The following is a 71,256-nucleotide window of genomic DNA, read 5'->3' on the forward strand; positions in this document are numbered from 1 at the left end:
TGTCCAACTGGGAGGATATCTTGGGATCGACCTTGAGTATCCTGCAGGGATTATGTATCCCATGGGAACCTCTCAGGATGCCCCTGGAAGAGCTGCAAGATGTGGCTGAGGAGAGGGACATCTGGGCTGCTTTGCTTGGTCTGCTGGCACCTTGACCCAGACCAGTATAAGTGGTGAAACATGGATAGGAACGGAGGATGATTCCTGTGGTTTTGCATCTTTTAATTATGAATCATGTAGCTACATCAAAGTCATCAATTTCCCACCTGGAGGTGACCATTTGCTTCCACTCAATAGCTGTTCTGGAGCTTTCAATTGTAGCACACAATCTTCCTCAGCAGAGTTTTCCATTTATGACTTCCCGGTTTCAAATTTTGACAACAAACTTGGTGAATGCAATTGTCGATCAACGCTATTTGGCTGTCAACTCTCAAATCACTGATGTCAGATCACCCTTAAATGCGGTACCAAAAAAGACTATACAAAGAAGTTTGTGTGAACAACTGCATTGTTATGCAACAATAAGATAATTTCAAAAGTAACACGCAAGAGTCCACAGCCATGCTAGCAGCTCTGTGAAGCTGTTCTTAGACACAGCAGTGCTTTGAGCTAAATACTTACATCAGCATGTTAACATGCTCACAGTGACAATGATTGTTAACATGCTGATGTTTAGCGGGTATCTTTATAGCATGCTAACATTTGCTAATTAGCACCAAAATCAAAGTACACCTAAGGCTGATGAGAATGTCACTAGTTTTGCAGGTATTCTCCTAAAAGTATTAGTATTAGTGGTCATTAAGTATTGGACAATTTAAAAATGTTGTACAAATTTCATGGCAATTCATCCAATAGCTGATATTTTGGTCTGGACCAAAGTGATAGACAGACTGACATTGCAATCCCTAGAGCTTTGCCGCTAGGATGGCTAAGAATGAGACAGTGTGACATCTCAAGGACGTTTCAAGTCTCTGCAAGTTGATTTTCATGCCAGACAGAACTGAAGAGACACAAATTGCTGCATCAACAGCTACCTAAATCAATGAAGAATAGATCAATCGTCAAAAAGTGTATGTACTCTTAATTAATAGGCTTGATTTGGTGTAGTTCTAATCCAGTATTTTTCTTGAATTATTGTCCATGGGTTGAACTTCATGAGTCTTTGCACCCAGAATCTGATGAAACAGTACTATTTCATTTTAGAAATACTTTGTAGGTTATTTTTGCTGATATCTGTTTTCTACCTGAGCATGACACAGCACTGGACCAGGAAATATTTTCACTGCTCACTCTTCCCTCAGAGATTTTATATACACCAGTTTCATGCAGCTCCAAACATTCAATCAGTCCTAAACCCACAGGTTGACTCAGAAATGTCACACAATTTGTTATTACTGCAGTATTATCAATCAAAAAGCTGAAGGGTACGAGCTGTTTATAGACATTTTTTACAATCAATCCCAACTTTCTTTTTTACAGCTGTTCTTTTCAAGGCTATCTAAGCAGGGTCGAGCCGCCTGGCGTCTCATCCTCCACCGAAGAGACAGCGGCAAGAGGATCAGCGGCACAGCTGACCCTCAAAAGGTTAAAAAATCTGATTTTCTACTCTCTTGTAAATGTAACCAGTGACTCATACCACAGTGCCTTCAAACCTGGTTCCCACTTCTAAACAGTTTCTGGGCAAATGACCAGTGCTATCAAAGAAAAAAAGCTTTGATTCCCATGGCATATTTATTGATCATAACACTGCCTTTTGATATGTGCTGCTAGGAGGGAAGCTCTCCCCTGAATATCAATGAAGTCCCGCTGACAGACGGATAGAGTGAGAATATCATCAGGGGCCATTCATATTTCATATTTCATGTTTTTCTATTGCAGCCTATTCTCTTCTGTTGTGTTCAATTCTGCGTTGCACTATTCATTTTCTGCTGTGTTATTTCAATCTTTTCACAGTTCTCCTCCTCTCCTCGCTCACCTTCCCTTGCCCCACTAATGTTTTGTGTGTAATCACGGAGCTTGCCACAGTCAGGCAGAGGCAACCAGAGTTGTAGGAAACATAAAAACCTAATTCCCCTTGTCCTTTTTTCAAAGGATCAAACGCCTAAAGCAATGATCAAAAGCACATCCTATCCTTTTTTTCCCTTCTGTGTGTTTTTCCTTTGCATTATCATTCTGGTCTTCCACTATTGATGTAAATGTAATATATGAAAACATACAGCCTCACATTATCACGTTGTACTTGTAGAGAAAAATCTATATACCATACATACATGTTTCATCCAACTCTGCTATGATGTGATAGATAGATGTGGTAGTATTTTTCTGTAGATGCTGAGAAATTAAATTTCATATAATTTCCAATTTGACTTTTATTTAATTACAGCTGTAAAATCTCAGTTATGCTTCACTACTGCCTGATGCATCATCTTCACATCCATATTCTGCACATTATGGCCTTTTTACAACAGTTGCCAATGCATGTGTCCCAACTAATAAGTCATTTACATTTATAAACACAAAACAAAAAATGGAAAGAATTGAGAAAACTAGCCGTGCTTTATATTGTACATGTTTGATCCCACAGATTGCTTGTCTTAAAGTGACAGTCCACAAGACTTTATTTTACTTGCCACCCTAGCGGTATGGCTCAGGGGATGGCAATGTCTGTCAGTTGGTCCACCACTTTGGTCCAGACTGAAATATCTCAACAACTGTTTGATGGATTGCAATGAAATTTGGTGCAGACATTTATGGTCCCCAAAGGATGAAGCGTAATGACTTTGGTTATCCCCTGACTTTTGCACCACCAGCAAGTCTAAGTTTTCACTTATACTGAAAAATATCTCAACATCTACTTGATGGATTGCCACAAACTTTTTTACAGACATTCATGGTTCCCAGACAACAAGCCCTGGAAATATTAAACCCCAAAATACGTTGTTTGCCCATGTCCTCTAGAACGACAAATAGAAGAGCTTTCTGATCTGACACCCCACCTTGTCTGTGCCTTCCAAAACCATTACAAAAAGCAACACAGTTGGCAAATTCATTTGTGTGACAACACTATGGTGACAGTTTGGTTAGATTAAGGCACAAAAACCACTTGATTAGGTCTAGGGATAGATCATGGTTTGGGTTAAAATAAGAACCTTTTAGGGGACCTTCATGATTCAGGTGATTAAGGAAACAAACAACAGCACAGCACCTAGAGGGCTTTGCCACTTGAATGTAAACATATGGCTTTATGGGATATTTGCTGAATCGACTGGTGTTGCCATTTAACTTCGTAGGACAGTTTCTGCCCAGACGATGTATGGGGGTCCATTAAATTTTCGTCGAGCCATCATCTGGTTGACATTTTCATTTGTCCGGTGCTTTGGATTATGACCGGATGCCTGTAAATGTAATGACATTCCCATTAACATCAGCTATATTTTGTGTTTAATGATATTAGCAAATGTTAGCATGCTAACATGCTAAACTAAGATGGTAAACAGTATCATTGACACTAGCATGTTAGCATTCTCATTGTGAGCATGCTAGCATGCTGATGTTAGCATCTAGCTCAAATCGCCACTGTGCCTTTACAGCCTCACTGAGCTGCTAGTCTCGCATAGCCAGACTTATAATCACACTTTGTTTTAGCGCTGCGCCAGCGCTGGAGAAAGGTCTGGCTGAACCCTTTATCATTCTGGTATAGGGGGAAAACACTCTTGTTTGTATTTCTTTAAATCGATCACAATCATCTAGGGTGGCGCTAAGCCCAGGATGCAGCGACAGAGCCCTTCCAAACAGTAACACGCAGATAGCAGAAGGGGAGGAGAATTCAATGGCAGACTTATACCCACAGCCTACATCCAATGAGTTAGACTACTGAGCCGCCAACATGGCTGTATTAGTCTTGTTTTATTGTGTCTCCTTTGGTTTTAAACTGTCATTGTTGGGCTGTTTCCTGCACTGCACTCTCCAAAGATCATCTGTCAACTTCCTCCTTGGATTTTGTTACTGTGCTGTTTTCTTTCTCTGTTCATTAGTGTTTGCTATTGCCGCTCAAGCTAACTTCCCAGTTCTTCTGTTTATTCCAAACAAGCTGCTGTTGTTTTCCTTAAACATAAAACTCTTCACTTGCTGTGCACCACAAAACCTTATCCAAAAACTCTACCTGACACCAGGATTTCAAATGTAAAAGGTTGAATCAGTATTACTGCGATCAGTTGGTGGTATCACTACAAACGCCTGACTTGATAAATAATCAGGGGTGGACTGTTACAGTGACTGATATCTCTGCCATGTTCCTCATATTTGCACTTGATCTGTGAAGGGCAACCTAGCTATTTGTTGTAATGAACCCTGGCAAAGGGCACTCCAACGTGTCCATTACTGCTCTAAAGTGACGTTTAAGATGTGAAAGAAATGGAATCTGTCTGCAGCCTTTCAGTAGTGTAGAGTACTCTCGTTTTTGTATGCATCCATATTCCTGTTTGAAACAGCAACTGAGAAACTGCAGAGCATCCCAAAACTTTTACATCAAATCTGTTTGTTCACCAATTCAATGCTGAACATGCCTGAAGTCACTGTATATCTAATCTGGGAATAGCTTTGGTATTTGTTGGTTTAACACAACATCAGTACTGTAGTTGTGGGGGTTAAAGCTACAGTTAGGGACTAAATGCACTATGGGACGTCAGCCAATAAACCGACGACCCGTAATGCATCATGCCCTCAGTGGATCTTCAGTGGGTCCCTAAAGATGTATAAACCCATGAGTGTGTTTGAGGTATAAAATAAGATCTGGGGGCGCTGCAATGGAGTTGTCAAGTTTTTCATGAGCTCCGTTGTTTCTTCCCTAAAATATTATTGTTATTATTTAAACTACTACACCAGTTTTTATTTTTGGTCTGAACATTGAGCTAAACCCGTCAGCATATACTTATTGTGTTTGCCGTCCATGAAAATGAACGAAGGAAAGCTGAGAGGGTGGTCATCCCACAGAATATGTTTCACGTTTGTTTCCAGAGCTGTCCACCGCAGCTCGAGACCCAAGCCCTGCAGCTGTGGCTGCATATCATCATAGCTAAGCTCCATAACGGCCGAGACCTACGATTCTCTGCCTCAGCCGTCAGAAAGCGCCATTTCACTACCAAGTGGGCCAAAGAGTCTCGATATTTCCAGACTACACAGTCAAGGTGACTGCGTGGTGACAGGCCTTTAATATGGTGAGGAAGAAGCTGACAGATGCTGGAACCAAGTGCACGCTACGCTTTCCTGCCAAGCTCCATGTTGAACAAAACTCCAAGGTCAAGGTCTTCGACTCTCCAGATGATGCAGAACAGCAACTACTCTTAACCAACGACCATGGTGTGAACCAGTGGGCAAGGTTTTGATTTATGTTACTGAGAGCATCTGTGATTGTTACACCATTCATGTTGCACACTCTAATTTTTGAGGTGGAGTTGTATATATATATATATATATATATATATATAAATATAATATTTTCAAAACCTGATTCAGCACTAAAACGAATGGTCCTGAATAATTATTCTAAGACATGATTCAAAGACAAATCAAGAGGGTGCTGGGTGTCACAGATACCTCGATACGCATGCCATTTCAAAATAATCATAATTTCATACCATGTCAAACGGATAATGTTTTCCACAGTTGGGCTTAAAAAGGCCTGTCAACAATGAAGACTTTTATGTTGACAAACATCTTGCCTCTTTTAGCCAGTTAATAGATACATTCAGTCTCCGTCATGTTGAGACATCTTACCCAAGCAGCATGCCTTTTATGAATACATGTCTCTAGCTCCCACCTCCAAACACTTATCGATATCACAGTTGGTCACGCTCTTTAAGAAGAATATCTCCACTGAATATCTCAAGGATGCATGGGGCGAGGAAACTGGCTCTGAGGTTTCGGGAAAAGGGTTAAGTCGAATTAAGGATTGTTCTGTCAATGCTTCAGCTTATACAATTTAAAAGTATGCGCCATGTACACTATTCAAAGGTCAAGCTGAAAAAGATTTATCCCTCTGTTTCCCCTAAATGTGACAAATTATTTAACTCACCTCTTCTGGTCATGCCCCAAATTGCATGCAAGTCCTGGGAGAAGATATTTCAATGGTAACTGTAATTTTGCTATACCAGCCTGTTCTGAAAGCTGCTTTCAACTACCGTATGACAGTCAACTGGTTCTCAAGTTTTGCATGGTTACAGCTAAACGGGTTATTTTGAGGGAATGGAAATCTTCTTCCCCTCCTTGTTATAAAACATGTCTCAATGATATGACGCTTTGTGGATTATATTAGGAGGTATGGTGTCTAACAAGTGCATTTTTGTCATGCCTGTGTCTTGAGAAACATTGAGTACCCCACACTTGCTCTGAATATCTACAACTAACGGACTCTATGTGCATCTGTGTTCATTTATTGTCCCTCCTGGTGACAGTTCTAGGTTTCCTCTGGCTCCTGAATACTTTACTGGACAGTAGCAGTGGGTATGGCCTACACAGCTTATTTTGGTATGCATGTACTATATACTAACACGATTATAATATACTTTTTTTTTGGTGGGGGGGGGGCATAATGTCCTTGTTTGTTTCTTTTTCTTGTATGTGTATTTTGCATATTGGAAAAAAATTAAATAAAAAAAGAATATATCTTAATAGATCTGGATCTGGATCTTGGATTGACATTGACACTTAGGCTGTCATCAACATGAGGAAACTCTCTCTGATCCTTTCTTCACACACCTGCTGCTTTTTTTAAACTCTCGTCATCTTTATCCAAGAATTTACTCTCATGTTTTTTCTCCTTCTTGCCTTGTTTACGCCTCCTTCCACCCATCTTTCTTCGCCTCTTTTACGATTAGAGAGACCGTCAATTCGACGATATCATCATTAAATATCGCCACTGTGCTTTAAGGAGCGAGCTGTCGTTGTTTGTGGCATAAACATGATAGATTCACACAATATCCAAGAATGCTCAATCTAGTCCGCCCATTGTGGCCATTATGTAGCCTAAAATTTGTCATTCAGGTGGATGTCTGTACTTCTGTATACAGTATCTCGCCAGTCTGACACAACCTCATGTTTACTTTGTGAAAACATCCTGTTTCTGTTTGTACATGCTTGAGAGTCAAGAGTTGTTACTTGTGAGTCCAGCTAAACCACCCAGAGTTGATTTCATTCTCAAGCCTTTTTACCAGTCAACATGTAGCTGTTTTTCCTGTTGACAACTGTCTATTGCTTTTTTCAGAGAAAATTGTGCCCATTTGCTTACTCAGTTCCCTTGAGGTGCTTTCAATCTAATTCGCTTTGGTCAGTAAAGCTGCCACAGTTTGACAGGTTTTGTGTCGTCTTATTGGCCTACATTAAAGTAGCAACATCCGAACTCGGTGAGGTTTCAAAGAGCTGTCTCCGTCATTTTTGTGCCATTTAGCAGCTAAGAGCCAGATATTTCCCTCATGAAAAGTGTCAATGTTGTGTTCTCAGCTTGTTTCTGCGGCCCTCAGGTGGCCACAAAAATCCGTCATTAGCGAAGTTAGCACGCATTAGCCCGGAGGGCTAACGGGGCTTGTTTACTATAATACTGAACATCGCTGTCACCCTGAACAACACTGTCACCCTGGACATCCCGCTGAACCCCGTTCAAAAATCTGGCAGTTTAATAAAGCGTTGCTTTATAGTCTATATGAAAAAAAGGAACGAATAGTCGAATATTCGTATTGAACAGCCAAATCCAATTCAACTGACAAAATTCTGAGCCTAGAAATCACCAAAATTATCTAAATTTGTGGAATTATGGAATAATCTAAACTTGTGCATCGATAATTACATAAATAACGCCTTGAATTCATTAATAGTCAACTGTTAAAAACTCAGAACTCTGGCGTTCAACCTAATTGTCATGAACATATGAAGAACATGTCAGTGACATTTCTCTGCCCGGTAAGAAGTCAAAAAACGATTAGCTCTGGGTCATTTAAACATTCTGGTGTGTTTTACTGGCTGACGTCCCACCTGTCTGGTGTTGCAAGAGTTTTAAAACAAACCACTTTTCGAGTGCAACTTCAACCACGTACTCTGTTTCACCTCTCAGTCTTCTTTATAGTGCTATCCATCTTTCTCTTTCACTCTATTTAACGCTAGTTTATTGAACTTTATTAAAGCAGGCGGTTCAAAACAAACCCATCTGACTTTAATGGCCTAGAGAGGAACAAATGATCTGTAACAGTAATTTTACTTTAATTTTTTTTGACAGGGGGGAGGGTCGGGGGGGTCTTCCGTCTTTCTTTTGCATCTTCTCCTCCTGTTTTTTCCTCCCACATGTATTCGCTCCTCCTTTTTCTCACCTCTCCATCTTTCCCTCCCTCTCACCAGCTCCAGTCTTCTTTCATATCTTGGCCTTTTCTGTTACACCCCCCCCCCCTTTCTTCTCCTCTTTCCTCCCTCTTGTGTCCTCTGTCACTTCCTTCGCCTCCTCTCACCTCTCCTTCCTTCACCTTCTCCCCTCTCTCCCCCTTCTTACCGCCTTACACTCCCCCCCCTCACACACACACACACACACACACACACACACACACACACACACACATACTCCCACTTCCCCCTCCTCTGCCCGGCATGACGTGGGACCAGATCAAGGAACTGTGTTGCCGGGAGTAACAGGGATTGAGAGCGACGCGTTGGAATGCAACTCCAGCTGAGCCCCTGAGAAGAGGAGGAGGAGGAGAAGGAGGAGGAAGAGGAGATGGAGGAAGGGGAGATCGAGAGCAAGTATTTCCACTTCATCCCTGTTTCTCCCGAATTCTCTCTCTCGTCCTGTGTTTTTCTTGTCCTATTCTCCTCTTTTTTTGTTTCACCTCGTCTTTCTGTGTCTCTTGTCTGTGGACATTTATGCCTCTTCCCTTTTGTTTGCCCTCTGTCTCTGAAAAGAGGGTGCCATGCTATTCTCTGCCTTTATCCATCTTTTCCATCTTGCAGCTCTGTCTCTCCTTCTCTCTGACTTGTTCACCTGTCTCTCTCCTCCTTTTTGTTTAACCTTACATCACATGCATATAACTTGATTTGGCTTCTCTTTTCTTCGTCTGTTCTTTATTTTCTCTACTTTCTTGTCTGACTTTGGGGATTCTGTTTCTCAGCTGCACAACCAGCCAGCCTGTTTGTCTGGCTGTTCACAGTGTAAATGCCAGTGAAAGCGACGAGGGGGGGGGGGGGGGGGGGGGAGTGAGGGCAAACACAGGGAGATGCAGATGGACACACACTCAAACACACACACACACTCCCTCTCTCTCTACTTTATCAGCAGAATGAAAGTGCTTTCTGGCGGTATTTGAATGAGGCAGAAAAGAGCCCTATTCAACCCCTCTGCCCGGCTTTTATCAACACAGCGCGTCACTGAGGCGACATAAGCCTCCCCTCCCTCACACCCTCAGTCTGTCTCCACACACACACACACACACACACACACACACACACACAAGCAGAGGGAGGTCTCCTGTTCAGGTATGATTCCCCCTCCTTGCTTTTTTTCCTGTCCCCTTTCTCTCATCCCTCTTTTTCGTTGGCTCCTCCTCACTCAGGGGCTTTTGTTACCTCACCCCCCTCCTCCTCCTCCTCCTCTTCCTCCTTCTCTCCTTTTCCACCACACCTCCCTCCTCTCTCTCTCTCTGTCTCTCTCTCTCTCTGTCTGTTTGCCTCTGCCGCTGAATGGAAATACGCACAGATGCGTAAAGGGGCGATCAAACTCCACACATCCACCGGTGGCAGCGGCAGCATCACCGACCCCTTCTCTTCGGACAAGAGGGCTGAGCAGGGGACAAACTGCTTTTTTTGTGACAATTGTTCAGAAGCGATCAGAAGCTCAAGCACAAGCCAGGAGCCCACCTGTTTGAAGCCGGACCCTGTTTTTGCTCGGATCACCCGGCGGGGCTCGGGGGCTTCAGCAGCCCGGCCGGAGGACGCAGGGAGTGCGGGTACAGAGGCGTAGGAGGACCCGGCCTCCATGGATGCTCGCTTCTTCGTTTCCCCCCCCCCCCCCCCCGAGCGGCTGCTGCTGGTCTGTGGCGATCCAGAAATAGCAGCAGTCTAGAGGTTGTGTGAGGGAGCGTCTGATGAGGTTAAATTGCGGTAGTTATGTTTTCAGCGACGAATTTGCCCATTTGTGTGATTTTTGTGTGTGTCTCTCTCGTCGCCTCTATTTTGAGTTTTCCAGCTTTGATGCCACTTAGTCTGCCGGAGTCGTACTAATTAGCGGCTTGATTGACAGCTCGGTAATTGGATTTATTTCATATCCGCTCCTTGAAGTTGTGAAGCCGTGAAGCCTCTTAAAGCGCGACAGGAATGGTTTCTGTAGCTCTATTTCTGTAGAAAACAATAATAACATACCCACTCTAGACTTGTAGGGATTTGGAGGGGGAGTTATTCTAATTTTAATGCACTCACTTGCCAAATTTTCAATCCTTTTCCCAGTCATTCCAGGAGCTTATTAGGCCCAAGAATGCAGGACAAAACAGGCAGATGAGAGGGATTATTCAGTATTTCACAAATATTTTGCACAAAACACAACAGTCACAGCATGAATGTCCCTCTGGTTGAATCTCTAATCAGTCTTAAAACCCACTTTGTCAGTTTATTTTAAGTCTAGTGATTCAGGAATATTCCAGAAACAAGTGTCCATATGTGGCAGCATGAGGAGGTTGTCCACACTGTCAAAGATGTGACTCTTTATTAAAGGACAACAAGTTCTGTAAAACATGTGAAACCATCGCTCTCTCTCTCTGGCAGGTTTTGATGAAAAGGTGTTAATCTGGTTGAGTTTGCGGCATGTGGTTCCTATCCAAGAGGACAACAGGTGACACAGAGCTGATGGAGTTGACCCCTCCTCTGAAAGAGCAAATTATGTAAAGGGAGTTTTTTTTTATTTATTAAATCCTAACAGTTGGATTTACACTGACACAAAATGGCTCATTCAATGTTTAAGTCTTTGTGGCAGAGATGTGATCTTTTTACACGAAAATAAAAGTTACAGCTGTGTTTAGACACTCAAACACTCTCATTCTAATACACAAGAAGAAAATCATGTTTGAATCGAATTTATTATAAAGAAATACTCACCATGCAGGCTACAAAGTTTAGACTATGTGCAGAGCGTATCTGGAAAGTGTATGTTTCAAAATAAACTGAACCAAAATCTATTTGTACATGATATAGATTTGAACTGTATTTGCAATACTTGCAGATACTTGTTGCCAAGGAGGAAATTATATCCCAAATGACCCAAATATATTTAAAATGAAAAGGTATGAATGCATCTGTAGACACTCTTTGTAACATTTCTGACAGTAGCTGTTTATTCTGTAAGCATAGGCACCTGTATGAGTGTTTCTTTTTCTTTCTATTTAGGTTTAGACATCCATGAGGGGACCAGGTATGTGGATTCTAGATGACAACACTTGTCCTACTGTGCTATCAAAGTGTGTTATTTGTGTCCTCGGAAAAGCTGAACGGAGGGAAAGTGATGTACTTGTGGTGGAGTATAATAAATAACAATATCCAAAAAGGGACTTTCTGTGACTGCACCATCTAAAACATGGCAGTGAATGAAGGTTAACAAGTCAAGATTCTTTAACTTCTCAGGTAAAAACCTTGTACATCATATACCATCGCAGGTCTGCCTGATCGTCGGGAGCTGCTCAGTTGGAAATCCAGCCTCTCTGGGTTGATGTCACACCTGCTGCCACACCTCGACAGCGAGTGGCATCACTCTCGTGCTCTCCCTCTGGCTGGCACATCTGTCTTCTGTTGATCAGTCCTTGGCCCACTATGATGCTGTATTCCCAGTTTACCCAGTATGCAGGGCCCAATGTCGTCTTCTATCAGCTCTTTGTCTTTCTCTCTGTCTCCTTCGCCTGCTGTTAGCCTGTTTTCCAGTTTTCAGGCCCCAGGAGGTTTTATATTAATGTCTTCCCATCTATCATCTGACTATATGTGTGTGTGTGTGTGTGTGTGTGTGTGTGTGTGTGTGTGTGTATTTCTGTGTCCTTGCTCTTAAAATCCAGTCTTACCAATGCCCAGTGCGCTGTATGGCTTTTTATTCCTATCTGACTGTACTGATGGTTCATATAGGGATGGAAGCCATGCACCGCGCTGGGAGCACAGCGCACTGGACCATGGACTCGAGCCCTGTCACCTCACACACACACACACACACACACACATACACTCACAACTATATGTATAAGCACACTCTCAAGAGCCTACATGCTCACTGAAGGTAATAAATGCATGCATACATTCAAGAGACAGTGAAGTGAAAACCTGTCACACAGCCACACAGAAATATGGATGCACATTCACTGCACACATAAACATGCATTCATTAATGCGTATGCATGCAGTAGGTATGCATATGTATGTGTGCATGCTTTACACATACACACACTCAGGACAGAACTGGTCCCCTGGTCCCACAAGGCCCCTACTGCAGCGAGTCAGTCTGAAGCTGTCTGACTGTATCGGCTGACAGACAGCTCTCTGAAGTGAAACACACACATCTGCCACAGAATCCCAACATGATCGAAAGGGATCACAACAGAGCAGGGTAATGGAAATTAAACTGAACTGAAATTAACCGATTTGATTTGGACTGAAGAAGCAGAAGTCGCTGCAGGAGAATCACACAGACGAGTCGCAAAATGACAAGATAAAGAATTAATTCAGTCATGGTCTTTTACCCACTTGATTCTTATTCAGGGTTCCAGTGGGATGAAGAGAGTATCCCAGCATGCACTGGGTTGAAGGCACAGAAACTCCCAGGAAATGGTTGACACAGAGAGACGACTATAGCCACATCTTCACATCTGTAGTCTGAAGTCCTCCTGATATAGTTGGGAGGAAGCCCACGCAAATGGGATGTGAATCAAATTGAGGATCTTTTTGTTTTTGTCCCATAAAAAAAACAATTAACTTCACAGAATCATATCAGTGAACAGGCGGAAACATTTTTCATGAAAAACATGGGAAAAGATTGGAACAAAACAGAATTTTGTTAACCCATAAAAGGTGAAACATTGCACCTCTATGATGTGAAATTACCTACTACTGTACACATTCATCACTTAAATGACAAATAAAATAGAAATAGATTAGATAGACTTACATCTGTTACATCTGCTTCTGCTTCAGATGATCTGAAATCGTATTGATGGAAACTTATAGTAACCTATTACCACTTATTTTCAGACCTGGCTACTAAGCCAGGTGATTTTGCCAGATATTTGGCCCGAGTTGGGGAATAGTCTTGTGTTCCTGTGCACACTGTAGAATCCATCCACTGTCATACTAAGTAAGTACATAAGTAAAATGTGCACAAGAATCCATAGATTGTATTATTTTCTCATTTGTTTGAGAATTCCTTTATTTAAACACATCCATCTAGGCAAAAACAATAAAACATTCATATTACAAGAGAAAGTGACACGAATCACTGATATATAAGAAATTAGAAGAATCAGTATTGAAGGTCTCATAAGTAATATTCCGTCACTTTTGTTAGAGTAAACTTGTCATGGGACTGTGGCTCTGACCTTGAGCACTGTGAAGGACTTGGTTGGTGGTTTTGCATTGGTTTATGCAAAGTTAACATTACATTGTACCATTCTTAAAACTATATAATACCACAGCATTTTACCATAGCACCTTCCGTTCTTCCCACATGAAAGGCAACTTTGCTTGAATTAGGTAATCCATCACACTGAGGTCTTACTTTGTGTATGTCAAAGTTACATTGTCATTATGTGGTAATGCAGCTGAAAGTGCAGACTAATTTTAAAAAGTCAAAGTGGCGAGAGTGGCCCGAGAGGTGCTGGAAAGGAAACGGCAAAACAGAGTTTATAACATGCTTTTGAAATGGTTGAAAGGAATGGCAAACATACATATTAGCACTAAATCAGATGAGACATGTACAATCTGGTATGGCCCTTTAATGCCAGCTGTCTTTAATATAGTGGATCTAGACACTGGAGTTTTTTTGTACTGTTTACTGTTGAACTCATCATGTATGGCTCTGACTAAATGCTTCAAATGTAAAAATAAACAGACCCTTTTGTTGCCAGACTGTTGTGTAGCCTCCCAGCATGACTGTCTCTCTTATGAAACCCCATGAATGTAGTTGTCAATGTGTCACTGCAGAAACTGTCAAAGCTCAAGATGACATTTCAATATCAGGAGTATGATGAGCTGGAACAGAGACAATGGCCTCCTTGATGGCCTCTCTTGAACACCTCACGTGACTTGTTGTAGTTAACCTCACATATAGTGCAACACCGCCCCCTGTGTCCAAAATTGGGTATTACATCGCTCAAAACACGCCACAATTTATACATGGAGGTGCCTTTCAGTTAACATAGCAACAGATATATGAATGGACGCTTCCTGAAAAGGTAAACCGAGATTTTGGGGGGTTTCAGAAGATGTGCCGGTTGGCGGAAAAGGCGAAGAAGAAAGAGCGGACGTGACGTCAGAGTCCTGCCTCCAAAACTTCCGGAGTGCAGCTTCTTGTGTTATGAAAGCTGCGGAGTGAAATGTTGGATAACTGGTGTTCCCCTGCCCATGTGGCGAGCTGAGGGGCTTGACGGTCTAGTTTTGACAAAAACATTTAGAGAGAGTGATTGTGATTCAGAAAAGTTTGAGAAAAGACAGAGAGACAGCATGGCGAGGCGGAGAGAGTGCGCAGTGACAGAGACCGATTCAAAGAAACTGAAGCAGGTGCTGAAGGCAAAGAGCAGCGGAGCTAAAGCAAGAGCGCAGAAGAAAGATGCAGGTATGAACAGTCAGGACTGATCCATCTCTCTGGTCTGTCCCGCTATGTATGAAGACATTCAGCTTCTCCTGCTCGCCGTTTTGCATCCAAAAATCGAAAAGATTTTTTAGTAGTGTTTATTTTTGTGGGAATAACTCAGATTGTAAAGAAAGGAGGGTCAATTTGCTTGTTCCAACAGAGGTGTCTGTGTCTATGTAACCCTGAGCTTATGCATAAAGTTAGTTTTTATTTAAGGAAGAATACACATGCTAAGTGCATCCAGTTAGATTGTTGGTATGTGGTTGTAAGTTTATGAATTATAGCTGATTAAAGTTATATCACTGCATGTAAATGTTGGTGATGTAGGTTCAGTGATACAGATCAATGACTGCAACATCAGCTATGACAAACAGATATTTTTTGTTTTTATATCAGTATATAGTTTGATATGGCAAATAAATATATATATATATATATATATATATATATATATATATATATATATATATATAAAATGATAAAACAGATGGTTAATACACTTTGTTTTGTTGTCTCATATGTTTCATCAGACAAAACCTTTCACACATGTAAATAATAAAACATTCAATAACTAATTTTGTCAATTTATAACAATAGTTTATTTAGAATCATTAATTTGGACAGCAACGTTTTGTGAAATAATAACATGACATGAGTAAATCATCACAATATCATTCCACTAAAAGTTGATAGACAATATTGAATTACTGCCCAGCCCCCAAGAGAGCGATGATTCAGTGTATCTGGAGAGAATTGACCAATCATATTATGACATGTTCAAGTGCTGACAAAATGCATTTTCAGTGCTTGATTTGTGTTCATACATATGGCTGTTTTTATTATTGTTGCCACCAAAAAGACACTTTTCGAGCAACCAGATTGCAGGTGCATGTATGGGTGATATGGATGGTTACTGGAGTGGATCTGCTGGCCCAGATACACATCTGTGCTCCACTAACCCAAACACATCAAAGCATGAAACAAAAACAAAAACAAGGGGACTATTTCTGTCCTGAGTGCGTGTATGTGTAAAGAGTGCACCATACATATGCAAACGTACTGCATGCATAGACTGGTCTGTCTGCCTCTCATTTAGCTGTTTTGTCTTAATTGAAGTATTTCCGTATCAGTCATCTGTTTTAAATGCACATTCAGGCATTGCTGTACTTTATTTAGAAAACACACGGTAAGTGAAGCAGCAGCATTATCTCAAATGTGCTCTTTGTAGTGTATTATTGACATCAGGCTGTATTTACTAAAAACAAATGAGACCATGGTTGAGATGATTTCATGCCTTTTCATGTTTCATGGGTGATTCATAAACTGCAACTATAATTCAGGAGGACCCCAACCACCATCATTGTTGGTCATGTTTTGCATGAATGTGGTTGAGATTCATTGATGCTAAAAATAGCAGGTCAAATTACCAGGATATCAACTATATTAGGAGAGAAAAAGCGAGAAGTCGAAGACTGAAAACCAACTCGTAACCTACTCAGTCTTAAATAGCTATGTTTATATAGCGCTTTTATCTAAAGCACTTAACAAGATTTTTGCTACGCATTCACCAATTCTCACACACACACACACTCACACACCGATGGCAGCGGGCTACCACGAAGGGTGCTGGCCAACCATTGGAAGCAATTTGATGTTCTGTGTCTTGCTGAAGGACACTTCGATCGAACCGCCAACCCTGTGACCCGCTCTACCTCCTGAGCCACAGCCGTCCCAGTCTTAATCATTAGTCAAACACAGCAGCTTAAAACCCATTTCTTTCTGTCTGTTCTTCCATGTAATGGCATCACAGCGGAAGAGGAGAAGCTCGAGAGGAAGGCCAAACCCAAACCACGTTCCTCCACAAAACGAGCAGCAGGGAACACCACTTCCAGCACATCCACTGTCAAAAGCAGTAAATACTTCCAGTCATCAGTGAAGGAGGAGGAGACTGACAGTGAAGATGACTTCACCATGGTGACCTCAGAAACACTGGCGGTTACAGTGAACGCCAAGAAAACAGAGAAAGAACAAGAGGAGGAGGAGGAAGACAGTGAGGAAGATGCAGAGGATTGGGAGGAAGTGGAGGGTAAGTGAGGGATCAGCAGAAAACAGTGTTAGCTTGTTGCGTGTGAGAATACACTTCCAACTATTTCAAAATTTACATACAAAGGCGAGAATATTATTTTCACAAGTGGTATGGCATGTTGAGAGGAAAACATGTGAGTGTGTCTGTGTTGATCAGAGCTGGCCGAGCCGCTGGGTCCAGTTGAACCACCAGAACCCGTCCTGCCCGCTCAGCCGGTTGAGATAGAGATTGAGACTCCAGAAGTCAGGAAAAAGTAAGTGTATGTGTATTATAGCAATATGAAATTAGATGAATCACTTGGAAAAAAAAAAAAGTTATGATCTGTTGTAGTTTCAGAGCTTTCACCGGCTACATTTAAGGACAAGTATACTGTTTATGCCCCATTTTTGTTTCAAAAACCATTTAATCTTAAATACAGTTCCAGGTAGAATTAACGAACATCTTTAGTCTTGAAAAGGAAACGTTCTTCAGGAAGCCAAACAGCGAGAGTTTTTTTTTATAACCCTTGATGTAGTCAGGCTTCTAAGATACCTTTTCTTCATGTCCTGATATAGAGTGCCTAAAAAACATTTTCTTTTCTATGACCAGTTTTTGCATTTTCCAAACCACCTTGAGGTTCTGTGGACGTAAAAAACTGATAGTAACTGAAGTATGTGAGTCTACACTATTGAGAAACGTTTCTCATTTCTTCATTTTTTTTCCTCATTGGCCAGACAAAAGAGGCAGGCGGAGTTTGAAATGTATCTGAAGCGGATGATGAACCGATTCAAAAAGGACCAGCTGATGGACACACACAAGGTGAAAACGCACATATTGCACCCAGCTTCTTATCGCTGCTTCCTAGTCCTGTGTCTGATTTTGAAGTCATCACGGTGGGATTTTGGTCATTACAAACCTCTGATTGGTCTCAGGTCCACCTCATGTGCCTGATAGCCAGTGGGATGTTCCGCAACCGCCTGTGCACTGAACCAGACCTGCTGGCCATCACTCTGTCGCTGCTGCCCACCCACTTCAGCATGGTTGCCAAGGACCACATTAACCAAAGCTACCTCTCTGGACTGCTCAAATGGTGTGTGCTTGTGAATTATGAAATATCACGTGTGTAGTGTCGACTGAAGCTACTTTTTATGTCAGAATGTGTAAAACAGGTGTGATAACAGGTGATCAGAGCCATCCACCTCCCCTCATCAGTCACTATAAAGTTGATGTATTCACCACTGTATCTTCTATTTCCATTTTCATCTCTCCCTCTCTCTTCCCTTTCAGGTTTAGAGCAACATTCACTCTCAACCCCAGTCTTCCCTGTGAGGAGCGTCCGGACCCCCGGGCTCTGCTGGAGAGGCGGCTGGCCAGCCTGTCAGCCAGGAACCACCAGGAGATGACTCATGTTGGTATTTTGGCAAAAGACTTGTCCATTTAATGGAGTGAAATACAGCCTTTGAGTGAACATACAAAGGTAGAATAAACTGAATAAATCATTGTGTTCCCTGCAGCTTTTCCTGTTGGTCTTGAGGTCTCTGCAGCTCTTCTGCCGATTGGTTCTTTCTTTGCAGCCGATTCCTCTCAAACTCCCATTAGCCAAGGTACTTTCAATCTGTTATTGAGCCTCATAGAGGATACTGATACGGTTAATGTACCTTAACCCTTTTACTCAAGTTATCATAATGGTGGCCGACAACTAAAAGTCATAAGAAAAAACTTTCTTTACTTGATTGGACTGAACTCTTATCTGTGGATGAACACCTCAGGTAAGCAGCAACATTGTTTGTTTATACATCAATTTCAGGAGCTCATTTAAACAGGTTAACCTGAAAAATATCATCACGTATCTAAACATACACAATCTATGCAATGAGAATGAGAATGTAGATCTCTGTGTGTAAACTTTTTATTTGAATCAGATATATATGAAGGCAAGTAATGAGTTTTGGTGCACGTTGTCTATACCAGTCTATACCATTGCCTTCGTAATCTCCATAATCTTTCTACATACCCCCTGGTACCCGTGGACTGGGACTCAATGGTCTATACTCTTCTGAAGTTATGTCTATTTAACAGTTCAGTAGTTTACTGTCAAGAGTCAATTAGAAATCATCAGTGGAAGGACGAAAACACCCTCTCTGTTATTCTACAAACATTGCCTGTCCATTACAGGACTGATTACACAATATTATCTAGTATTTGGTTCTTCTGTTCTTATACATGTTATCTAAATATCTCTTTGTCCTTTCCCCAGGGCAAAGGGGCTAAAACATCTGCTGGTGACCAAGGACAGAGCCAGGGAACCTCCAAGACAAGCTCCCCTGAGCCGAAAGTCTCTTCTGGTACCAAGAGACCAGCAGGAGGGTTGAAGACCAAAGGAGACAGAGGAGGAAAGAAAGCAAAGAGGAAAGAAATGAAGGAGGAGGATGAGGAGGAAGAGGAGGAAGAGGAGAAGCCCATAACGTCAGGAGGGCAGAGGCCAAAGAACTCAAAACGCCGCAGCATCGCATCAAAAGTCAGCTACAAGGAGGAGAGCAACAGCGATGGGGAAAATGAGGAGGAGGGTCTTAGCGATGAGGAGGAATTTCAGGCGACCAGTGAGGAGGACAGTGCAGATTCAGAGAGCGAGTCTAAATCTACAAATAAGAAGAAGGGAAACGGTAAGACCAAAGTGAACAAGAATACGGCAGCTTCGAAGAGAAGGAGTGGTGGAGATAAAAAACAGGTAAAGGAGGAAGATCATGACGAGGGAGAAGGAGCAACAAGCAATGGAACAAAGCGAAGGAGTGGGAAAAAGAAGGAGGGACCTGGAGCGGACGAGTGGTTGGAGGTGTATCTGGAGAAAACCTCTTCCTGGGTGTGCATGGATGTAGAACACGGTGTTGGGATGCCTCACCTCTGCTCCCAGAATGCAACAGCGCCAGTGACGTATGTGGTGTCGCTGGACGGGGACGGGTTTCTGAAGGACCTGGGAAGGAAGTACGACCCCACCTGGATGACGTCGTCCAGGAAGAGACGGGTGGATGAAGATTGGTGGGAGGAAACGCTCGAGCCGTTCCTGGGACCCGAGGACGAGAGGGACAAAATGGAGGACAAGGAGGTGAGACAGACAGACAGACATGTCCAAAGATTTGTTTTTTACATGTACAAACTCTGACACGTGAACTTCTCCAACATCTCAAACACACAGACATGTATTTAATACTAATGTTTTAATATATTTTGTGTAGACGTTCAGAAATAATTCAATAATTCAGTGATGAGGGTTTGGGCACCAGATGTCTCCCCTGCCCAGCAGACTGGGCTCTGGTGCTTCATGTCAACATTGTAATTTATATTCTGTTAAGTGATAGTAGACAACTAATAAGGCAAACGATTATTGTCATTGTCTTAACTGTTTTTGTGTATTTATTTGCATGAGATGTGATACAAAAAATGTTCCTGTTTAAAACTGAAAACTGTTGAGTTAAAAATCACTGAAAAATAAACCCAATAATTTAAGCCGGGTGATATGGCTTTAGTGAGGTTTTGTTTTTATTTGTGGGCTTTCAGGCCACTGGACACTGACAGATGATCTCTCATCATCAACACATGGATCATTTTTACTGTCTGTTTTTATCATTGAATACATACATTGACTAATATGCCAAACTCCCAAGTGCCTGGTCTCTTGCAGGACTTTAGCACATGTTATACTTATTGGTACCACCCTTTTTCTCTCTGTGTTTTCTTCATGTTGGCCACCCAGCTTCAGAACAAGCTGCTGAACAAACCCCTGCCAATCTCAGTAGCAGAGTATAAGAACCACCCGCTGTATGCCTTAAAGAGACACCTGCTAAAATATGAAGCCATCTACCCTTCAACAGCCACTGTACTGGGATACTGCAGAGGAGAGCTGGTGTACTCCAGGTCAGTAGTAAAACAGTCAGCCATGAATACATTTGAAGTAAACTATTAAAACCTCACCACTCGTACTGTAAACTACGGCATCATGGAAGTTGTCCCACTTTACTGCTGGTGTTTACAATTTGTTGCTCATTCAAGGGCAACGTACTGGTCATAAACTTTAAAATATTTAATTTACAAGTTGAGAAGAAGCGCCTGAATGCAAGGTGGCTTTTGGTCTCTGTGAGGTTAGACAGTCTCGTTGTGGGAAGAGGTGCAGGTTCAGTCTGGACTTCTGGTCCTCTGAAAGACTCGCCTTCATTGGCCGCTGAATGGGGACACAGCTGATGTTGAGCTGCATGTCAGAATGAATCGTGGCTGTGAGCATCAGTGTCCACCTGGTGGTGCTATTTGATTAGTTAAACTGTCATGTGCTTGAAACTGCCGTGTTCACCTGCAGGTAGATCTGCTAGCTGTGAATCACATCCCCTGTTGATGTACTGTTCACACATAGGATGAAATTGCATATTTACAACCAAGAGACATTGAGTCTGCATTGGGCTCCAGCCATGAGCAGAACATTAAATTGTTGTGGTGAATGAGAATTTCTGTATGATAAATCTAATCTCATTAATCTTCTCATATGTAAATCTTCTTTCTCCTTAGGGATTGTGTGCACACCCTCCACTCCAAAGACACATGGCTGAAAGAAGCTCGAACTGTCAGACTAGGAGAGGAGCCGTACAAGGTGAGAGAGAATACTTCTCTCAAATCTGCTCTTCTTGTTTATCTCTCATCTTTTTTTTTTCCAACCATCAGTTCTCTTCTTTCAGCTTTTGCCTGTTTGTTTGTTTGTCTTTCTGCTGCTTTCTCTGTTCTTCTCATCAACACTCCACTGTTGTTCGTACAACCACTAAACACACCGCCGACCACCACTCTTCCATCACAGATTCCTTCCTAATATCAAAGTGGATGCGGTCTGGTTGATTTGAGCTGTGAAAATGACATACAATCACCCTTGTGATTTGTTGCCAAACAATTGCTTTGAGAGATCAAAACAGAATGGTTTACCTCACTATGTAGCATATTATTCAGTTTCAAGAGGAGACATACTTGTTTTTCCTTCACTGTGGCTACAGACCTTTCATGGGTTTTCAGAAATGCAACTCATGACATGCAGCTTTGCCCTGTGATGGTCCACTACTGTCTCTCTCACACCAGATAGAGAGGCCTCTACGGAAAGTGCCCACAACACTTACTGTAGTTTTAGGCTGAGTTTACTGAGATGTACTATAAAGCAGGGCACAGGTAGTGTTGCCTCTGGATCTAAAACTTGATTGCATAACTTGCATGTCAGTGACTTGAAGAATGATTTAATGATGTCAGTTGTCAACATAATTTCCAGCTGAACTCGTAGCAACAGTTTTTTAGTACGACAGGGATGTTTTGCGGCTTATGTGCAGATGTGTAGAATACTTTGGGGAACAATGATGCTATTAAATCTCAGTTGGGCTTAATTGGATCAATGAACTGAGGGTTGTGACAAGGTTGCTGGCAGGAAGAACCATATCTGAGTGACTATTTCAGCACGTGAGCACTAATTAGACAAAATGCTAATGTGAACATATAGTGCTTTGTGGAAAACAAAAACACAATCGTCTTATTATTTACCTTTTTATATACACTGACGCAGACGTGGGTGTTGTGCTTTTAGATGGCCAGACTGTCTGTAGTGACACAATAGGACATATTAGCTATTCAGCCTCAACTGTGATTGACACTGTGGTAGGACTCAAACCACTGAGCTTGGTTGTTGTATGAGTTGAACTGAGTACATAATGAGACGATGTGTATAATCATGCCACTGTGTCACTCTCTTTCAGATGGTGAAGGGCTTCTCTAATCGCTCCCGTAAGGCCAGGATGATGTCTGAGCTGAAGGATGCCAATGACCTGCCTCTGTTTGGAGAATGGCAGACTGAAGAGTACCAGCCGCCTATAGCCGTGGATGGGAAGGTAACTGACTTTGTGGTCTAGAATTATAACTGTGAGAAATATGGTGGCAGCAGAGAAAATTGATTATATATTTTATAAACAACCAATAGTTTCAGAAGAAAATGTGAATTCAAATGTGTGCTTATAAATGAGGCCATCGAGATGAAGATTAATGACAAATACACATCATCAACAAGTTATCAACGTTTTTCAACAGTATTGTTTACATGTTGGCTGTGTCTGTTCCCTTCAGGTTCCCCGTAACGACTACGGTAACGTCTACTTGTTTAAACCCTGTATGTTACCGGTGGGCTGTGTTCACCTCCGGCTGCCCAACCTGCACCGAGTGGCCAGGAAGCTGAACATTGACGCTGCCCCCGCGGTCACGGGCTTTGACTTCCATGGAGGATACTCACATGCTGTGTAAGACAACACTGAGAAACCTCCCGCTGGGATGGGATAAAATAAACACAAGGAAGTAGAGGAATGTGGTCAGTACAGGAGCATGTCAGTGATTTTAGTCCCATCCCAGTCTCAGGGTTTAACAAGTGCACTGAATTCATTGTATCTGATTTCTTGTTTTTTTATTTGAACATTTTAACAGTTGTTTTATCTGATGTAGGATATGTTCTAACCCCTGCAAGGACACAACATTAATTACATCATTATTTCATATTAAACATCCTAAGGAAAGACTGCCAAGATTTTTAAGTTGTTGTTTTGATTTACACATATTTTAAGAACAACTGCACAGTTGCAGCAGATTTGTTTTTTTTGTTAATTCTGTTGCATACTCAGGAAAACTTACCCTTTTTCATTCTTTCTTTTTGTTCTCTCAGATAAAAGTACTCTATTGTAAACATTTGCATAGCATGATGTGAATATCAACAAAGTCAGCACATTGCAAAATCTACTCACTGGACATTAATAGTTTCCTCTACTACTGACGAAAGAAAGGAAACAAATGCAGTTAATATGAAAAGATTAATATTTTCTTTCTTTGTGTATGTGTTACAGGACTGATGGTTACATTGTGTGTGAGGAGCATGAGGAGGTTCTCAGAGCAGCCTGGGTAGAAGAACAAGAGATTCAGAAGCAGAAGGAGAAAGAGGTGTGTGTGTGTGTGTGTGTGTGTGTGTGTGTGTGTGTGTGTGACTGACTTTGTTTTTTTTCAAGTTTAAGCAAACCAGTTATTTAAAACCTGTTTGGCACCAAAACACCACATCACCTTTTCTTCTCTTCCACTTTCCAGAAACGAGAAAAGAGGGCGATCTCCAACTGGACTCTGCTGGTGAAGGGGCTTCTGATCCGAGAAAAGATTCAACAGCGCTATGGCAAGAAGAACCAGGGAGTGGGGAGCCTTGCTCACGGAGAGGAGACCGGTGCGCTATCGTCTGATGAGGAGGCGGTTGAGGGTGGAAATCCTGGAGCTAAGACTGCGTCTGAAACTCTGGCCGAGTCCTGGCCCCAGAACAGACAAGCAGAGGAGGGCGGAGGGAGCATCAGCAAACTGAAGAAGAAGACATCGACAAAACGAGAAAAGAGAGGACAAGAGAAACATTTGTTCCCTTTTGAGAAAGTGTGAAGTCAGAGATCCAAAATTACACTCTGATTTAGTTAAATCAAGGTTGATTACCCTCTGCTTGCAAAAAAGCACTTGGCTGACTGCTCCTGATATTTACTTTAGAAGATGTTCACATACCTTGGAAGCAGGATAAAGTGTGCCTCGGGTGGAACAAATGGAACAGGAACATTTGGCTATAACACTATAAGTAGGAGAGGAAGGTGGAAAGAGAGGAGGAAGAAGAAGTAGAGGATTGTTTTGTAGTGAACTGACTCCAGTGGTGATGATACATACATTAAACCTGCTCTGTCTCCACCATCACTGTACATATTCCCATTAGCTCATATGCTGTATTGTTAGCTTTTTGTATGAGAGCTCAATAGAGATCCAGTACATGTCAGGATGCCAGTGGAAGTGAATGTCAAATCCAGCATGTTGACACGTGTGCTCTTGTGCAGAAGAGTGTTATCAGGTTGACTTGGATTGAACAAACTGGACATGAATGTGAGAACAGGGAGTGTCCTTACAGTTTCATATGTGTGTTTAACATGACACACTGCTCAACATTTTACCTGGATACCCGTGATGCACTCAGCCCTCTTGCAAATATTGTGCTCCAAAACTTGACCAGTACAGCGCTAAGTGGGCATGGTTCCCATTTCAGTTCAGCACACAAAACAGCACATCCGACTTGAATGGATGGTTTTCATGAATGGCAAGTAAACACAATAACCCATGTACCAACAACACTACAAACAATAAGGCTAATAAATATCCAAATGAAAAACTGCTTAAAAGCTGTGAAACGATCAATTGTTACCGCAGCCTCTCCACTACCTGCTGTTTCATTTCATCAGATTCAATATAAGTGGGTTTCCCCAACCAGCCATTGTTATTGACTGGACTGGTCAGCATGTCACCTGACAATATGAAAACAGAAACTCTGTGAATCCTGGTTGTTACATTTCCTTTGTTCTGACACAGACAGCCATGTAGCATTTAGCATTTAGCTCTCCTTCTGTGTTCTTTTGAGTTGATGTAACTCTTTTTGGGTTGTAGGATGCTCTTATCTGACAGAGATAGACAGTGACGCATGTGTGGACCATGTAACCCTTCTCTTGAGGTTTGAACATGAAAATCACTAAAACTGAACTTAAGGAGTTAAATTATTTCTAAGCACATTCTGTCTTGATTTCTCAGAAATACTATACTTCCCCTTTTCTCTGTGTCCTTGTAAGGCTGCTGTATCCCTGGAGATCCACTTGTTTGTGCTGTATCAGTTGTCACGTTCAGCCTCTTTATCTCACACTCTTCTCTCTCACGTTTTTGTTCACACCTTGTGTCTGCATGTGAGTTTATACACAGCAGACGATAGCTGTATTTAAAATAATACAGTTTTTGTATGAAAAGTATTTTTGTAAGAATTGTTTAAATACCAGTAAAAAACACAACAACCTAAATTACTGTTGTAGTATTTTAAAAAAAAAAAAATTTGCTATCTGTTTAAAACACAATTTTATCTTCAAATGATCAAATCTAGCTTCAAAATCCAAAGGCGACTTGCTTCCAAATTTCCAAATCATCAGTCACACATCCTCAGTACAAAAAAAATGTTTACCGGGGCTATCATTCTATTTTTGCTTACACATTTTCTTCCTCATTTTGATCATGTAGGGACTTTTGACGGGACATTTAGACAGATATTACCCAGTGTTCTTAGCAGGACTCAAGGACACACACACACAAAATTAGCTTTCCAAACATCCTTTGCATCTACTACTGTATCGCTGGCAGTGAAATGTATGTGTGTGCTGTTACATTTTCATCTTTATTTTATGTTTAAAAAATACAATTATTGCTACATGAATTTGAACTGATTTCTGACTAGGTTTTAATTCCTTACAATGAAAATCCATAAAAATCACAGGGTAAACTGAAGAATATTTTCAAGTAATGTGTGTGTAATTTTGCATCAGTAGCAACTAGCTGAATTGCTGTGAAACACCAATAATCAGCTGCATTTTTAGATGCATCCTCCTAAGCATTTCAAGACCAATTACCAATGCATTAACCCCTGGAGTTCGACCCTCTGCTTTTCTCAGGCGCTGCCCACAGCAGAGAGTAATGCATTGTTTATGAATCCATCGGCCCTACATCTTCAGAGCTAAAGCACTTTGAGTGGAACGTTTCCATCCAGATGCAGAGCCACAGCACCTACAGTTTCAGTCCAACCAGTGCCACCTATAGGCAAGGAAAGTAACAGCAGGAGCAGTTTGATCAGCAGATTCTTTGATATTGTAACGTCTAAACTCATGTTTAAGTTGCTATAAGAAATTTACACCAACCCACATGTGAAGAATAATGTGTACGAGGCTTTAATAAGCCTTTTAGCCTTATCAGTGATGTTTACCAGAGAGTCTAAACACACGTCATTGTTCAACTGCCATGGACTACCTGCCCAAAGGTAACTATTCTACAACATTAACAAATAATTTGTATCATACAAAGCTCAAAAACTCAAAAGCACAGACCACAGGGGGGGATTAAAACCTATGCAGCCCGTAAAATGTGTGTGTTAAAGGGATTTAGGTGTGTCATTTCATGAAGATAAATGTGACAAAAATCGTTGCAACATTCATAAAATGATGAAAGATAGTAGGATGTGGGTAGTGTGGTGAAACGACATTGGGGAAGGGGAAAGTTTGCAAACATTTTCCTTCTGGTTTTTGTCATCTAGATGTGTGTAGACGTACAGTACACTAGGAAATAATTATGGCCATGAAGTAATTTGAAAACTTGAAACCCTGCAACTAACTAAAGATAAGTCCTTGTGGTTGAGAGGTTAAATTCATAAATGAAACCCCTAAGATCTCCTGTAACATGGATGTCTGTTTGTAAAAAGTAAAAAGATGTTGCTGCATCTTGTAATGCAGCTTAAGTGCTAATGGACAGCACTAATGCATAAAGTGAAACTGCTGCATCTTTTCCAGGAGAGAGAGAGAGAGAGAGAGAGAGAGAGAGAGAGAGAGAGAGAGAGAGAGAGCGAGCATGGATGTATAGAGGCGAGAGAGCAGGCTGGCATGACAAACGCGGACGTGACGTCATAGATAAGTACCTCTGTAACCGTCTATCTTCCGTCTACCAGCCAAGCGAACGGAGTGTAAATCGCTCTTTGGGTTTCCTCACACAAAAAAACACTTCTGGCTGTCAACTTGGGCAGAGCTGACGCTACCCTGAGAGGTAAATACCACCGACTTTAACCAGTGGAAATTAACACAGAGGTTGTTAAAATGTGCCTGTTTACTCCCGAGCTCCAGAGGGCCTTGTTTACATTTCAATCCCCGGACTAGAGTGGGTGAGAGGCGGAGGCACAACGGGAGGGAACGATAAGGGGGTGGCTAACATGGCTAATATGGCTAGCTCTTGTGTTGCAAATTCTTGTTGGAGGACAAAATTAACGTTTTCTTGAAAACTTTCGCAAGTCTGTTCTGAAAGTACCCAATAATTTAACTCGTGGGTCTGGCAAGCCCGTCACTTCGCTGCTGAATATAGTGAACACTGCCAGCACGCTAGCCAGGAAGCTAATCCGGCTAACGGCAAATTAGCCAGCCGTTCTGTGGATTTGACTTCATTGTCGCTTTTAGATTAGTATATTTCAAGTCTGACCGAAATGCCAATGTCCAGCAACAACCAAGCCGTTTTTACGTTGGTTAATCTCTTCCCCAAAGCTCTTACTTCCCATCCCCCCAAGACGTGTTATCGAACCTGTTCTGATTCGCTGAGATACATTAGCCAAGCAAGATGTGTGTCACCCACTTTGCTGCCTATTTTTAGCCTGGACCGGGCGGAATGCGTGCATTTGTCTGTCGCTGGGCTGGCACCGGGGCCGGCTCGCAGGCTTTCCCGGCTAACCCTGTTGTCTTTCCAGGTGGATATTTGCGAAGTCACATTTGAACACAGGTGCCAGCAAACGGCTTTGATCAAGTGTCTCTTGGATACAAGTCACATGTCGAAATAAGCCTACTTTGGGCCTCTGTGGTGTGAAAGTTTGTATCATCTTTAGAACCAAGGTTCAAGGTACATCTCCTCCTCCTAACCAAGTTATGTGATTCTTTATCCCATGTTACATGGTGGGGAGAGAAAACACAAGCCACCCATCCATATGGACAGTGTTAAAACTGTGTATATAAGGAGTTGAACATTTGGTCATGGTCACTTTTAACTGTCATTGTCAAGTATTTTGGAAGTCATCATTGGAGAAATCTGACTGGGCAATTTTTAAATAAAATTGTCTATAATGCTTCACAAGTAGGGGTGTAAGGGTGCCCAAAATTTAAGGTTTGGTAGGTACGGTTTTGAGGTCACTGTTCGGCACATTTTCGGTACAGCAGGGAAAACTAAAATGTATTTTGTAAATATTCAACAGTGGCTCATTGACCATAATTCTTGGTGTAACTGTTAAAGCACTCATATACTGGCATATTGTCAATAAGAAAAAAATAACACAAATGTCAGTGATGCTTCATCAGAAGAGTCTGACCTGAACAGCTGCTGATGGACAACAACCGGACAGTCATCATATCAAACCCTCCCCGTGTTAGATAAACAGTTTGTGATTGGCCCGACCCGGCCAAGGTCGGCTGGAAGTCTGTCCGAGCGAGAGGGGGGTCAGACGCATCTGCCAGAGCAAATAAAGCATGAGCTCACATATTTATCTGGTTTCCAGGCTAGTAAAGATGTGTTGGCCAACTCTATGCTGCTCATACCCAAAGTGAAAGCATCTTCAACGGGTCTTCTAAACCATGACATTAAGGCTTAACCCATGCCTCGTGTCCCGCATTTGTGTTTAACAGATCTACACTGTAGTAGGATCGAAAAATACAGAACATGTAAACAAGAGCTGATTTAAAAAAACTTTTAAAAAGTGGAGAAGTCAAAGTAAGATCAGGGAGGGAGGGACAGACCTAGGACCTAATTCAGTCACAACCCATGGCCTTTAGATCTTGGCTAGCTCGTCCTCTAGCCTGCAAAAGTAACTGTTTCTCAACAGGCCACACTGTCTGGTAAATAAACCAAATTCAGAAGCTGCTTTCACTGTTAACAGTACACTCTAATCTTGGTTTATGGAATACAACATAATCTGTTAAGGGAGTTGATTGAACTTTATAGGGAGAGGGTAGTTTTGGCTGGACTATATTCATGGTCCAAAGATGTAGTAATGGGACTAGGTCTTCTCAGTTCATCATTTTGATAATTGATTAACTGTTTAAGCCATTTTTTTAAAAGCCAAAATGCCAACGCATGAGTTGAGTTCGTCAAATGTGAGGATTTGCTGCTTTTCTTTGTCTTGTGTGATAGTAAACTGAATATCTTTGAATTTTGAACTGCTGTTCAGACAAGACATTTGAATACATCACCTCAGGTTTTAGGAAATTGTGATTTTATGGACTGAATGATTAATCAGCAGATTAATCCATAATTGAAATATTCGCTTGTTGCAGCCCTTGCTGTGTCATATTTTTCATTCATAGTTCCTACATGTGGGGAAAACATTTTTATCGGCCCCACATAGACATACACTCTAATCTTGCAGGAGACCCACTGTTACTTGACATATTTAGATTGGGAATTTTATTTAAGAATTACATGAAACTCATAAAAGAATATGAATAATCAACAACTTTGATCACTTATGAATGTTTTCTTCTTTTTTTCCTTTCTTTTTCCAATTCTTTTTCTTCCTCTTCCTCCATGTTTTGTTCTTTCCTTTCCTCCTCTTCAGTCTTTTTCAGTCTCTCCTCAGATCACCCTCTAACCAGCTTTCCAAATGAGTGACGGGGAGTGTGACTTCTTCTGCTTCTTCCGCTGCTGCTGAGCGCACTCTCTACGCGCCACAGACCGAAGGGAAGGCAGACTGTGACACAAGCAGGTGGAAAGGGGCGTGGGGAGAAACGGGAGGTGGAGCTTCAAACGAGCCATTTCAGCCAATCGGACCACTTGGATCCGACAGGTAGGCGGGCTGTCTACCTGTCCGGGTGATTGATTCAATCGACTGGATGTCTGTGGACATGAACAGCCAGGCATCGGACAGCAACGAGGAAGACTTCGGGGTGAACTCTGAAGAAGAGGATGATGAGGACGATGGAGGAGAAGAGGAGGATCAGGGCGACATTGCAAACTACTATGACGGTGTGGCCAGCGATGTTGAGCAACAGGGCGCTGACTCCTTTGACCCAGAGGAGTACCAGTTCACATGTCTGACCTACAAAGAGAGTCAGAGGGTGCTGACAGAGGAGGTTAACACTGTGGCTGCTGCACTGAAGGTGAGCTTGTGTCTGTAGCTGGGTTCTATGATGCTTCACTGTCGAAATCCTGAGAATTAAATAAATTTTTTCCATCAAAGCAGGATCTGAAATGATCAATGGGCAAGAACAAGGTGCTGATAAAGTGTGTCTTTAAAGTCAGATAAATTGTAAGGGTCGCAGTCACATTTCATTCATAAGCCTTGACAGACCTTGCTTTCAGACATTGTCCTTACAGGCCACCGTACACTTTATATGACCATGAGTAAAGCAGTTCAAAGGAAAATCATTTCTTGTAGGCTTTTAGCTGTAATAAGAATAACACCAATGTAGTTTTGACTCAGGAAAACAGCACAGAGTAGAACAGACAGTCTGGTTACAGCTTGGTCCCAACAAGTCCTTTTGCCTCCTACTCTCGATTAGCGATGCTGTGTTGAGCTGAACACACATTTTAGTTTTGTGCAGACATAGTTTTCTGCTTCTGTCATAAGATGATTGCATGATTATAAAATAATGATTTCATCACAGCTCAGTAATGCTAATAAAATAATATTTTCTGCACTTTTCATTTCAATAAGGGATCACAGAAGAATTGAAGGTGACAGAAAATTGGCTTCATAACATTTCTGTTATATTGTACCCAATTGTGGTTGTGAGGGCATATGTCATTGTTGTTTCAGATTTATTGATTCTAATGTGTTTCCAAAAAGCAAATGCCACTTTAATGTAGATGGAAGGACAAAACAAGAGGATGTTTCACTTTATCACTTTAGTTTAGATGTAACATTATCAACATGTTGATCATTTTTGAGGTAGATTGTAGTGTTAACCAAATATCTAGTTTAGTGTCTTTCAGTCAGTGTGTGTGAGACTTTAGGTCTACAATCATTCTAGTTTATTTCATTTATATAGCACTTTAAAAAGCAAACAGATTTTGCACCAAAGTGCTTCACAAAGTCAGACATACACATACAAGCATAGGCATATATGTGCATAACGGGTGTTCTAGATGTAAAGCAAGAAACAAGTAGAACACACTTAAAAGCCAGATAATAAAAGTGGTTCTTAAAGGTGCCTCTTAAAAGCATCAACAGACTCCGCCTGTCTAATGTCCTGCAGCAGGTGATTCCAGAGAGAGGAGTCGCTACAGAAAAAGCCCTCTCCCGGCCTTTTTGTTTTTTAACACGACATGGGCACAGCCAACATTCCACAGTGGGAAGATGTGAGGGGTCTGGTGTTGTAAGGGGTGAGAAGTTCTGAGATCTATGTAGGGGCGAGACCCTAGAGAGATTTGTAGACAATTAAAAATATTTTGAAGTTTATCCTGAAGTGAACAAGGAGCCAGTGTAAGCTTGCAAGGATAGGGATGATGTGGTCCCATTTCTTGGACCTTGTTAATAAGTAGCAGCAGCATTTTGATTAGTTGTAAACAGGAAATGGTAGCCTGAGAGATGCCTAGGTAGAGGGAGTTACAGTAGTCCGGCCTGTATGATATTAGTACCTGAATGACGCTTTCTAGGTCAGAGGGTGATGGGAAATACCTAATTTGTAGTAACCGGAGTTGGAGGAAGCTGCCTGTTGAAACTTAGATCGCCATCAAATATAACACCCAGGTTCTTGGCATGTGGTCTGTTGTAAGTGGAAAGGTGATTGAGTTTCTGGGCAGTATCAGTGTATTGTCTCCATTTAACTCAAGGAAGTTATGAGCCAAGCAGTCTTTAATATCTTGGAGACAATCGAGTTATGGTGGCCTGATTTTGGGGAATTTAGGGGGAGGCAGAGTATCTTCTGCATAGCAGTGAAAAGAGATGCTATGAGTTTGGATCATTCTTCCCAATGAGAGCATGTAAAGAAGTGGACCTAGAACTGAACCCTGCGGAACCCCCCATGAAATATTTGCAGGTGTAGAGGATGAGCTGCCAATGGAAACAGTGAAACGTTCGGTTGAAATGTAAGAATTGAACCAATCAAGGGCGGACCCAGAAATGCCAACCCAGCTTATCAAGCGATCAACGAGAATCGTGAGAACAGTGTCAAAAGCTACACTAAGTTTAAGAAGACTTAAACATTGACTGGCATCTGCAGCCATGTCCATAAAACGTTTCTCTCTGGCAGAAAAGTGCTGGCAGGGCGCTGGGATGAAGCGTATGTGCTGTGAGAGACAAAAATGATGCACCTTGGGTTTGTTTCAATGACAGAGGGTTGGCTACACGGCTAACAACAACGCGTACAGTGATAAAAGCACAACACAGCAGTCAATGTCCAGCTGATCTGCTCCTACGAACGGACTTTTGTGTGTCTGTTATGAGTTCAGACAGACAAGGCCAGAACAAGCTTCTCCTACAACTTCTTGGTTACCAGGGTGTCTAGTCCAGCCCCATCTAGTGGGCCTATATGGTTGGTTGCCTGAAAAGAGTGACAGTGACGACACCAGTGCCTTTCTGAAAAATTCTGACATTTTCAACTAGAAGCGCTCGAAGTGGCTGCGCAAAAAAGTCAGAATGCTCTGAAAAAAGACACTCGGTGCAGCGCCTTTTCTCTAGGCCGCATACACTCTCTCCTCATTGGGAACAGTTGGAAAAAAGGCTATATAAACACAGGCCCTTAGAAGAGCTGTTTCTGTTCTGTGAATTGTTTTGATTTAAGAAGGACATAATCTGATTTCAAAACAACTTTTTCTAAAACCTTAAGAATGAAAACTTAGAAATTGCCCTTAAATTATTTGGAGTAATCAAGACCAGGCTTCTTAAGTAGTCGCTGAACTATGACATGCTTAAAACAAGACGGGACTGTATCTGTGGCTAGAGAACTGTGAAAAATCATCAGTATGCTAGGACCAACTGCTTCAAATGAAAGAAACTTTGTTGGAATTATATCAAGCTGACAGCTAGTGGGCCTCATGCCTGCTATTATGGCACTATAGGCACTGGAAAATAACAGACTGGGTGAATTGAAGTTGATTGAGAATGCCACCTACTGGAATGCATATTGGGGCTGTTTTACAGGGTTTGGGCTATGCCCCTTTGTTCCAGTGAACAGTCTTCTTAAGGATACGCAGACATTTTAGCCAATTAGGCGCTTCCAACTTTGTGGCAACTGTTTGGGAAAGGTGCTGTGCTGCTCCAGCATGACAGTGCCCCTGTGCACAAAGCAAGGTCATAATAGACATGGTTAGACGAGTTTGGTGTGGAGGAACTCGATTGGCCGGCACAGAGCCCTGACCTCAACCCCAAACATGGCCTTTCATGCCTCATAATGAGCAGGTTTTTTTTAAACTCTTTATGTAAGCTAACTTTGAGTCTGCATGCTGTTTGGCAGTAACACCTTATTTCACACTCACAGTTACACATAATCGCACCTGGGGCCTGCACAGTACAACGACAGAACTGAGCTGCTCCCACAGAAGCAGTTGTGTGTTTATGGCAGAAGGTGAAAGAAGGGAGCGCTTCCCAGTCTTTTTACTGGATTTGAATCGTTGACCTCCAGGCTTTTCTAACCTGAAGGACTAACATGAGCCATAGGCGTCTGGCCTGTAGTGCAAGGTGATATGCTAAAGTAATCCAAGATATCTTCCTTATAGAGTTATCTTCCTCAGTTTTCTAGGCTGATAATTAATCTTAGTGCAGCCTTTTTTAAAACCGTGTCTTGAATGTATGGAATACAATTTTTATTATAGAATAGAATCTTTTAGTCTATGATCAATAAACCAGAAGGTACTGGGTTTTAAGTGTCCTACAGTTTTGGTAGTATTTTGCTTGTATGTTACTTGTATTTTAGCTAAGTACTATCATGAAGCATTTCCATCTCATGAGGCCTAGAGTCAGCTTATTATCCACTACAGTAAAAACTGCAAACTGGGGACATGAGTGCTGTCTATCATTACAGTTTAGCTGACTTTCAAGACAGCCAAGTCACTGTATCACTGAAGTAACATTTTGTTGCTTTGAACTGAATATCATTGAATTCTCTGTTCTGTCTCGTTCTCTCTCAGGTTTTACCAGCGGTAGCGAAACTGATCCTGGTGCATGTTCACTGGCAGGTTTCACAACTACTGGACAGGTATGTCTCCTCTGCTCCTTCACTATTCCTCCTTCATTTGAATTCTTACAATTTTTCTTTTTTTCGCTGTAAGCAAATACCCCCCCCCCCCCCCCCCCCCCAAATTTTTTTTTTCTCTAGCCTCATTTACTTCTCTTGTACTTGCTCCTTCTCATTCTCTTAATCTTATTATCTTCCTGTCTTTGATTTCCCTCTGCAGCTACTTTCTCTCGCCCTGAGTCCATTCTTATCTTCTCAAGTTCTCATTGTTCTTTTGTTTCTCATTCTTTTTGTCATCTCCTTTCTCTCTACTTCTGATTCTTCTGCACTGCCGTTTTAACATGTCAATCCTCATTTTCATATGACCCTTGGTTCTGTCCTTGTTCCCAACAGATATAAGTCCAACTCGTCTCTGCTGTTGGCCGACGCTCTGGTCCAGCCCAGCAGCACCTGCAGATCAGTCACTGTGAGTAATGGACCTCATGCAAAAAATGCAAGGGCTTATTTACATGCTTTGTTCGTACCTTTTTATTCTGATCATTCATATCTTGTGGCCAAGCCAAGACTTACTACCAAACTGTTAATTGTTTACTAACCTAGATCTGGTGCCATTCACCCTTCCTTTGTGGGAACGGTACTTTTGAGTAAAACCCATCAGGCTGTACATGTGTGTTGGTAAACGTTGTGTAAAAGACACAATAAAGCAATAAAATCCTTGAAGACATTGTTTACTGTGGCTAAAATTAGTAGTTTGAACTTGGAATCAATATTCAGTTGTAGCTGCTGATTCACCATATTCACAGCAAAGTAACCTGAAGGACAAATAGTCATCTGGTTGCTATAATGCAGCCGATAATCATGAGATAATGATAAGATGGCAATTTTGATAATTGATTCAACATTTATTAGGATAATATCCCAAACATTTTCCTGGTTACAGCTACTGAAATGGTTAGGGTTATTGAATACCTTTGTGTTTTGTTTAGGTGTAGTGTAGGCAGACAAAATAAAGACATCACTGAGGTAACATGAGATGGCAATTTAGCATTATTTGTTATATTTTATATACTAAGCATTCAGTTGATTAATTGGAGAAAAATAATTGGTAGATTTATATCCTTTGATTGTGCCGTTTTACACGTAACAAGCTCATGAAGGTTGTATTTATACTCTCCTACTAGCTCTCCAGTGCAGTTTATGTTTGATGGCGTGTTTGTGTGTTTCAGGCCCCGCAGTCCCTCCAGTGTGGTGTGTGTCTACAGGTCGTACGGAGAGACTCCCTGCTGGCACTGCCCTGTCAGCACTCCTTCTGCAAAGCATGCTGGGAGCAGCACTGCACTGTGCTGGTCAAAGATGGCACGGGAGTGGGTGAGTAGAGAGTGTGTGTGCGCCCCTGTGCGTGTCTGCTCTGGGTTTCATCACAGTTTCAGCATCTGATCCTTTTGGAAGTTTATTTTAGCCTATGCTTTCCTGCCAGACCAGCAGGGTCTGCAGACTGATATTGAATTTGACAAGGCCGGCTACATCAGTCACTTAATGATACCGTTTTTAACAGACAGAACTGTTTCAGAGAAGCCTATCTGTTTACTTGCTTGTGTGTAAAATCCAAGAGTGACTTGTGAATTTGAAGTGTAATATGAGCTTTTGATGACTCCCATCTGGTATAAAATTTACCAGGCGGGCATGCTCCTACTATTTCTTATTTCGTGTGGGTGTGTGTGTGAGCGAGAGACTGTGCTTATGTCAGCAGGAGAGCAGATGGGTGTGTGCACGGATCAGTTACAAGATTTTATTTATTTATTTAAAAATGTACTGTATGTGTGTGGTAAAGTGTGTGTGTGAGAGAGAGCATATTTGTATGCTGTTGTGTCCCTGTACTACTTTCTAACAGTCTCTCTGATAAAGTAGTCGACGTAACTGAGTCCTTGTGAGCCTGATAACCGCTTCTCTATCAGCTGTACGAAGGACACGTTTATGATGACCAATGACCCCGATCTTGTTTTTGGGTCACTGTAACTAGACACCAGCCCGCTTAAAGCAAACACCACTGCAGATGAACTTTCTCAGTCACAGACGAAGTTAAAATGATGGGTGTAGTTTATTGATGCATTGGTAAAGAAACACACAAACAGCAGTTGCAGCTTTTGTTGGGCACTGTATGTATGTGTATGTTGCTTCTCTCACTGTACCATGTCAATGATTTAGGACTCTTTGTAATAAATGTGTGTGTTTGTGTGTGTTCAGGTATCTCGTGTATGGCTCAGGACTGTTCCCTGCAGATGCCAGAAGATTTTGTCCTGCCGCTGCTGCCAGCAGAGGAGCTGAAGGACAAATACAGACGCTACCTCTTCAGAGACTACGTCGAGGTGTGTGTGTGTGTGTGTGTCTGTCTGTCGGTGTGTGCTTAATCTGTTTGCTGCCTCAAGGTCTGCATGTATAGCAAATGAGACGTCAGAGGCATGTGGAAAGGGAGTGAGAAGGAGAGAAAAACTCAAATGAACCACTGAGAACAACCGAGTCTTTGAATCTCCTTCACAAGGCATTAAATCTGAATCTTCTCTGGCTGTTTTATCACTCTCATCACTATCTGCCTTGCCAGCTGGGTTTGCATCTAAATATATATGAATGCATATTACGATATCTCAAATTAGTGTCGTTCACCCAAATTACAATGAAAACCTTTTCAGTTTTATTCACCCTGGTTTCGAGATAACTGTGTCTGAGATTTCTGCCTACAAATGAGGTGAATGGAAGGTGTTTGGAATGTAATTTTTTTCCAAAGGTAATATTTGAAAAATTACATTAAAAAATTCAACAGCAAGTGTCCCTGTTACTCTGGATAATCCACAGAACACAGTGTCAAGTTATCATCAGTCTATCAAACTACTTTTTTGGGTGAACTGACCCCTTACAAACAGACCTCGCTGGTAAAGTTGACCCAAAGGAACTTTAAACTTCCAGCAAGTTTTATTCGGGGGTGGACAATCATCATGATCATCATCATGATGCTGTTCACTACTTGTTACTTTATCTCTGTCTCTCTCTCCGTCCCGCAGAGTCACTTCCAGTTGCAGTTGTGTCCAGGTGCAGACTGCCCCATTGTCATTAAGGTGCAGGAGCCCCGGGCACGCAGGGTGCAGTGTAGCCGCTGCAGTGAAGTCTTCTGGTATTAAACACACACACAGACACTCACAAACAGTATGCAGATTTCATCTTTCAACACAAAAACTACAAGTAATAAGTTTTGACTATGGTCAGATTTTTTTAGTTATCCTAAAGCAACTGTAGTTCTTTGCAGACTTTTTGGCAGAATTTGAACGTCTTGTAATGTTTTTGTCCGTTCCAAAAGCAAGTTACGTTCTTAGACAAGTAAGGCGAAATTCAAAAAACATTTAAGATAAAAACAAATGAATTTGAATGAGAAAATTCACAGATGGCCACGCAGCTGATAGTGTGTATTAGTAAATTCAATGCTTTTTACACACAAAGTTCCCTTAATTATCTAAGCTCCTTAAGTAACCTGTATTGTTAAACTGTTACTTGTCCAGAATCTGAGTGAGTGCGCTCATGAATCCCTTGCTTGTATTTACATTTCCCTACTGGTGTGAACTTTTTAGCATATAACGCTGACAGATGAATCTGGTGTGGTGTGTCTGTTTTCGTAGATAAGCTTTAGTTTAACCATGTCAGGTTATAATGAAGCTGTATGTTATGTCCTTCTAAGCAGTACAAACGTGAGTCTCTGTATTGTGTCCTTTTATCTGTCTTAGTTTTAAATGCCGTCAGATGTACCACGCACCCACAGACTGTGCAACGATCCGGAAATGGCTGACCAAATGTGCAGATGACTCTGAGACGGCTAACTACATCAGCGCACACACTAAAGATGTATGGTTGATTTATATGTGTACACATGCAGTCATGCACATACACAAGCACTGATATTTCAACATACTTCATATACTCGCATGGTCACAGTTTGAAAACTGTGTGAGATTATTTATATTATATATTATATTATATATTATATATATCTGTAATACAGTGATGTAACCTGTCACTTACCCTAATTTAGTTACCCTAACTTAATTACCCTAATTTTCCTCTAGTGTCCTAAGTGCAATATCTGCATTGAGAAGAACGGAGGCTGCAATCACATGGTGAGTCAGAGCTGAAAATCACCCCTTCCCAGAACACAGGAAATGTTAAAAATATATACACATTCTGAGATGAGGTCCTCAGTTTTAACAGTTTCTAAGCTTTATGAGTGACACAGTAGTTCTGATAAATCAAGCACTGAATGGCTTTGTATAAAATGTTTAGCTGCTGCTTTGCTCAGATTCATTCAAAGTCAAAGTGTGACTGACTGTTTTGTCAGGTTTCTGGTTCAGTAACTTCTGTGTTTTTTGTTTGTTTCAGCAATGCTCCAAGTGCAAACACGGTAAGAAGTTTGTCTCCGAGTTTCACAACTCCAGTATGATCCAGTGAAGCATGAACTCACTGTTCTGTGAGGCACTTTGCGTCCACCTAGTGGCATGATAGCCGTCAACTGTAACGAGACAAGATTGACTGAACTTCCAAGAAAGTCTAAGTGAAAGTGATAGAATAAAAGTGTTAATTATCTTTTTTTTTTGGATAATGGTGAGACTCTCTCTAGCCAAAATGAAAAAAAAAAACCTTCAGAATAACTTCAGAGGCTACAGTTGTTTTTCACTTTGTGTCCAATAGCACACCAATGTGTCTCATAAGTCAGGTTAGATTAGGAATGTGGTTCAACCAAACTGTGTCGTCTGGAGAAATGGAAAATATATTACCAACCGATATCAGCGAGTGTAGACTTAAGAACTGAGCTGATCCTGTCGGCTGTTCTATGATACAAAACGTGTAAATACGTGTCATTTACTGTATATACTGTGTAATACATGTATGTCGTGGGGAATCCATAAATGTGTGTTTTGTATCTCCTGAAAGACTTCTGCTGGATGTGTCTTGGTGACTGGAAGACTCACGGTAGTGAATACTACGAGTGCAGCCGCTACAAAGAAAACCCTGATATAGTCAACCAGAGCCAGCAGGCTCAGGCCAGAGAGGCCCTCAAGAAATACCTCTTCTACTTTGAGAGGGTGAGGTTTTTATTTTTTGGATTCCCATTTCTGTTTATTTTATATTATTGCTCAAAATAGCATAGACAAGATAAAAATGTATTAAGAGATAAAATGCTCAGTAAAACTCCTTCCTGGATAAAAGTAAAGGGTAAAAAACGTTGCAGTCATGTTTATGTCCTCCCTCTGAACACACAAACATGAAAACCTTTCTGCCTTTTATGTTTAGATTTTTTTCTTTTCTTTCTAAATACTGAGGCTGGTGGAAAAATCTGTGGAGCCTGGATGGGATTCAATATGTCAAAACCCTGCTTTACATAAACTAAATTAATGCATAACAGATTTCCTCCTGTTCTCTTGTATAAACGTTTTAAGGAACATATATGTTAGAAAGCCATCGTCAGGACAAAAATCACAGCACACTGCCTGAAGCTTGCAACCAGAAGATTTTATCAACAGATCTAGAGCTACATTGTTTGTCTTTCAATCTTTTAATTTAATTTTTCAATCTTTATCCCACCAGTGGGAGAATCACAACAAGTCTCTGCAGTTGGAGGCTCAGACGTTCCAGAGGATCCAGGAGAAGATCCAGGAGAGAGTGATGAACAACCTGGGAACCTGGATTGACTGGCAGTACCTGCATAACGCTGCAAAGCTACTGGCTAAGGTACTCACACACTGAACTGTGACTGTGTGTGTATCTTAAATGGTAAATTAGTGATGTGAGGGGAGAAATTCTTTTTATATTTTTATTTAGGTTTAATATTATCCATTCTCTAGTAGATCTGTATAAAGATCATTTCAATAAATTATCATGGTGCCTTTCTTAATTTTGACAGTCTGACTTTGAACGTTTTCCAAACTTTCCTCAGTTAGTACAACATCATGAGTGTGTCTTGTCTTTTTGTTTCCAGTGTCGCTACACACTGCAGTATACGTACCCTTACGCTTATTACATGGAGTCCGGCCCACGCAAGAAACTGGTGAGAAACATACATGTCTCCTTGCCTGTCCTTTATTGCAAAACATACATTATAAAATAATGTAACCGCATCAATCCTTCTCTGCAGTTTGAGTACCAGCAGGCCCAGCTGGAGGCAGAGATAGAAAACCTGTCGTGGAAGGTGGAGCGGGCCGACAGCTATGAGAGAGGAGTGGTGGGAGGCGAGGGGGAGCTCAGCGCCAGTGACAGAGGGGTAAGAGCTATTGACTGGATTGTCGTGATATTTGGTTCAGACATTCATGTTCCCTTCATCATGATTTGTAATAACTTTAACATATAACAATAATAACTGATTTGTCTGTTTTGTTTTTTTTCCAGGATCTGGAGAATCAGATGCACATTGCTGAGCAGAGGCGACGCACGCTGCTGAAGGATTTTCACGACACCTGAAGCTCCGTAGCGACTGCAAAGCACCAGCATCTCCCTACTTACTTCCTTTCTTTCTTCCTTGCCTCCTACCTTTGCCTTCTTCCATGAGCATCCCTCCGTGCAGTGATACTGACCCCTACTTTTGCTTCTCTACACTTGCTCATTTGCTTCTATCTTTCCCTCCTCTCACTCCCGTAATGCTGCAGGGTCACAGAAAGGCACGATTGCATCTCCCCTTTCCTTTTCTCATCCTCACCTCATTTACATGTTTTGGCTTCAGAGCATCACATTCACCGTGGTTACACTGGTTGCAACTTTTCCGATCTGATCATAAAGGTCAAATGTTGACGTGTGTCTTCAAACAGTGGGTAGACACGGACATGAGCAGCTACAAGCAACAAGTCAGAGCTGTTATTCTCCAACTTTATTCCTGTGTTGCTGGAATAATCATTAGAGAGAAAAGTAAAACTGCTGAGGATGGATAAGCTTTTGTTAATAAACAGACTTTTTTTAAGGCAACTGCACTGATTGTGGATATGTTGTTGGTTTCACACAGACCATAATGACTTGTGGGCTCTTGCTGGCAGTTGTACCTGTAGCACTTACTTGATTGGCCTGAAAGCATGCAAAGTTGATATTCTTGAACTGCCCACACATTTAAGTGTACCTGTCCTAAGCTGCAAAAGGTGAATTGAAATAAATTAATAAGAAATCGATTACAGCAAAGATGATGGAGTAGTTGTGGAAACCTTGAAAGTGTCCCAGCTAGTGGAGTGTGATACTTCTAGATGAAACGTGTCACTGGCCTGGCTCTGTTTTGAAGAAACCGTATTATCAACCAGGACAGATTCTCAATGGCAGATTGTGGACACCTTTCATTATAAAAGTGCTTTTGTGTATATGGTGTGTTTACTGTGGAAAAATTGTGACGTCACATTTCCACATACTCCTTAAAATACTTGAAGGGGAAACCCCCCCCCCCCCCAAAATACAGTATTTTCCTACGTATGATGCATGTTCATGTACACAAAATACTAAAGAATGAGATTTGTGTTTAGATGACAACTTTTTAAGATGTTGCCAGTGTTTCACAATAAATACACCTTCCCCCTTTGTTTCTTTGTGTTAGTACCAAACTAGCTACAGCAGCTACGCTACTGCCAGCAAATATTTGCTAGTCATGATGGTCTGATTTTCTTAGTCCCCTTCTTGTCTCTTTACATTCTCATACTGGTATTTTTGCTTGATTGTGTTCAGCTAATGTAGATCCAAACCAGTGTAAGCCAGACCTTTGCATTAAACATCTAACATTTGCACCGCCACTGATCAGATGAAGTTGTTTTGAAGCAGCAAGTGTAATCTCAGCCATTCATACACACTACAGCACCACCCATTGACATAGCATTTGCACGCACATACCATGCACACATTGACACACTCCGCTCCAGAAAATTAACTGTTAATTGTTAATTTGTCTCCTTTCCCGCATCTCGTGCTCTCTTCTCTTTCTTTACATTCATCCCCTTGCTTTATTTTGCCCTTTATTTTCTCTTTTTCTTCCTGCTCACATTGTTCACTTTTCTTCTGGAAAATGGCTGTTGACAGATCGTTTAAAAAAAAAAAATGAAAAAAAAAGAAAAACATACAAAAAAATTGTTGTAATTTTCAACGGTTGTACATTAATACAGAAATAGAGTTACTGAGAGAGTTTTTAAAACCAGAACCTGTCTCCTGTTTTCATTATGCACATATGCACCTACACTAGAAGATCAAACCCTCAAAACAGAATTCTACTCAGATTTCAATGGATAGGAGTCAAGTAAAAGTAACATACTTACAAAAATGTAATGGGGTGTTTGTCTTAAGCGGTGGGTTTTACCATATTACAGGAGGAAATGTGATGAGTTAATGATTCTTATAGGTAAATATTTCTTACCTTAACAGGATCATATTGCACTTTAAGAGTTTCAACTCCTTCCAACAACAAAACCACCCGGAGACTGATATTTGCAGAATAAACTACTAATAGAAACAAATGTAAAAAGACAACCTTATTTTGGCAGACCGTTGCAGTTCCTTATGATTATTAAGATGTTTTCCAACACACTGCCCTCTAACATAAGAACTCAATGTGCCAATTGGACTTCACGTCTGTCTCAGATGATTTAGATGTTATACATATTGTTCTAAATATTTAGAGTACTTTTAATGTTTCTCAACAGTTATTATGCTGTCGACACATGCTGCAGAAACTCAGGCCACCTCTGACATTATCGGATTGGCACCTCGTTTCATACAGGGTCCGGGGTGTCTGCCACAGCTTAATATAGTGTAATATAGAGTGTAATAATGTGCCAAGATGGTATTAACTGCTCCACTGCACTGCCTGACCTTATGTGTGTGACCCACTTTCACCTTCACACACACACACACACACAGTAACATGGGAGTGTGGGGAGGATTGCACCCTCAAGTGTTTATTCCAAAGCAGGACAGGTAGGGAGGCACTTCCTGTTGTATTAAAGTATTTCTGATGATTGTAAGGATGTAGGATTCCTTGAAGCCACTGTAAAAGAGAATGACACATTTTGCATTTCTGACCTCAGTGAGAGCCATTAACTTATTTCCAAATAACATCCCATAATACAGTATGATAAAATTCGATGTTGATAAAGCAGTTGCAGGATGATACACCAAGCCAAATATCAGCAATAATTCACTGTATGTATGAGAATATGAATGTGAACACACCGACTGTAATGACGGGCTGATTGGGGATGTCTTCTGTGTGTTCCGCTGACTGGATTCTTTTTCAGATGTGATTGTAAAAATGGTCTTTTTCTTTACAAAAAATGAGGGGGCGGGTCGGCCGGACGTGACGTCAGTGTCGGAAACGCTGTCAGAGGGGAATAACGCACGTGTCGACGGGAACCGTCTGAGGAGCATGAGCGGAGAGCTCTGGCCGACAAACAAGCTTTCACACCGACATTTTCTGTTTATTTTTTCCAACCGGTGACAGACAGCCAGACAACAGGAACCTCCCCGGCTGCTCAGAGGCGCGCGGAGCACGACAACGGTTGTCGGAAAGTTAACTGACCGAGAAGCAGAGCAACACACAGAGGGCGAAGGAAGAAAGTTCTCGGTCTCTGCTCCCGGGGCCTGTGTGTGTTTGTGTGTTCGCTCGTTGGCCTTAGCGTCTTGTCGAGTTTATTTCTTATTAAAGACCGAGGGTCATTTGAACGCCATGGCGGACTACCTGATCAGCGGGCAGACCGGTTACGTCCCTGATGACGGGCTGTCGGGACAGCAGCTGTTCAACGGAGGAGACGGGCTCACGTACAAGTAAAGACACCACCACCACCACCTTTCCTGTGCCCCGGGCTAACCAGGCCAGGCACGGCAACACACTCAACCAACTCAAGTTCTGTCACTTAGCTTTGTGTGCTAACAGTAGCGCCCTGCCTGTGAGGTGTTTTCACTGTTTCAACGTTAGCATGTTGACGTAGCTAGCCAACAACTCGATTTGGTGTTGCCAAAGTCGGACTGAGCCAGCGTTATACATTCACTGTCAAAGTCCAACTGTGGGAGTGTTGGCCAAATAATAGATTATCAATATTAGATGAGTGAATGACAATAGTCAAAAGCAAACTGACATTCGAGCCTGGGTCCATGTTTCATGTCAGTGGCAGTTTGATTACTGATCAATCGATCCAGTATTTGCTCAAAGAAACGTATAGCCATTACCCTTTTTATAGTTGGATATAGTCCCTAGAATGAGTCAAGCTCCAAAAACACTTGATCCCACATTTCCAATAATGCATCCAATAGCATTTTCCATTGTCACATCATCAGGGTTATTTTCTACAAACTTCAGAGAGCTCCTCCAGATCCACAGAGGACATTATACAGTAATACCCCTCGTGGCTGAACTTCATTTTTAAAACTGGAGTGTCCCTTTTTTTTTTTTTAATTCCCAAAGTAATCACACGTTTACATTAGAAGTTACCAAAAGGTCTTAAATTTGAAGTTCTTAATACATATTATTTATAGCTCAAAGTATGCAATCTACAACATGAAACTGTGAAAAAGGCTTAGTAATATAAGAAAACATAAGCTGTATTATTAATCCACTGTAGGAACAAGTTCATACAACTAGTGCCCTTGTGTTTATATTAAGCGGGACAACATAGTTGGCAGCAGAACATGTTTGTATTTTGGCCATCAGTGAGGTTTTGTGACTGCCAACATTGCCAACTACAGTAGGATTGCTGATAAGTGAAGTACCTGGTTTCAAAAGTGAAAACACTTGTGGAGTCTGAAATCCAGGCTCTTGGAAATGAGAGGGGAGGACATTCTTTCTGTACACACACTGCTCCCATATTTAGGTCCTAGCTTACAGTCCTGTGTTGTTATGCTGGTCTGTGTTGTCCCCCGGCTATATTTAGAGCATCTACTTGTTAGTCCTCTATCCAACAAAGCACAGACAGCAGTGCCATGTGCTGACTTGATGGTGACACCTTTTCGTGTCCAAAATCCCAGATTATATCTTTGGTCATTTCATGATATCGATATGTTTTTATATCCACCAGTTCTATAAAGTGATGTCTTTTTAAAATTGTCAAAATGGCAAATCTTTTCTGGGTTCAGCGTCTCTAATTTTGCTGTTTCATATTATCATGAGTTGAATATCTGTTGAACACCTTGGGTTCAGGGAGATTGTGAACGATTCATCGATTTAATCAGAAAAGAAGAATCGAGATTTTATTTTATCAAAAGAATTTAAATGATATGAAATGGAGAAAAGCAGGTTACTCATTGCTTTTGTAAAACAAAGATGTTTCTTATTTTTATGGGATGAATCATTAAAGCAGTTAGCTGATCAAATATAGATTGTTCTCTCAATTAAATGAATATGTTTCAGCGCTGTTTTATGAATAAGCAAATGCAGTAGTGTCAAAACAAATGTGTACTGATGACCCTTTGACCCACTGAACCCATGATTTAATTGATTTTAATGCCACTGACGGCATATTAAAGCATAGTAGTGGCTGACAGTCCCTCATGTCACATGCTTTAACACACTCTATTAGGTCTCGTCTCACATGGGCCTCACTGTCACTCATATGCCACATGGATCAGCATGCCTAGCCTTTAAGAAATTGCCTGCAAAAACACATGCCCTCGTACTGTCACATGACACCTTCTGAAGATTCCCGAGAAAGATATTCATGTCGTGTCCCGCTCGGAGTCGCTCAAGTCACAGTTTTCCTTGAGTGCCTTCTTGGTTGTCAGGTTTGGAATGTGAGGTTCCAGATCATGAATTGAATCTTTCGTGTCTTCATTGGCCGAGGCGGGTTCAAAGCTGTTAGGATGGACAAAAACTTTTTGCTGCCCTAACCTCGTCTTTCTTGTCTCTCAGCGACTTCCTGATTCTGCCAGGCTACATCGACTTCACAGCAGACCAAGTGGTGAGTCAGGATGAGGGACAAATGATTACCAACACGTAAAACCTGATTAACGCTGCTGTTGTGGTATTAAATCTGAGTCTGAGAGAGTGAGGATTATCAGCTTTGTGCCTCTAGTCACAAATATTCTCTGAATTAGGCTCACAATGCCTCCACGAGTCAGAGCAGTGAATTATGGCTACCCAGAATTTATAGTTTGTATTTTAATTTTAAAGCAAGATTGTGTGGCTTTTGCTTTGAAATATCCTCCTGATGTCTTTTTATCCAGGACCTGACCTCAGCGCTCACCAAACAAATCACCATGAAAACCCCCCTCGTCTCCTCTCCCATGGACACTGTCACAGAGGCCAACATGGCCATCGCTATGGCAGTAAGTTCGACACATCAACAAATGGTTTCCTTGGATTATTACATTGTTTATTGTTCCTGCTCTCATGTTAGCACACGATGGCGCTCACTCACTCACACTGATGTATTGTCTCCTCTCAGCTAACGGGCGGCATCGGTTTCATCCACCACAACTGCACTCCAGAGTTTCAGGCCAATGAAGTTCGCAAAGTCAAGGTGGTTACAACCATCTGTGTGGTTTTATTTTCTCTTTACACTCCTTCATCCCTTCTTCCATTTCATTAATCTCCTCATCTTCTTTTGTTTAAGATTGTTTCTCTTATCTTATCTTATTTGTCCTGTATGTCATCTTTCAGTGTTGCTAGTCTTTCATATGATTATTTTCTCCTTTTTCTTACGTTGATCTTTTCTTTCATCTCACATCAGCTTCTCTTTGTCTTTCTTCTTCTCTTTTTATTTGCTGCTGTCAGTTTGAAAGATGTAGAGGCATGTTTTGTTTTCCCTGCATCCCCTGCTCTCTGCTGTAGAGTGTAGGCAATGAAATGCTCACATATTCTGTACCCAACCCTCCCTTAATGAATCCCTTACACCCTTTCCATTTCTTTTTGTTCTACATCACTGCTTCTTCTCCTGCCCCTCCTTATTTTTCCTCACTTCCTTGCCTACCTCCTCCAGCGTTATGAACAGGGCTTCATCACGGACCCCGTGGTGATGAGCCCCAACAAGTGCGTGCGGGACGTCTTCCAGGCCAAAGCTCGCCACGGCTTCTGCGGAATCCCCATCACAGACAACGGCAAGATGGGCGGCAAGTTGGTGGGCATCATCTCCTCCAGAGACATCGACTTCCTGAAGGAGGAAGACCACGACCTGCCACTGAGCGAGGTGGGTGGAGTGACTAAAAGTACTTTGATGTTTAAGGCTGGATGAATCGAGATGATACATATTGGTATTTAATAGCTAAGCAAATTTTTGAGACTGATATAGGGATATTTTACAGCTGCGTAATAAACTATATTAAGAACAATGATGTGTGTAAATAGCAAATATTGGGTTGTGATATTAGTCAGGCTCAAATTCAAATAGTTGATTAGAGCGATTAATTAGAAAATTCATCATTTCCATAATCGATCGTTTTAGTCATTTTTCAAGCAAAAATGCAGAATCTGTTCCCTTGTTTCAGCTTCTCAAATGTGAGGATTTAATGCATTTTAGTCAGATATATATAATAGTAAACTTCCACTTATCACCTCAGGCTGTGAGAAATGAATCCTATTTTAGGATATTTTGTAAACCAAACAATCAAAGCAATAATTGGTAGATTAAGCAATAATGAAAATTTAGTTGCGTGCCTAGTTCTGTTAAGCTTGTGTAGACATCTTGTTTTCATGTGTGCCAGAGGGTAGAGACGAAGTGTTAGACATTGGAGATCTAATTAGTTGACATCACACAAGTCCAGGGTTTACATAGATACTAGCACTTTTTTTAGCCGTTGTACTACTAGATTTTTAAAATTTTTTGAGGATTAGATTCTCCTTTAGATGTGTGTGTCACGGTCCTGACAGGTGATGACAAAGCGAGAGGATCTAGTGGTGGCCCCTGCTGGAGTGACGCTGAAAGAAGCCAATGAAATCCTCCAGAGGAGTAAGAAAGGTGAGGAGGACTTTAAATTAAATGTATTCCTCACAAGAATTATTCATGACTTTTTGGAACCCCAAGTATCATCTCCGTTAAAAGAATATGACACAAAACGTGCAAATCTGTCGATGTGTTTAACCTCTCTCCTCTCCTCCTGCAGGTAAATTGCCCATAGTGAATGAAGAGGGCTCCCTGGTGTCCATCATCGCCCGCACAGACCTGAAGAAAAACAGAGACTTCCCTCTGGCCTCCAAAGACTCCCGCAAACAGCTGCTGTGTGGCGCCGCCATCGGCACACACAACGATGACAAGTACCGACTTGACCTGCTGGCGCAGAGCGGGGTGGATGTGGTTGTACTGGTAAGGAGAAGGAGCTTTAGTACAGGAAACTTTAGTTTACCATGAAGACCAGGAGGAATTAAGTCAAGGGGACCGGGCTCATACTGGCTTGCACTACTGTACTGGGGCAAAGGGAGGGCTGCTTTTGTTCCCTAACAAAAACATACAAACGGGTTTTTGGTGGTTTATTACAGATGAGTCAGTACTGGCACTGCTTATGGAGAACAGACTGGGACTCTTTCACAGATTTGTAATAAAAAAGTGGGTTTACTTGTGTGGTAGTAGTGGTGTGCACATTCACTGAGGTACTCTGGTGCAGGACAGACATCAAAACATATAAAAATCAACGAGGCAGAGTCTGCACACATTTGTTAATGATGAACTGATAAAGATCCACAGGGGATGAAAACCATGAACTGTGGCAGCAAATTGAATAGTGTGCAGACTCCATTTGATTTGAGCTGGATGCACTACATTAGACTTAGGTTTTAGGTTGTCTGCTAGCTGTGAAGTCAGAGAAATGATGCTCTGTTCTATGTTCCTTCTGTACCTCCAGGACTCGTCTCAGGGCAACTCTATCTTCCAAGTCAACATGATCAAATTTATCAAAGAAAAATATCCAAACTTACAGGTCATCGGAGGCAATGGTAACTACACTTATCTTTACTCACCAACATGTGCAATATAACCAGAAAAGGTATTTCCATTGTACATTTGCACAGACTGTTAAGAACTGCAAAGAAATCAGCTGTGTCATGTTTCTCACTGTTCAAACAATTGGCTGTGCTCCCCTGATGCCTCAAAGGCTAATGAAAGTTGCTTGTTGATCACATTGCTTACAGTTAGAGATGCGCACATTGTGACAACGTTGTCGCTGTCCAGCTCTAACAGCCTCTCTGTCTCCCCCTGTCTGCTGCAGTGGTGACTGCAGCTCAGGCCAAGAACCTGATTGATGCAGGAGCGGACGCGCTAAGAGTGGGAATGGGCAGCGGCTCCATCTGCATCACGCAGGAAGGTAAGTGACTGACGAGCAAACTCAACAAACACCATCAGCCTCGCTCCCACCCACAAAGCAGCCATCAGCCAATCTGGAGTCTCCAATGTGGTTATTTATTCTGCCAGTCAAAGGGGGGAAAGGATGTGTAGTTTGTCCTTTTGTTGAACAATTTGATTGACTTTGGTTTGGCAGCAGAAAGAGGAATACTCGTGTGGTTCAACAATTAGTTGTTTTATCGTGTGTCTTAGTGGAAAATAACTGATTCTGCATCTAGGACTCCTCAAGAGGCTCAGATGGAAAGACAAGCATGTCAGAATTATGTTTACCTCCTCTTGTGCCGTCTGACGTCTGTGACCTTCTCTGCGATTCCGGTGCAGTGTGTTGACGTTGACATTGCTGATCCTGGAAGTCTGTCTCTGGTGCCTCTTGGCTGATTACCTTTTGCAAGTTGTGTGGGTTGTTCAAGAACACAAGCTATGATTGGTCAGGGTTCAGTCTGACATTTCTCTCAGCCAAGTCACGTCAGGTACTATGATCACCTGATCTGACATTGTGACCATCTGGAAAGACAAACTGTAGTTGGTTAAATTGTGCAGTTAGGTGTGTTGTGAGTCAGTTCCCAAGAAAAATGAAGCTGATTTGAATTTGAACTTGTTTTGGTGTGAAAAGGTTTAGAATTTAAATCTAAATTGTCACTGGGATACATTTAGCTGTGTCTTGTTGTCTCTTCATCTTGTCCGTGATTCCTCTCAAAGCATTAGAAATATTTGTTCTTGTTCATTTTCTTTTGCTTACGGTTTTCTTCACTTTTGTCTGTCATCTTCATCTTGTTGTCCTCCTACCTGCCTCCTCCCATTCCTTCTCTTCTCTTGGCTTCCTCCCTCTCCATCATTCTCTCCCCTACGTCCCACCCTGGTGTTTGTGTATGTGTGTGTCTGTGAGTGTATTTGTGTATGTGTGTGTTTGTGTGTGTTTGTGTTTGTGTATGTGTGTGTCCATGTTCAGCTACCCTCAGTGTACCACCAGCAATAAAGCTCCACAGCCCCAAAACCCCAACCACTGTTACGGGATATTCCAGTAAGTTTCCCCGCCCCCTTTGGCCTGCAGTGGGCTCCCATTGGATCCACCCCCTCCTTCACAGCCTGCTGCATTGATTGGTTAACAGCTTTGCATTGGTAGAAGTAGCAGAGGTAGTGGTAGTAAGTTTTTTTTGTTTGTTTGTTTTGGGAGTTGGCCTTGGATGCTTTGGGGTTTTGGGGTTTTGCTTGTTCCTATGTTCTTACTAATCTGTCAATCACCTTGAGTGAATGTTGCTTTTCCTCCACCCACTTTACTGGCCTTCTGGTCTCTGGTCCTGATGATGTCATCAGATTGAGACACTATCCACTTGTGTCCTTTGGTTGCCCATGGATACCATTGGTCAGATGGTGGCTGGTGTGCTGCTTCTGTGACAGGATTGTGATTTATTGAACATATTGGGCTGCACGGTTTCACATAATCACATACAATGTGAGTTGCAGCACTAAATTAGGATTACACTGACAAGTGTCCCTTCAGCTACTGTACTTCTGATTAAATATTTAAGACTTTCATGAAATCAAATCCATTTTTGATACTATTTATGGTTGGCTTTTGTTTTTAGCAATAGCCAGTCAATGTATTTACATTCTGTTATACCTCTCTATATATTAGTTTTCGTTGTTGGTGGCAGAGTCCGCCATTCCCGCCCTGGATTCAGATAGACTACTTATGCTTACTGACGACATGAATTTGCTTGGTTACTTATACAAACAATACCCTTTATAACATTTCCTCTCTTAGATCATGGTCATCAATACATAGCAGGATAACTAGCATTGCTAGTTTTGTAGAACCGTGCACCCCTGAGTTCACAGGAAGCAAAACAACTTTGTAAAAGGAATTGGGTTGTTTCTCTTTGTTGGCATTTAGTGAATTTGATCACCACTGTCCATTACTTGGTATGAAAGATTATTGGTTGAAATCTTAGAGATGTAATTGAAATCAATTGATTAGCAGTGTTCAGCTGATTAGAGACAGCATATAATGTGTGAGAAGGGTTTAGAGTCCTAGTGCAGTGTGGTCTTGTCTGCTGATGTGACAAGTTTAACATCCTCTTCTCACTTTTCTTTACCAGACATGACAACGTCCCCAGCCTGTCTGCTCATTCACTGTGTGATTTTTTTTTTTGTTTTTTTTTATGTCACTTGGATCACTGGGAGTTTCCACTGTGCGTGCCAAAACTGAACTCTCTGATTACAGTTGGGAAGTTTTGGATGTCAGTTTATCAAATTATCAGCCAGTTGATGATTCCTGGTTCCAAAGCTCATCTGTATTTATATTAAATTACTTGGCCAACACTCCAAGGTAGAAAAGGGGAGTGCAAGTGTCAGAGCCATGTTGCTGTAAACACATAATGACGATATTAACGAATAATGGGCTGGTAAAGATGAAAAACCCAGCATTTTGTAAGCTGCAGTTGTGTATTCTCTGGTGGGTGAAGCGTCGGTGTCATAGTCTTGTACTATTAGGCCAACAGCCATGATGACACTAGAAATACATAGTTAAGATGACTAATTTCTACAGCTGTACACATTTTTTTACATCATGTAATCCTCCTCTGCCTCTCTTCTTCCTCCTTTCAGTGCTGGCGTGCGGCCGACCCCAAGCTACAGCCGTCTACAAGGTGTCAGAGTACGCCCGGCGTTTCGGTGTGCCGGTCATCGCTGACGGCGGCATCCAAACTGTCGGGCACATTGCCAAAGCCCTGGCACTGGGAGCATCCTCAGGTATGGATAGAGTTTCCGAGTCAGTGTGCAGGAGTTTGTAATTGAAATATTTAGATGATGTCTGTGATAGATGCACTAAATAAAAAAATAACTTATTTCAGGTTTGACTACAAGATCCATAGTATTTGTTTTAAATCCATGTTACACAGAGGACTACAAAAAAAGCAAAAACACCAGTCTTTTCACACCATTTAAGCCTTTCTGTAGTCATCATTCATTTCCAGTCTTCCAGCTTAACTCCCACTTACTAATGTCTTTTTCTCTCTCTCTGTCCAGTGATGATGGGCTCTCTGCTGGCTGCTACCAGTGAAGCTCCTGGTGAATATTTTTTCTCTGATGGCATCAGGCTGAAGAAATACCGTGGTATGGGCTCCCTGGATGCCATGGACAAAAACCTGGGCTCCCAGACCAGATACTTCAGGTACAGCAAGACAAAAACAAACGATCTTCTTGGATCTTCTTGACTTGTTTTTAGTGTAAAGTACTTTTACTGTTTTTGAAAGGTGGTATATAAATACAGTTGTCATTACTACACATTACAGCATAGTCTCCCCGCCATGCCAATTTTTCCCAGATGACAACACTTCCTCATTTGATTTTCAGTGGTTTTCAGAACATTAGACATTATTGCCTTGTGGTGGTGTTGAAGAATGATGAGCCAACTTGAAAAGGACAAAGAACAGAGTGGCAGACATTTTACCCAATAACAAAGTGTTTGGTTTGAAAGTAAATATCACAACATCCTCAAAGGGGTGATAGTTTTCAAAAGAAACTGCTTTCATTTATTCACTTTATTATGAATCAAATCTTTAGCCACAAGGTGGTAGTATACAGGTAGCACAAAAGCATCTGCTTTAGATACATCATAAGTATACACTCTTTCTATGCCACTAACCCCATCATATTATTCTCTCCCCTCACAGTGAGTGTGATAAGATTAAAGTTGCTCAGGGGGTTTCTGGAGCGGTACAGGACAAAGGCTCCATCCACAAGTTTGTTCCCTACTTGCTGGCTGGCATTCAGCACTCCTGTCAGGACATCGGAGCCAAGAGTCTCACACAGCTCAGGTAAAAGCACACAAGCAGACAGATAATAATGTAAAACTGCATTGTAATGAGTTCTTTAGAGGTCGCAGAAGAAAAAATAATCACAACATCTGGCTTTCAGAATGAAAGCGGCTATTCCTCTTTGATTTGTTTTTAAATCACAAGTGGTATGTCAAAATAGCTCTTTTGACCTGTGTTCCTTAGCCTCACATAAATAATGTGTTAACAGTCTAAAAGATCTGTACATGATCAGTCTATGTAGAGCACATTGTATGCATTTTATATTATTTCCACTTTGATTCTGAGCTTTCAAATAGTGGGTATAAAACCATTTAACCCCTCCCCATATTGAAGTCTTCTTGTTTCATTTAACACATCTTGACTAAGTGTTCCTTCAAATATAATTTTTCCCCTTTAAAGTTTATTCATCTGTTTGCATGGATAGCAAAACAGAAAAAAATATTGATGTGTCATTTTAAGACCATTTTATGCCACTAATATAATGGCATAATAATGCAAGTACACCCCTTCAAATAGCAAATAACTTCATTCTTAATAATCAGACACTGGAATTGGAATGTGAAAAAAATACTAAAATATCCTAAACAAATGGTTGTTTTTTTAGATTAGCTTTTAAGTTGTATTGCCACTTTTTGTTGCCACCGTTTTCAAACAAAGTCCACACCCCGACTCGTCAATGGGCTCTCCTCTTGACAACAAGACGTTCTGTTCATTCGGCTCACGCACTGTGAAAAAACAGTTAGGTGCTGCGCCCAGGTCTTATAAACAAACAACAGGCAGCATCGAGGTCAGGTCCATATATCGTACAATAAGTCTAACGTAATTATCGTGACAGGCGTCGTGGTATGGGGACTCTTTAGCTTTAGCCTTGGTACTTGCCCGCCGTTTGTGTCTCACTATATTCTTCCCTTTGTGCTCGCATCGAACTGTATTTCTCCCCCTTGATGTCTGGTGTTGTGTGTAACGGGATTTCGTTCCTCCCGGCAGAGCCATGATGTACTCTGGAGATCTGAAATTTGAAAAGAGAACAACGTCAGCTCAAATGGAGGGTGGAGTCCACAGCCTGCACAGGTACACACACACACACACACACTGTTAACAGTAGAATATCTACTCAACTAAGTGGAATATGACTTTGTGGTTTTGTTTGGTTTCACATTACATCACGTTAAAAGTTCTGTCTCGCCTCCAACCACTCAAGCCTTCAGTTAAACTTCCTCTTTAGCGCCTCCAGTCTATCTCAACAGGAAACCTCACGTAGCATCATGGATAGTTGTGTGATCTTTCCCTCGCTGACCAACTCTTCTGTCTCCTACAGTTATGAGAAGCGTCTGTTTTGAGAAGAAGCCGGCCGTTCAGCCTACAGATGGAGAATCCTTCCAACAGACACATTATGCAACACACACTACTTGCCAGACCCTCTAATATTCATACTCTACACACGCACAACTAACTTCTCATACAAAAGGAGTCTTTAAAAGATCTCTCACACACACACACACTCTGCTCTTCCAAGGATCCATCAGTCTTCCTGCCAGTGTCATCTATGCATTGTCTGTGTTTAGCATAGCTGTTTGTGTGTGTGACTGTGTGAAGGAGGGGAACTAAGCATTTATCAATCAGTGCACGTGTGATTGAGTCCTCCAATGCTTTTCATGTTGTGATCAAATAAAATATGTCTAGTGTGTCCATTTTAAGACAAAAAAGTTAAGTCCAATAATAAAGCGTATGTGTTTTTCCACGAGCTGCTGTCAATTGTTCATCTTTGTTTATAATTTGGATCGAGATTTATGTATATCTAGTAGTTTGAGACATGGTGAAGATTTACTGCTTCACATAAAAATTCTAAAGAGTTGATGATACAATGCGGAGACATTTTATCAACCGATGCAAGTTCATATCGCTGGATTCTCATGTTGCCTGCAGAGGAGAAACATATCCCAGGAAGACGTGCTGCAGCTTGTGGTGTCTAATGAGAAACGGTCACCTAAACAACTGACAGATCTAGTTTCTGTTCATCTGATGTAGCAAACACATGAGACTTTCCCAACATTTAACGTGCAGTTTGTAAGGAAATGTGACTGCCACCCATTTAACTTGTTATTAAACTGGACTTTTGAAGGCCGACCCAACAAACACAGCACTGGCTGGAGTTCCAGACCATCAAACATACAGAAACTAAAAGGCCGCGAACTGGGTCAAACCTACAAATACTATGAGAGAATGCTTTCCTTTTAAATTATAGGTAATGCTATTTTTCTTTTGGTCCCATAATTTCTATTTTGGTACTAATTATAGGGAAGATATTTTATCCATTTAAACCCAAGTAAATACTACCTTCATTATTGCAAACTTAATGCTCCACATTTGTTAAATTGTTTGTTTGACTAGACATTTTTACATTTTCAGCCAACCTGCTGTGCACTGACTACATATCAGTTGGGTTGTTTGTTTTTTTAGGGAAAAGACTAGGAAACTAGGAGTCCTGTAAAATAAACTTATGAAATTGTATGAAAATAGACAATAAATGCATTGCATGCAAATGATTAACAATTTGCGTCTTTATAATTTCATCTGCTACAAAAAAACTAAACTGAGTTTTTAAAGGAAAGTAGTTTCCTTAAGAAGCAAACGTTAACACAAAACACACTCTGTGTGTTGCAAATCTATCCAATCAGATTACTGCTAAACTGTTAATTACCAAAGTTAATTCAAGGACAGGAGAGATACTCGGGTTTCCTCACCCTCCTCCTGCCGATTGGAGGTCTCCAGGGAAGAACAGGTACGGGCCAAATCCACCGGACTTTCCAGGCTGAAACCCGGAGGGACGGATGGGACTCCTCCAGTCACACTCTGTTGGTCACACCTGTCTCACATCATCCGTCTCATGCAGATGTTTCTAATTAAGGGTGGAATCAGTTTACAGGCCTGAGTTAGCACAACCGAAAGATCAGGGTTTTACATGTGATTCATGGAATACTGTGACCTTTACGTTTTTTTTTTTAAATGTCTAGGTTGCATGTAACTCTTATTTCAGCAGTAGAAAAACTGCTATTACTACTACTCCTGATAATGGCTGGTTTTTGTATGTCACATGTGTAAAGGCAGACTTTACATGAACGGTGCTTAACAATTAAAACTATAAGGGAATTTTAAAAAACCTATTTCAAAAAGGAGATTGTCTAAAGCATGTGGAGGAAATTTAGGGTAAAAATGTGTCCTCGAGGCAGTCCTAGCAAAGAGAGTAACCACTCAGGCTGAAGTTTGAGACCAAGAAACATGCTACTTAAACAAAGCTAAAGGTAGAATTGGACCAAAAACTACATGAATACTGTTAAAACTGATTTTATATGAATTTATATGTTTCCAGGCTGGTTTTCTATGTAACTTTCTCTATAATATAATGGAGGTTTAGAGTAAAGTTAAACTGGGCAAATTACAAATAAAGAGAAGCACATCTCCAAAATCGCATTGCACAGGGGGCTTAAAGGTCAGCAAATAAAAACTAGAGTAAGGACTGGTTCACCCACATTACAACAGAAAACAACCTTTTTCTCACTTACCTCCCGTTGTATCTATCCACGCACATAGATTTGGTTTCATTTGTCCAGGTTTTGAGATATCATCACAGGAATTTTGTTTGTGGTGCAGTACTGAAAACCATTAAGACATACCGGGATCAGTTTACATTCTTAACACTCTGTCCTTAAAGATATATAACAAGAGCATATAAATGTTTGAATATCTCATCATATGTGAAAACCTTTCATTCAAATTGTACCTAAATCAGTTCAGGTTTAATGAATAAACTGAAAAGCCAAGAAAAGAAATCCAACTTGCAAAACTGCTTGTTCTTGACAAACAAGCAGGTGAAATTACAACAAATAAGCATTTATGTTCACCTGTGTAGTATTTGAAATAAAGAACATTTTAAAAAATCTCTCCCCAGCTGGGAGGGAGTGGATAAAGGAAGGAAAGGAGGAGTTTTGTCTGGTCAGGAGAAGTGAAAGTGAAATGAATCTCTAGAGTATTTAAAGAGGAAGTTTAGACTCCCAGTGCTAATGGCACACGGGACTTCAGCTCAGGACGCACTGCTCTGAGATGTTGGTGAGACCTTTTAGACATTATTTTAACTCTATAATCACTGCAAATCATTTATACTGGTGTTTTTTTGGCAGCTCCTGGTGTACTTTCACTTTGCTTTCACTCTGTTGGCTTTGTTAGGTGCCAGTCCTCATTCTCTCTCCTGATTTGACTTCTTACTTTTAAACTTTGCACTTATATTCTTCTCATAAAAGTTTGTTTTACTGCTTGTAATAAATGTGTTTGTTCCATCCTTCCTCATTGTTGGACAGCTAAAGAGCCTTCAAGCTTTCTTGTCAAGGGTTTAAGTACAGAAGACAAACTGAAAGCATGTTTCAGCCTCTGTCATTTTATCTAAAGTCCTCTCTTTCTTTCACCAACCTCCTGGCTTGTCTTTCAGGTGTTAGTTTTTTTGTTTTTTTTGAGGGCTTTTGAAGCTTTTGAGGACATGAGAAGTTAATGCAACCTATGTTCAACTCCACAGGAAAAGCCCCATGATGTAAATCTCTTCCTTAATATTTCAGCTCTCTCCTTCCTTTTATCGTTCTATCAGCTCTTCCTTGTCAGGCTGACCTCTTGTGCCCTGTCTTTCTTTCTTTCTTTCTTTCTTTCTTTTTTTTCCCTCAAGACATGATATACAACAGGTTTTTCAAGATGGGGCACCGCTAAAAAGGGCTAATTATAAGTGTGATACTGTAACCAATAACATTCCCGGCTCAAATATTTAATTAGAGACAGTCTTCGAGAAAAGTTGATGTTTTGATGATGTTAAAATTGCACGATTTCTTATCATCTCCAGTTTTCTTTATTTCTTTAGTTCTTTTTGGATTCTGCATCTTAAAAGCAGCTGTTAGGTTGTGACAGATACTGGCATGTTGCTGCCACTCCTTCTCATCCAGACTGTTATAGTAGAGGGAGCTATTAACAGGACCAGTGTGACTTTATGACTAGACTTCTAAAATGTACCATTATTTCCTTAAAGATTACTCTAATCTATATCCTAATTCTATTTGTTGCTTAGATTGAAAAATATAAAACATGCTCTGACCAGAAAAGACAAGAAAAAAAAAGAAGATGATTTATACTTTAAAATGCCTATTTTGTAAGTTTGGTCAAACAATAATTGAATGAATATTTTATTTGCATGTGTTTTGTGAATACAGGGGCTGTAGTGCCATTATATACAGTAATTGCATTCAATCAAGTTTATAATAATAATTGTATCATAACTGTTGGGTATTCCCAAGTATCTTTCGGGGGTTTCTTTGATCAAAATCTAACTCTGTTCACACTGTAATGTTGTGGTTTCACTCAAGAATGACTTTTAAGCCACTAAATTACAGCTGAGCGGATGGATGATTGTTTAAAGGTCATTGTCACTGACATTGTTTTATGTTACACAGCAATACACTGAACTTGGATTCCCTCAAATCTGTTAACACTACAGCTTTTGATATGCTTTACAGTTTTTAATAAAACACAAATTTTGAATTGAATCTAAATCTAAAGAACGGACGAAAGAAACTAAAGAATATTTTCTTAGAGCATCCAGTCATTAGTTAGTGAGATGTGTTTGCTCCAGTCTACTTATTAGCCGAGCATACGTACTGTATTTAACTCAAAGCTGTGGTTTCATTTATGTGAAACATTACTGATCGTTTGAAGTACTAAAAAAAACAGAGAGGACGGAGCAAAGCGAGCCAGAGGAAGTGGACGTGTTATTACCGCGAGAGAATTAAACTGAAGTTTCTGCTGCTCATACAGTCCCACATTGGAAACAACAGAGAGTTAAGCTTTACTGAAAGGAGCGTTTGTCTGTAACAGAACTGACTGCAGATCAAACCATAACATTTAGTGTCGGTTAATCCCAATTTTTCTTTCTTTTAGCTGTGTTGACCCGACCAGACCTGAGCCCAGAGCCGAGGCTTGATTTGGTGGGTGGGATTGTAACGGAACCCATAATGCAGCTGTGATTCTGAGCTCCAGCTGGTTGTGGCGTCCGTTTCCATCCCACAATGCACTGCACATCCTGAGCAGACGGGCTGACGCCGAGCACTTCATCTACAAGAAGATACCTGAGCTGGGCATCATCCTCCCCACCACTAATCATTTATCATATCCCTACTTTTGGACTTCAGATGTCTTTGAAAATGAATTAATATTATTTCAGTTGAAAACTTTATTGTTCCGTAAAGGGAAAACAAACAAAAAATAAATTTAAAACAGTACAACACTGGTAACAGTATTGAATAGTATAAAAGTATCTACAATAAAAATACACATCCCAGCTGACTGAGTATAAAACCAAAGCTTATAGTTTAGCTTATAGTCCACCATTTTGATTCATAAAGCCAGTGCTAACTGCTCGATATTTCAAATACAGATGGTCCATTACAGTTTTGTTTCTCTCAAATAAATACGGAAAGTGAAACTAACACAAGTAAGGCCTTAATGCTGTGTTACCATTTTCAACAGGATATATGACTCTAGTTTGTCTGATGCAGAAGGTGTTTTTCCTCAATGACACGTTATCTCCCGGATTGCTGGCAACAGTAAACGCAACCGGGAATTTCGTGTCAGCCAAGAATGACACCTGGAACAGCTCACCTCGAGCGCTTACTGCAAATTGTTTCAGATTGTCAGTTTGTCAAGTGTACCACTACATGTTTTGTTTTATTTTGCATTTCTGAACGGGTATTTCTAATAAATCTCAGAATGAAAATGAGTTACTGTGTATATTTTTCTTATAATATCCATCACCACGCATCATTTATGACCTCTGTTACAAACAGACCACCATTCATGAACCACCGAAGAGCAGCTTTTCTTCTACTACAGTGCTACAGTGGTTCATGTAGCTTAATCTGGGTTCCTCTCCCTCTGAAACACGATATATACATCAGTGTTTCACACGACAGCGCTTTCTAATTTCAACAATGTTTCTGTCCATGCCGTCCAGTAACTTATTTGCTGAAGTCACACTTCAGAATAGCTCTTAGAGCATAATGGTCCCTAATGAAAGCAAATGCTTAGTCAAGAATTTCCTACAACAAAAGGGCGGCAGCTGCCTGTGTGATTTGTTTTGCTTTGCCTGAGGAGTTTGGTTCACTGTTCATGCTTAGGTGATGTGGTAGAAGAGGTACGATACGTCCATCCATCCATCAGAAACCACATTCAGTCTTTTTTGGGTGGACTCATTTGTCTTCTTTCATAGTGAGCGAAGGCTGTGTTTACACTGCAGGTGCTAAGTCTCCTCACATGACACAGATTCACACAAACTTACGCAAGTCCTGAGTCCGGAAATGTGTATGTAATAATACTACATCTTTAAATTATGAGTTGTGTTTTGATATGCTCTACACAATTATACATACATAGTATAAATCCATCAATCCATAGTCTAACTAGCCAATTTAAATGGACTTGATCATTTGGAAACAAATGTTTTATGACTGTTTTAGCTGTCCAGTAGGATATTGAATTGTGGGTTTTGAAAATGTGTACTGGCAAATTTGTTTTGTACATTGCATGGCGCAACTGCATTACAATATGTATTTAACACATTATTTTTACAGTAACAGAACATGGAGGCCTGTAGTGTGAACATGGCCTGTTTACCCTGGATTTGTGTCAGCTACAAGTGAGCAGAGTCGAGGTTAAAGGCAAGATGATCTCAGTGACTTTTCTTTCCTTACATTTAGGGATGGGAATTGATAAGATTTTATTGATACCAATGCCACTGTCAATTCTTATCATCGGCCCGATTCTTCATTGATTGAAAAAAAATCTGCTAAACCTGCCTGCACGGTGCTGATGCTATTGTAAGCAGTGAAGTGTCAAATATGTGTTATTCCCTGAATTTAAGCCCATGTTGCGTATAATGTATAACGTATAAAGTTTCCAGCAGCGTAGACGCACAAGTTTGATGTCATTGTTTTGCAATGCGCCGTCAGAAAAACATGCCGGCATCGATAAAAGGAACAGATAAGCTCGGAGGCATACGATTCTGATGGATCAGACAATTTTGAAATTGGTTCTCAAGAGGAACCGGTTATCGATTCCCATCCCTACTTACATTGTTGAAAGATACAGCGAGAACAAAAAGGAATGTGGACTTAGGCACTAGTCAGCTGGTGGAGGAAAGAGATAGAAGTGTTCCCTACGTCTGGATAATCCTGCCATACGCCGTCGTCACTCACACAGGAAGTGTCATGTCAGGGATCTGAAGGCGCTGATGGAGAAGGGAGCCTCGAGAGTATCCTGTCCACAAGTTCAAGGTGTCTCTCGTGGTTTTCCCGGCTGATCCTTTCATGCATGGCTACCAGCTGACTCATTAGATTGTTCTGCATTTCTTTCTCATGGTCCATCAGCCTTTGTAGCCGGGCGTCCTCCTGTGCCTGCATGGAAGCGTCCATCTCTCTGAGCTGCGTGACTGTTGCAGACACTAAAGTAGAGACTTGGTCCATCACCGTCGTCTTCTTTTTCTTCGACGGGACCGTGTACGCTAGAAAACAACAGAGACAGTGCAGCCTGTCAGTAACAGGACAGCGACACATGTTTTTTATTGTTCCGTCTCTGTGCTTCAACACACTGGACTTGAAATAAAACAATGACTATGAGGTTTAAGTGTTGACTTCCAGCTGTGTTACACATTATTGTCATTTCTTACTTTCATGTCCAATGTGCTGGAGTAGAGCCAACACCAGCAATAACAAAGCCTTTGTCTTCATTAGACCAGAACATGGACATAATATATGCATAATGCGTATCTAAACATACATTAGATACATTTAAATTTTCTTGCAGTTTTGAATGGCAACAAGAGGTTCAAAAAATGTTAAATACACTGGCACAATTTTCAAGTTGTGACAGAAATCTTATGATGTGACATCAGTAAACAGCAGACAGCATTGTTATGTTTACTCACATGGCTGGTCTGCGGGTCTCCTCCACTGTCGATCAGAGTGATGGTCATAACAGCGACGATGGAGAAAAGGAGTTAAATACATGAGTGGGCTGTGACAGACATGCCGCTGTCCGCCAACCCTTGACCACAGAGTGCACTATGATTTAAACTGGGTAAAAACAGACACTTCAATCATCACCTTAAATGAGGACAAATAGCAATAACAGTATTGTTTTAAGATTAAACCTGCAGGACCAAATAAGCATTCGCAGCGATGCCTCATGGTCAGCAGAAATGTCCGTTTCTTCTCTTTTCTATTCTTTCATGATCATGACGCTATCTCATGAGAATGTATGCAAAACATTATAAATAATGGCATGTAACTTTTTGAAGGGTAGAAGAAGTAACTTTTCACATGACTTTGAGGAGGCATAGCAATAAATCCATCCTAATTCTGTGGCTGTTTGTGGCAGGAGTGCACAGTTTCAGAGAGTTTTAAACCTTAAATATATGGACTATTTGTCTGACTCCAATAACCATCCTAGGGCACTTTTCTATACTTGGGTGCTTACTGATGTGTCCATTTTTTCCATATTTTAGTCATAGCACATAGTATGCAGTTTCCCAGACAGATACAGATCCTGGTGCAGCAACCAAAGCTTGCATCTTCACAGGCCAACAGGCTCCAGGATCACCAAACATGGTTGACACAGTACATACAAGTGCATGAAGAGAGTTATGTTGGAAAGGTGTCCCTGGAGAGGCTAGGGCCCTCTGTAGGGTTTGGTTATGATGGTTGGTTTGACTTGCGATCTGGTTATTAGTAGGTAAAACACGTCACTGTCTGACAAACCTCTTATAGAATCATTCATCTTTTCCCTGTTTTATGTGTAAAGAGCAATACACAAAACATTAAGCTAAATGCCAAATGTGTCAATAGTTATAGTTCTTTGAATGCCAATCTCTGACATGTACTTGTGGTTACAAATAACTTTTGTTACTTGGATTTGGATCCTGTAAGCTGCTGTCAAACTCCAACCCCAGCCCCTGGTGGTGTCTGGGACCTCGGGACACCCGGCCCTGCAGGTCACCCAGGTGTCTCTCCTTAACACAATAACAATAATAGACACTTACTGGCGTTAATGGGCTGTAGCTGTTCTGACGGGCTGTACTGCTCATCGTCGTCCTCTGCCTCCACTGGACCCAGATGCTTGTTGATCTCCCCGTCGTCAACTTCGTCCCAGAGGCCGACCACAACCTCCTCATGCTCCGCGCTGATGTCAGTCGGCGGCGGCGGAGGAGGAGGAAGAGGAGGAGGTAGCGGTGAGGCTGCAGGTGGAGGTGAGGGACTCCTGTGCCGTTTCGCCGCGTTCCCCGCGGGGGCATTCCCGAAAACCCTGTGGCACTGCTCATAAAACGGCCAGTCGACGCGGTCGCTCCCGCAGCGGGTCTTCTGCTGGTGATACTTGGTGTACTGCTTCCTCAGCGCCTTCAGCTTGCTGATCACCTGCATGTGTGACCTGTACACCCCCCTCTCCGCCAGCAGTTTGGTCATCCTGTTGTAAACTACAGAGTCCTTCACTGTGCCCGTGATCTGGTTACGGATCGCCTCCGACCCCCGGATGGTCAAAAGTTCTTTGATTTCGTTCTCCTGCCAGTTGTGCATGTTCTCTGCAGTGAGAATTCCTGCCGCTGAAGCGTCTCAACTTATTACAAACACCTCCCTTGTATAGTTGCGCCCTGTACGTCACATTTCTGCGCCGGAAGAAGACGTGCTCAAAGATAGTAGATTATGGATCACTCACTCATTAGCTACAAAAAAATAATACTTCGCCAATTAAGTACGGAATGATGAGATTATTTTCTCGTTCATGCTGAAGTAAATCTTTAAAATATTACAAACAATCGTTTGGTCCACGAGACGTCAGAAAATAGGACATGCCCATCACAACTTCCTAAAGCCCATGTTGACATATTCAAACTGCATGTTTTGTCCAAACGGCCCAAAACCCAACAGGTGCCAGTCAACTTTTGGTTGCTTATTATTGATCAAAATGGTCGCTTTCTGTTGATCAATCAATTTATGAATCCTTTATCTCTATAAACTACTACACCAACTGCTATTACAGCTCATAATTGACATGATGAGTTGAAAGCACACTTTTGTCTAGAATATCATTGAATGTTGTAGCATTAAGATGTGCCCTCACTGGAACAAAGGGACCTGGCCCAAACCATGACAAGGAGGCCCACACCACAAGACGAGGCATTTATTTGTATAACACCTTTCAATGGCAAGGCAACTCAAAGTGATTTACTGAAGACAAAGGACATAAAAGAAACACAAGGCAATACAAAAAGACAATATGAGAAAAATGGGATTTAAAATGATTAAAACAAAGAAAAGAATAAAATCAAATAGAATGGAATAAGACAAATTAAACAGAATAAAATTACAGCGCAGTGCAAGATATGAATCAGGGTATAAGCAGGAATCCTGAAGTTACATTTAATACCTTCTAAGACCTCATTGCCACTTTGTTGCTGATGCAACTGGTTAGGACTCAGACTTTAACCTATATTTACTATACTTTGATTGTAAGATAGAACAACACACTTTCAAGAATTTCACTGCATGTACTTGTATAACCAGTGTTTGACCAATGCAATTTGATAAAAGGTAATATATGAATGAATGTCATTAGAGTGGAGGGATTGATGTTTTGCTGTTGTGTTGAGACACCACAGACCCTCTCGGAGGTCAGCAGTAGATGATGAAGCGGTGGCCGCTGTAGTAACTTCAGTGGTGGGGGGTGGGGACGATGGTGTAGCACAGAAATGTGTAACAGAGACCTTCTGTCTGCATCCTATAACGGCTTTGTGGCTTGCAGGGGCGTATAAGCCAAGACGTTTGAGAATACAGCTCGACATGAATAATTCAACTGTCCATACACTTTTGGCCATAGAGACTGCAGTTACCCTGCTACACATCAGATGGTGCTATTAGAAAAATGTTAGGAACATTCCACTGGTCCAACACGGAAATTCACCTCGGAAAGAAACATGGATTGCGCTTCACTGGTTCCGCAAAGAGAAAAAAAAACAGCCAATACAGCCCTCCTTTACTGCCAATATCTAACATCGACCAGTGATTAACCGTGCGGCTGGAAACTGGCGTAATTCGGCAGTGTTGAAGCTATGGCTTAGCCTGCATCAGCACCAATCGGCGTGACGGCGTTTTAACACAAGATATGAGCAGCGTGCAGATGTGCTGATAGCCTGGTAGCAAGCTCACCTGTTTGTGTTGTGGTGGTGATGGAGAATATCGAGGAGTCTTCGCCCCTCCGGATCACCCCTACCGTCCGGGCGCTGAGCTCCGCACTGCGGGGGAAGCATGGAAATGTCCCCGATTCCCGCCGGGGAAACAGCGACAGGATCTTCCCTGAACCGGAGAAGCTTTGGTTCAAGGAGAGCAGCGCTAAAAACCTGCGTAACAGGGACTTCTTATCGCCGACCACGATGCTTAACACGCTGTATGCTGACGGACAGGTTGGTGTGGCTGATACCTGTCGGGTTTGCTAGCATTTTAATGTAGTTAATGCTCATCTCGCGGTGTTTTATGTCTCATCATTTCCCGTTAACGCTAACTAAATTCACGGAAAATAGCTCTTAGCTGAAAAGCCCCTTTTTTAAAAACGAGCAACATCAGTGGACACGCTCATTAAAACTTCGTGTACTAACAAAGTCTACATGGTGTTCTTCCGCTAAGCAGTATATTTTCTGGACAGTTGCTAAAGGTGTCACGTTTGCTATAGTGCGAGAGGTTTTGTTTAGCGCAGTAATATTTAAATGTACGGATGGTGTTTTCAACTGTTTCGAACGTGACTCCGCCAATAGGAGCCGAGGACCGGAACTATCTGCTTTTAGAAGGCTCAACGCTGATTCCAGCTGCCAGTCTGAGAAACGAGGTTAAAGGACAAAGCATGAATACATTAGGCTGAAACCGAGACAGCTAGATCCCCTGAATTGCTCAGTGGCGGCTGACTTTGCCCCATCATGATCGACCGCACTCGACAGCCTGCGGCAGTAATTATTAACCCATGAGTGGCACGTGCAATATGGGTCAGGCAGACACGCGCAGCTGCAAGTCTGAAACGCGAAGCTAGCTGTAGCTGCGCAAAACACACGAAGGCCTAATCGATAGCTCGTTCATGTCAGTGTGTCAGAAAGAATATGACGTTATGAAGATAATGTCCGAGTGTACATTATTTAGTTTGTTGCATCTGTGGGCGTGTCATCATTGTGTAGGAGAATGCTAATGTTTCTGCATGTAAAACACTTTCTCATGAGCATGTATAATGTTATATGCACCGCAGAAGCACTGGTACGGGCTTTTGAAGCAGATACCAACATCTGATATTTTTCCACTGGCAGTGACATGCATTCATAAATGACAAGGACAAATGCATGTGCAAAAGATATGTATCTTAAGGTAAGAGCTAAAAAAAAAACAACAACCCCAAAACAAATGATGTTTTACTGTATTTCTAATTTAAAAGTAAATTAAATTACATACTAGTAGAAGATAATCTCAAAATGCCAATTCCATACAACTGAAGTTACTTTTAAAAAGGAGATCTCTTACAATATCAACTACACTGCATCAGTCCACCTCTAGTGCGGGCGTATATGCATATGTAATTACCCTCCTCACACACTGGCTCACTTTTGTTTGTGCATGCTCGTATATGAGTCTCTAATTGTTCTCTCTGTCCGTCCAGGTCCCTCCAGCAGTGATGTCCAGGGTCCTGTCTCTCCGTGGCAGTGGGGTTCTCCCTGTGGCCGGTGGGGAGGTGATGGGTGAGGGGTTGAGGGTCAGGGTGGATCGGGCCGCCGCCTTCGGGGCTGTCCTGGCAGGTGGAGCCACAGAGTACCTGAAGCCCTCAAGTCAGAGGCAAGGCTGTGTGGTGCTCAACTGCCCCGCGCTTCACCCTAAACCCAACACCCCAACTCCTGATACGCTGACTCTGGGCCACCTGAGGACTGTTCTGTTGGCTGACCACATGGGGGTGCTGTTGAGAAGACAGGGGTGAGTTTGCGGGTTAATTCCAGCATGACAGAGGGGGCTTGGGAATGCTTACAGTTCAATAAAGCAGCCCATTCATCCCTTTCTTTGGGTTTATGACGGTTGCTTGGACAAAAAAAGCAATTTGAAGATGTCACCCTGGACTTTGTGAAACCTGTATGGGCATTTTCAATATGTTCTGACATATTAAAGACTAAATTGACTTAATGATTAATCAATACATTTAAAAAAGTAACTGAGTGTCATTGTTTATGAGAATAATTTTCATTGGTAGTCATAGATTAAAGATGCTGCTGTGATCACTATCAATCTCCTTAACTGTCTCAGATTTGCAGTGTCCTATTGCCCTACGCTTCCTGAAGACAGCGGCATCATCGCCTTTCTCCGAGCTCTCGGCATCGATTGGCCAACAACCCCAGCCAATTGGACCAACGAGGAGCGGGAGGAGAAGATCCAGGAGGCGCTGGAGAGCTCCCCGTACAGAGAGAGGGAAACGGAGAGAGGCAGGAGGACCAGTGGAGGGGGAGGAGGGAGGAAAGTGGAGGAGGGGGAGGACGAGGGAGCTCTCAGGATCAACCTGAAACGAGTGTTTCAGGAGGAGGGGCTGCTGGGATACGACCCCAGCCTCGGTACCAGCACAGGTGAGGCCACAAGGGGGCTCATTTGATTCAGTCATGTGGTAAGGTGGGTTAGTGCTGTGCTGCTTCTTTTTCTCAGTCATTTTGCATTTTGTGAGGGGGAATAAAAACACAGTTTATATAGCACTTTATGTCAAATGTTTATGTAAATACAACATGGCCTACTACAAAGCAAAATATTGTTAACATACATACATCAGGACGTCTGAGATGTGGCCCTTGACCTGTGGTGGTTTTCTATCAATTAAACAAACTAAATCATCTGTAAACGTTCTAGTTCTACATTCACTTTTTCTATTTATGTCTGACCGATGTTAAAATCACTTAAAAGGTCAGTTCATCCAAATCAAAGGCAAGCATAATTCTCACTTACCTCTAGTGGTATCTCGCCATGCAGACTTTGGTTTTATGTGCCAGTACAATCGAACATGTACTGCTCAAAGCTTTGAAAATGGAATTTGAGAAACTTAAGCACCAACCTCCAGGTCTGAAAAGTGAAGCAATCGTGGAAGAGCCTTAAATCTGCATTCTTTCTAATGGCCAGCAGGGGGCGACTCCACTGGTTGCAAAAAGAAGTCCGATTGCATAGAAGTCTATGAGAAAATGACCCTACTTCTCTCTTGATTTACCTCAGTGAACAATTTCCTAATGAATTGATGGTTTCAATCGCTAGTTTCCTGTCTTCTTTAGTACAGCATGATGTTCATTTTGTAAATTATGCTTCCATTTAGAGTAAAATAGACTATAAAGCAAGTTGCTACCACGGCGACCTGTCAATCAGAATGGGGCGTTCACTTTTACTAAAAGACACTCTAGAAGTCGACATTTACAAGCTCTTGTCCAAGTATGGTCACTTTTAGCTCCAAAAAACGGTAATGCATTGTTTGTGTATCTGTTTCAGTACACAGAGACAGTGTTTCCCACCTGGCGCAACTGGACCTAGCCACAGCCAAGTGCACAGTGAGACACACACACACACACACACACACACAAATATGCAGTCTACAAACTCATTAAAATTCCTTTTTTTCTCATTAAAAATACCAGACAAACAAAACATTGATTTTGTTTATCCTTACTGCTTCTTTTTATAGGTAGCCATGGTGACAACGTTACATGTGACCTCCTGTCAGGATGAGTTCCGGCAGCAGCAGGTAGCAGTGCTGTGGAGAGCCAGTGGAGCGACACATACACAGGTACCCACACACACATACACACACACACACACACACACACAGACACACACACACACACACATATACACACACACACATTCATGAATTGCATTGTGCTCCTATTCTTTACCTGTTCTGCTGTCTGTGTCTGCAGAGACATCTGGTGTGTGGGCCTGTGAAGACTCCTGGTTCTCACCTCACTGCTGCACAGTACCTGCAGTAAGACACATCACTTTCTTTGTCTGCGGTTGTGTCTCTTCTCTCCTTGTCCTGTGTCCTCTCTTGTCTTTTCTCACCATTTCTGTCTTTGTCTTTCTATCTTTCCTCTTGTATCTGTCTCCGCCCGTCTCTTTTATCCTTCCCCTTTTCTTCTCCGCCTCCACTTGCCCTGCCCAACTCTCCTCCAGACAGATGTTTATTATCACAACGGACTCTCTCACTAGGATCCTCTCTGCACTGTAAAATTGCAGTTTTAATTATACAAAATTACAAGAACACTAGTGGGCGTTGATGGTGCTTTTCTTCATCTCCGTGTTATTGCTGTATATTTTGAGCGCAACTGTCCGTGTACATGAGGCTTCTATTGTTTCTTTCTTCATCATCTCCTCCAGGCTGAGAAGAGGTCAGATGAAGGAGGCCTCAGAGATGAAGTATGGGGATCAAGTCGAAGGTATGTGTGTGTGTGTTTATGTGTGTGTTCATTGTTAATCATAATCTCCTTACTCATGAAACTGACCTGCCTGATACTACCATTAACTATAGACAAAATGAATTAACTGGCGTGAAACACCGCCGCCACCTCCTCGTCCTCTTGTAGGTCAGACGTGGGATGACATCATCAGGGTCATGACCTCTGCCACTGTCAGATTTGAGCTGCTGTCGACGGTCCACACCAGTCCTGTGAGTCATCATTACAGCTGCGTGTTTGCACCTGAATGTGTCGTGCAGGTGGTGATGTGCAAAGTGTCTCAGCGACTGTGTTTGCCTTGACAAGCTTGTCCGTTATGAACACCTTCGCATCTGTTCACGCAGACACTGATGACAGTTTGATGTTTGATGTAATTAGCCGAGTCCGAATGATTGACAGCCGTCTATTTAGGTGACACTGGACGTCCAGAGGGAAGGAGGCGTGTCCACCAAGGGGCCGAGAGGAGGAGTGTTTGTGATGTATAACTGTGCCAGGCTGCACACTCTGTTTGACAGCTACGAGAGAGGAGTGGAGAAGGGTGAGATCCATGTTTCATTTCTCTGACGTTACAAACAACCAGTAATTGGCTGCTGTGGCCTGGAAGTATTCTCTTAACCACAGAATGGAAGATGAAGACAAACCTAATAAAAGCCAAGAAAATCCATTTTTCCATTGGAACAAAGCTAGGACAGCAAATGCGGAGTTGACCATCACCAAAGTTCAGCAGGAGTGTGCTCTGAGAAGTTACAGCCTATTTTAATTGCTCCCATGTAAAAGTGACCTATTGAGCCCTTTTTCAAAATCAATACCGATAATTGACTGTGATAGAATGAACTATTCAGTGTCTATTTA

General features: G+C 41.6%; 4 protein-coding genes across 8 annotated transcripts in view; all 4 read left to right on the forward strand.

Moving 5' to 3' along the window:
* Positions 1-14,715: 14,715 nt before the first annotated feature.
* On the forward strand, positions 14,716-25,800 carry xpc (xeroderma pigmentosum, complementation group C). Its single transcript, XM_070910452.1, has 14 exons — positions 14,716-14,827; positions 16,656-16,931; positions 17,088-17,184; positions 17,645-17,729; positions 17,843-18,000; positions 18,198-18,318; positions 18,425-18,514; positions 19,168-20,013; positions 20,662-20,822; positions 21,465-21,546; positions 22,682-22,813; positions 23,046-23,215; positions 23,810-23,903; positions 24,045-25,800. Exons 1-14 carry the CDS (start codon positions 14,716-14,718, stop codon positions 24,375-24,377), a joined length of 2,757 nt encoding a protein of 918 aa, XP_070766553.1. The 3' UTR covers positions 24,378-25,800.
* Positions 25,801-27,480: 1,680 nt separating this feature from the next.
* On the forward strand, positions 27,481-42,882 carry arih2 (ariadne homolog 2 (Drosophila)). Its single transcript, XM_070910173.1, has 15 exons — positions 27,481-27,596; positions 30,139-30,679; positions 34,650-34,717; positions 35,090-35,162; positions 35,923-36,064; positions 36,941-37,062; positions 37,753-37,862; positions 38,467-38,584; positions 38,806-38,856; positions 39,116-39,137; positions 39,668-39,819; positions 40,322-40,465; positions 40,713-40,781; positions 40,869-40,994; positions 41,120-42,882. The coding sequence occupies exons 2-15, from the start codon at positions 30,413-30,415 to the stop codon at positions 41,189-41,191; spliced, it is 1,536 nt and encodes a 511-aa protein (XP_070766274.1). The 5' UTR covers positions 27,481-27,596; positions 30,139-30,412; the 3' UTR covers positions 41,192-42,882.
* A 1,239-nt stretch (positions 42,883-44,121) lies between these two features.
* impdh2 (IMP (inosine 5'-monophosphate) dehydrogenase 2) lies at positions 44,122-55,564 on the forward strand. Of its 5 annotated transcripts, XM_070909821.1 has the most exons (15): positions 44,122-44,512; positions 46,590-46,638; positions 46,904-47,005; positions 47,125-47,199; positions 47,659-47,865; positions 48,546-48,633; positions 48,779-48,978; positions 49,514-49,604; positions 49,877-49,972; positions 50,960-51,031; positions 52,618-52,761; positions 53,038-53,182; positions 53,685-53,828; positions 54,816-54,899; positions 55,147-55,564. In XM_070909821.1, exons 1-15 carry the CDS (start codon positions 44,415-44,417, stop codon positions 55,166-55,168), a joined length of 1,617 nt encoding a protein of 538 aa, XP_070765922.1. In that variant the 5' UTR covers positions 44,122-44,414; the 3' UTR covers positions 55,169-55,564. The 5 variants fall into 5 exon arrangements, with proteins under 5 accessions (XP_070765922.1, XP_070765924.1, XP_070765926.1 ...); XM_070909823.1 differs by lacking the exon at positions 50,960-51,031; XM_070909825.1 differs by lacking the exon at positions 50,960-51,031 and having other exon boundaries at positions 47,125-47,184.
* Positions 55,565-66,132: 10,568 nt separating this feature from the next.
* dalrd3 (DALR anticodon binding domain containing 3) overlaps positions 66,133-71,256 on the forward strand; it is a 6,980-nt gene continuing 1,856 nt past the window's right edge. Inside the window, exons 1-9 of the mRNA XM_070910959.1 lie at positions 66,133-66,366; positions 67,599-67,906; positions 68,231-68,544; positions 69,443-69,501; positions 69,636-69,737; positions 69,871-69,935; positions 70,328-70,386; positions 70,534-70,616; positions 70,816-70,942. Coding sequence (XP_070767060.1) covers positions 66,133-66,366; positions 67,599-67,906; positions 68,231-68,544; positions 69,443-69,501; positions 69,636-69,737; positions 69,871-69,935; positions 70,328-70,386; positions 70,534-70,616; positions 70,816-70,942 — 1,351 coding nt within the window. The remainder of the gene's footprint in view (positions 66,367-67,598; positions 67,907-68,230; positions 68,545-69,442; positions 69,502-69,635; positions 69,738-69,870; positions 69,936-70,327; positions 70,387-70,533; positions 70,617-70,815; positions 70,943-71,256) is intronic.

Source organism: Enoplosus armatus, chromosome 8, assembly GCF_043641665.1.
Source record: "Enoplosus armatus isolate fEnoArm2 chromosome 8, fEnoArm2.hap1, whole genome shotgun sequence".
NCBI lineage: Eukaryota > Metazoa > Chordata > Actinopteri > Centrarchiformes > Enoplosidae > Enoplosus > Enoplosus armatus.

Bases quoted from the DNA above. Each gene is read 5' to 3' on its own strand.
- impdh2 (XM_070909821.1), top strand. From the start codon at position 44,415: ATGGCGGACTACCTGATCAGCGGGCAGACCGGTTACGTCCCTGATGAC. The intron at 53,829-54,815 runs GTAAAAGCACAC...TCCTCCCGGCAG, and splicing joins AAGAGTCTCACACAGCTCAG to AGCCATGATGTACTCTGGAG. The intron at 54,900-55,146 runs GTACACACACAC...TGTCTCCTACAG, and splicing joins GGAGTCCACAGCCTGCACAG to TTATGAGAAGCGTCTGTTTT.
- xpc (XM_070910452.1), top strand. From the start codon at position 14,716: ATGGCGAGGCGGAGAGAGTGCGCAGTGACAGAGACCGATTCAAAGAAA. The intron at 17,730-17,842 runs GTGAAAACGCAC...GATTGGTCTCAG, and splicing joins AGCTGATGGACACACACAAG to GTCCACCTCATGTGCCTGAT. The intron at 20,014-20,661 runs GTGAGACAGACA...TTGGCCACCCAG, and splicing joins ACAAAATGGAGGACAAGGAG to CTTCAGAACAAGCTGCTGAA.
- arih2 (XM_070910173.1), top strand. From the start codon at position 30,413: ATGTCTGTGGACATGAACAGCCAGGCATCGGACAGCAACGAGGAAGAC. The intron at 38,857-39,115 runs GTGAGTCAGAGC...TGTTTGTTTCAG, and splicing joins ACGGAGGCTGCAATCACATG to CAATGCTCCAAGTGCAAACA. The intron at 40,466-40,712 runs GTACTCACACAC...TTTTGTTTCCAG, and splicing joins CTGCAAAGCTACTGGCTAAG to TGTCGCTACACACTGCAGTA.